The sequence below is a fragment of the Melanaphis sacchari genome, unplaced genomic scaffold (assembly GCF_002803265.2).
Source record: "Melanaphis sacchari strain LSU unplaced genomic scaffold, SCAv2.0 Contig0_pilon_pilon, whole genome shotgun sequence".
Lineage (NCBI taxonomy): Eukaryota > Metazoa > Arthropoda > Insecta > Hemiptera > Aphididae > Melanaphis > Melanaphis sacchari.
In genome coordinates, this window is record NW_020270366.1 from 25035098 (window position 1) to 25105259 (window position 70162).

The 70162-nt window shown below is 25.1% G+C and overlaps 6 protein-coding genes across 14 annotated transcripts; 3 read left to right on the top strand and 3 right to left on the bottom strand.

The window, feature by feature from the left end:
- Positions 1–2425: 2425 nt before the first annotated feature.
- LOC112592010 (epsin-2) lies at positions 2426–9823 on the bottom strand. Of its 3 annotated transcripts, none has more exons than XM_025335977.1 (12): positions 9220–9823; positions 6308–6394; positions 5851–6060; positions 5574–5795; positions 5447–5476; positions 4897–4942; positions 4043–4205; positions 3811–3967; positions 3466–3595; positions 3253–3402; positions 3000–3185; positions 2426–2662 (listed from the first exon to the last, which is right to left on the bottom strand). In XM_025335977.1, the coding sequence occupies exons 2-12, from the start codon at positions 6392–6394 to the stop codon at positions 2526–2528; spliced, it is 1518 nt and encodes a 505-aa protein (XP_025191762.1). In that variant the 5' UTR covers positions 9220–9823; the 3' UTR covers positions 2426–2525. The 3 variants fall into 3 exon arrangements, with proteins under 3 accessions (XP_025191762.1, XP_025191769.1, XP_025191776.1); XM_025335984.1 differs by having other exon boundaries at positions 3811–3964; positions 9220–9821; XM_025335991.1 differs by lacking the exon at positions 5447–5476 and having other exon boundaries at positions 9220–9821.
- A 232-nt stretch (positions 9824–10055) lies between these two features.
- Positions 10056–13429, top strand: LOC112592034. Of its 4 annotated transcripts, none has more exons than XM_025336014.1 (8): positions 10056–10212; positions 10953–11152; positions 11256–11401; positions 11527–11842; positions 11896–12044; positions 12379–12629; positions 12772–12946; positions 13028–13429. In XM_025336014.1, exons 2-6 carry the CDS (start codon positions 10977–10979, stop codon positions 12528–12530), a joined length of 939 nt encoding a protein of 312 aa, XP_025191799.1. In that variant the 5' UTR covers positions 10056–10212; positions 10953–10976; the 3' UTR covers positions 12531–12629; positions 12772–12946; positions 13028–13429. The 4 variants fall into 4 exon arrangements, with proteins under 4 accessions (XP_025191799.1, XP_025191786.1, XP_025191793.1 ...); XM_025336001.1 differs by having other exon boundaries at positions 10057–10234; XM_025336020.1 differs by lacking the exon at positions 10056–10212 and adding an exon at positions 10395–10413.
- Positions 13430–14773: 1344 nt separating this feature from the next.
- Positions 14774–21678, top strand: LOC112594047. Of its 3 annotated transcripts, none has more exons than XM_025338662.1 (23): positions 14774–15003; positions 15391–15557; positions 15620–15697; positions 15770–15878; positions 15946–16114; positions 16186–16257; positions 16401–16624; positions 16685–16782; positions 16844–16984; positions 17050–17217; positions 17277–17416; positions 17480–17606; positions 17664–17783; positions 18426–18617; positions 18679–18801; positions 18875–19079; positions 19428–19584; positions 19645–19847; positions 19924–20381; positions 20452–20661; positions 20717–20916; positions 20991–21254; positions 21322–21678. In XM_025338662.1, the coding sequence occupies exons 2-23, from the start codon at positions 15540–15542 to the stop codon at positions 21593–21595; spliced, it is 3750 nt and encodes a 1249-aa protein (XP_025194447.1). In that variant the 5' UTR covers positions 14774–15003; positions 15391–15539; the 3' UTR covers positions 21596–21678. The 3 variants fall into 3 exon arrangements, with proteins under 3 accessions (XP_025194447.1, XP_025194438.1, XP_025194455.1); XM_025338653.1 differs by having other exon boundaries at positions 14775–15003; positions 15940–16114; XM_025338670.1 differs by lacking the exon at positions 16186–16257 and having other exon boundaries at positions 14775–15003; positions 15940–16114.
- A 1870-nt stretch (positions 21679–23548) lies between these two features.
- Positions 23549–30621, top strand: LOC112596445. The gene is made up of 9 exons (XM_025342136.1): positions 23549–23669; positions 23756–23904; positions 24659–24858; positions 27403–27706; positions 27795–27958; positions 29182–29373; positions 29459–29647; positions 29715–29929; positions 29997–30621. Exons 1-9 carry the CDS (start codon positions 23560–23562, stop codon positions 30619–30621), a joined length of 2148 nt encoding a protein of 715 aa, XP_025197921.1. The 5' UTR covers positions 23549–23559.
- Positions 30622–31734: 1113 nt separating this feature from the next.
- On the bottom strand, positions 31735–47081 carry LOC112599206. Its single transcript, XM_025346023.1, has 6 exons — positions 46951–47081; positions 33854–34022; positions 32746–33784; positions 32145–32683; positions 31954–32083; positions 31735–31861 (listed from the first exon to the last, which is right to left on the bottom strand). The coding sequence occupies exons 2-6, from the start codon at positions 34005–34007 to the stop codon at positions 31807–31809; spliced, it is 1917 nt and encodes a 638-aa protein (XP_025201808.1). The 5' UTR covers positions 34008–34022; positions 46951–47081; the 3' UTR covers positions 31735–31806.
- A 4887-nt stretch (positions 47082–51968) lies between these two features.
- Positions 51969–59000, bottom strand: LOC112599189 (membrane-bound transcription factor site-1 protease). 2 transcript variants are annotated; one of them, XM_025346008.1, is made up of 16 exons: positions 58525–59000; positions 57980–58131; positions 57695–57850; positions 57491–57611; positions 57199–57419; positions 56953–57137; positions 56754–56870; positions 56553–56690; positions 56308–56484; positions 53626–54127; positions 53322–53540; positions 53033–53261; positions 52821–52952; positions 52611–52755; positions 52428–52538; positions 51970–52360 (listed from the first exon to the last, which is right to left on the bottom strand). In XM_025346008.1, the coding sequence occupies exons 1-16, from the start codon at positions 58619–58621 to the stop codon at positions 52018–52020; spliced, it is 3045 nt and encodes a 1014-aa protein (XP_025201793.1). In that variant the 5' UTR covers positions 58622–59000; the 3' UTR covers positions 51970–52017. The 2 variants fall into 2 exon arrangements, with proteins under 2 accessions (XP_025201798.1, XP_025201793.1); XM_025346013.1 differs by lacking the exon at positions 58525–59000 and having other exon boundaries at positions 51969–52360; positions 58000–58107.
- Between the last annotated feature and the right edge of the window lie 11162 nt (positions 59001–70162).

A 70162-nucleotide genomic window follows, 5' to 3' on the forward strand; every position in this document is an offset into this window, starting at 1 on the left:
ATCAATAATATTCTAGGTATAATAATTAACATAATATTATATTACTATATATTAATAACTTATTGCTTATTGTATAGTTAGGTAGTACCGACCTACTGTTAATTAGTGTGAATAGATTTATAATAGAAATAGCTCAAAATTAATACAAGTATTTAAAAAATGCCATTGTGTAGAGTAAATAGAAATAATATTCATAAATACCTATAGTGGTAATAAGTTTCAACTGTTTCAAGTTCCTACTATCAATAATATTTTTAGAATTGTAACAAAACTTATAAGAAATAAGTATGATTTTATAGTAGATACCTATTATGTATATTAAATTGGGTTTATGAGATATTATTATGTTCTTTGTATTTTTTTAAATTAAAATGAATTACCTATCATTATACATTTAATGAATTAATAGTAGCCCCTTAAACATTATTAAATGGCCTGTGATTGGTCCATTCAATTTTTTTGAATAATTAAATTAACCAATTTTTTATGCAACCTGGCTAATATTGGACTGTCATCGTATTCCGATTATAAATATGTGATCCGCGGTTAGAATTTTCTTATTATTCATAAAATTTAACAATCTTGTTTAGGTAATACAATTTTACTAGACACAAGTTATTACTAACCGGCTTTCAACTCTCAAGTATGTCATGAAATATAAAAATAATAATAATAATGAAAAAAACTCAACAATAACCAATACATTCATTGCTCCGTTCTGTTCGAAATCTAAAATTGGGGTGAACATGCTTGGTGAATTACTTTGTATAATATGGATAATCTAGATAAATTTATGGTATATAGGTTCATGTAAAGGCATATTTAAAGAGGAACACAAAGATTAGACCACAATGAGTTATGTTAGTTGTATTTATGTATTACTAGTTAATTATTGTTATTTAATTGAAAAAATCAAATTTCTTACTAGCAAAAATTTAATATTATATGATTACATTTCATAATGTTATTTGTTAATACTTAATGGATGAATGAGATAAGAAATACGGTAAGAATTATAAAATGCAATATATACTACACAATTTATATATTATAATACAATATCGTTATTATGTATATTTAATATAAAGTGTTTACGAGTTGAATATCAATAAATATTTAACATATAACTAAAGTCAAAACTTTTTGACAGGAAGCATCAATAACTCGAAAAGAAAATATTGGTGGGGGAAGGTGTTATTATAGTGGTGACTCAAACAATTTTTGTTTATAGGACAATAAAATCTACCTACCCCTGAAATATTGTTAATGAAATGAATTCACTATTATAAGTTATTCAGTGAAAACTAACAACTACTTAGTAAGGCGCAACCACTCATAAGCCAATTTTTTGTTTAGGACATTTGTCTCAAAATTCTTGGTTGTGCCACCTCTAGTTCATAATATTTTATATTCTTGTTTTTACTTGTTATCTCAGAATAGTATACCTTTGTATTATTATTTAATAATAATTGAATTTATTACTTGATATTAATTCTAAAATTATGCTTTAAGAATAAGAGGCTCTCAAACCAGAAGACCAACCTACTGTGAAAAAGTTTTTAATTGTCCAAATAATTATTCCTAGAAAGTTATTAATACTTAACATCTATATTTAATTAAATAAAAACACCATTAAAAATTACTGTAACAAAATAAAATAATATATATTTAGGTATTATAAATACACCGGACAATAATAAATGATTGAATAATAAAACAATTATTATTATAAAAACCAACTGATATTACAATTATCAACACAGCTTTAAGTTTTACAATATAATGTACCATAGGCAATGTCATCCACAATATTAATTAAATAAAAACTACGCGGATTTAAAATTGTTTAAAAAAATACAATACATCTCACTCGTTTTTACACCCACTATTTTTATTTACATAGAAAAATATGCATGACATAAAAAGTGGGCATTTCAAAATCGGAACGTCTATAAATAAAATCTAAGTTATATTTTTATGTATAAAAAAGGTATATTATATTCAGTGCATTTAACAATAATAAAGTTTTCATTTTTTTATTTTAAACATGTTGAGCTCAATATTGTGAATTAAAGAGTAAACCTTACATAATAATTCTATACTTTGAAAATCATTGGTAATAATAATTGCTAATGATACATATTATGGGATTAGCTATTTATTATGTATTTATCAAAATTACTAGACATTTTAAATGGCCTGTAAAAATACAAAATATTTTAACTATTGTTGAAAATTTTATATTTTTTCTCTCATCTCTATACACATTTTGTATTTGTAATTAAATAACTTTACTACTATTATACCCAATAATGGTAGTTAATAATTATATATTATAATTATTGTTAAAGTTCAAATTAATATTTTCAAGCTCTCTTTTTCTTAATTTATTTACATTTTAAATAAGAAGAATAATATATGACGCTTGAATATAATATTACTGGAAATTGGAAACAACCGTAAAAAAATATAACTTTGTTATTGTTAATTATTTGATAATTGATTAGAAGAGTACTTTAATTTTGCTACGATAGAAACGGATTAGGTGACGGTACAAGTGGTGGTGGCAAAGTTGAATTAGTTGGACCACTAAATGCAGATGAAGTCGTTGGTTGATTGGCAAATGGAGGTTGTGGTGTTAAACCAAATGGATTTGCCATACCTAAAATAATTTTTAAAATAACTTAAGAATAATATAGTAGATATAACCATACATTATACATATTCTTTCATATCTAAATTTAAATAATTATAAATAGTTCAGCTGTGTCATTATTAACTTAAAATACATAAAACTGTTTAAGACAAAAAATTATCTATTATAATAAATTTAAAGTAAAATATGTTTGAATTATTAATTAAAATATAGAGATGTTAATAACTTAATTTGTTTGATCAAAATTAGAGGTGAAAAAGTTATAAACAATTATCTGATTATGTAATGATGTAATATAACATAGCCTTTAAGTTATTAATAAAAAAAAAAAATAAATACATACCAGGTGGTCGTATTTGTGCAACTGGTGTTGGATTAATAGGAGCTGTTACTAGGTTATCCAAATTTACTAAAGCAGAATTTTCTCCCAAGAAACTGTGTGGTGTCTTTTTACCTGACGTGGAACCTTGTGAAGTTCCTAGTAGTTCATTATTTAAATGGGACAGGTCAAATGGATCAGGAGTAGGTTCTAAATAAATAAAATTAAAATTGAAACAATATAGGCATTTATAAAAAAATTCTGATTCTTTATATACTTGTTTGCAATGATCGATTTCCTAAAAGAGCAAATTCATCAAATTCTTGATTTGGTTTGCTTAAAGGTTGAGCAGTTGTTGCAGGGGTCCAAGGGTCTGGTGGAGCCATTGCTGCAGCTGATGAATTTTGTGACAACCAAGGATGTACACCTTGAATTAATTTTTTTGAATTATATAATTCTATGTATCATGATATGTTTATTTTTTACTTACCATTGTTTGTTGCATTAGGCAATACATGAGCAGAAGTAATGGCATTTTGTTTTTGTGTAACAGGTGACCAAGGGTCAACAGCTCGGCTAGGCGTTCCACTATTTGAATCTCCATTAGACCAATTTAAAGGCTGAAATTAAATGTTTAAATTTGTATAATGTTTAATTAATGATAACCAATATATAGATGCTAAAATTGTTTTTTATTACCTATACATTTAATTAGATTAATTAAATATTATTTGAATAGCTTTTGTTAATTTTATAAAATAACCATAGTTCAAGAACAATTTATAAATTTATATTTTTATTCTTAATAATGAGTTTTATTTTTATACTATATTACCTGTGGTTGAGTTTTTATAGGCATACCCCATGGATCTGCTGTTGTTGCTGCCGTTGCACCATTTTGATCTCCATCATTGTCTAGATCAATTCCCAATAGGTCCAACATATTACTACTCTTGCCACTACTACTATTGGCTCCAGATTCTGAACCACTACTTAAATAATGTTTGTTATATAACCCAAATAAGTATATTTACTTTTTTTATAACTTATAATAAATTTGAACTTACTTGAATTCATTTTCACTTTGAGACAATGCTAGTTTTAATCTTACATCATCACTACGTCTTTTTTGTTCTTCTTGTTCTGCTTCTTCTCTAGACATAGCCAAAGCTAGTTGTAATTGTAATTCTTCTTCACCAACAGTCTGTGGGCGCGCACTTTCTAGTTCAGCTGAAATAGATAAAACAAATATTTAATGCTTAAATAATTTTACAAATGAAAATTATTACAAGAATAACAACATTACATTAATAATAGATATTTATAGTCTTTACTAAGATTATAAAAGCATGAATTGTAAAAATAGAATTTTATATTTTTCTATCTTAAATAAAGTGTAGCAAATTTTTATACAACCCAAAATTTAACTAATCTAAAGGATTATTCAATTTAAAAGAAAAGACACTAAGGTTTTTTCCATATTGTTGAAAACTAATAAACAAATTAAAATAATAAAATAGCTGAACAGGAAGTAGTAAATAAGTGTTGGACACTCATCTTGCTATGTTCACCTTGAGCCAAGATATATTCTAAATATTATACATATCAAAACAAAATGTATTATATGAAAAGACTCCATCTAAAGTTCAGTTAAACATGATGAATTTTTGAACCTAACTAAAGAATAATTTTGAAAACATTTCAAATATAGAATGGTAACTTAATACTTTTTAGATACTAAAAAGTACTAAACCATCACTCTAGTTAAAAATTTAAAAGAAAAGTATTATTCTGAATTATTATTTCATGGTAAGTTCTTTCAAGTCTTTTTGAGACAAAATTTGCTACACTAAGTTAAAAAATAGAAACAAGAAATGCTACTATTCTGACCCTTAAAAAAATACAATAACAATCAACAAACCTTTTACAGGAGGTCGTGTATCATATAAACCATAGGAATCTCGAAACTATAAAAAATAAATAAACTATTATTTTATGATTTATAAAATTATTCATTTATACTTATAGAACTTATTTTTATGTTAAACATAAAATAGTACAATGATTTTAATATAAACATTTTTCTTTTTTTATAACAATTTAATAGTTATATACTAAGAATATGTTTTATAATTTAAATGTAATAATTTAAAGTGAAGAAGAAAAATCAGAGTAGATTTAAAAAAATAAAACGTTAAATAAAAATACTTGAAGATAATTTCTATTTTTTAAACTAAAATGACTGAACTATTTTAAAATGTATAATTTCAATAATCATAATATTACTATACTATGATTTAAAAGTAATTTATTATTATATTACAATTGCTAAGTTGTTAATATTTTAATTACTAGTCTCAGAAGTATTATTAAAAGATTATACTGCTATTATAATTATTAGACAATTAGACATTAGTAGATAGAACATGCATTTTTGTTGTAAACCATAAAATCTTACATAATGAACTTACCAATGGATACTTGGGACTTTGTGGAGTTGTCTAATCAAATGTATAGCGTAAAAAAAAAATAAAGAAAACACATAATAACCACCACCATTATTAAATTACTAAAATATAATAAAAAAAAAATTTTTACATTTCCATCACTGCCAAAACTAGACATTTTTTGTGCAGATCGTTCTTTTGCTTTAATTGCACGTGCTCGTTCGGTCTTTAATCGTTCATCGTCATCTAATAAAGCTACTAGTTGAGTAGCTGTATCTCTTACTCTTTGTCCTTTATCCTTATTATCTTCTATATGTTGAAACGTTTCTAATGTTTTAATAGCAAAACGATTTTCCTTACATTGTTGGGCAACCTTAGAACAATAAAATCATCAATAAGATCATACTAAAAACATGGATCACTCATACTTTTTCACTGCCAGTCTTAATTAAATATTCTAGAAGGATAAGTGCTTTATGAACATGTCGCCAGTTTCGTCCATGATCATTAAGTCGTTTCCAAAGAATTGCCATAATTTCAGAAAAAGCAACTACATTATAAGTTAAGTCAGCAATTTCAGCCATTAGCGTACTGCTTGGACCCCACTGATCATTACTAGTAGCCTCGCGCACTTTTACCTAAAATGTAATATGTAAATGTAAATAATTTTTTATAAGCTTGTATTTAACTCAATTTATTTTCTTGTTAAATATAATACAATTATTTTAGTTATTATTTTTGAAGCGCGACTAATAAGATTTAACATACAATAATCTAGGTCAGAGTATTAATGATCATTTATTACTATGTATCTTGATACATATAAATATATTAAATTAATTTAACAATAAAAATACAAATTTATCAAAATATAACTATACTAACTTGAGCATCAGAATAATTATGTGCTATGTTTTTAATATTTCTTCTTAGCCCAGCGACATTAACTTGCATTTCTTCTCGCTTCTTCATCTAAAATTCAAAATATAAATTAAGCATCTAATAGGAATATAGAATATACTATATACAATTTAATTTCAAATTGAGTTTTCTTTAAAATTAATTTCAAACCAAAAAATTATGATAAATGTATACATAAATTATACACTTTAATAATATATATAAATAAAACAAGCATGTTGAGCAATACAATTATAAATTAATCCGGCTTATAACAGTAAATATCAAATAATTTAGATAGATACATGCCAATTATACATGGCTACGTTAAGTATCTTAAAATGGCGTCAAACTCTGTTTAATCATACTTAATTTATTGTAGTATGTTAACAATGTTTTAATTCATTGATTTCTTTGAAATTTATACTAATTATTAATAATATAAAAACATTGAAATACTTAATTTATTTTTATTAGTTATTAATCTCATTTAAAAGTTATCAAATATACAATTAATCATATTATATGTCAAATATATATGGCTCGTATTTATTTTTGCAGAAAAGTTTTTCATTTTATATTTAAATACAATAATTGTAACCTAACCTGCAATGTGAAAATTTATTGATTATTGAAACCTTAAATAAGTTAAAGAAATGTAAATTTATAACACAGTACTAATTAGTACATATGTTAACTAATTCGGTACTTAATATGTTCATTGTTTTGGAGTCAAGATAATTAATGCTATATAATGTATTTATATATTTATAACAACTGAAAATTTATTTCGTTTTTAATATTTTGTTCTTAAAATACAAAAGTTTAATTACTCAATCTAGAATACTAAAACATTAATTAACCTTAAAACACATTAACAAATACTTAGCTATAAAGTTTTATTTGCTTAAGTAAATAAAATAGATATTTTTTCATGAACTATTTTTAAGATATTACAAATATATTTCCAATGTTTAAGTATTTTAATTGAATTAATACAACTAGAAATAATAGTTTTCAAAACATAAAGTAAGCTTCTTTCAATTTGTAATACTGAGCAGGTAGCTAAATTATAGTATAAGAAAATTATTATTATATTAAGCTTAACTAAATATAATTTTTAAAAAGCTTATTCTTTTTTTAAATTACTAAAACTACATTTATAGAAAAATATATATAGGATAATTGAATACAAAATAGAAATTTTTCATAGAAGTATATCTTTAAATTTATGTACATGCCTACAATCACTTATTTTACAATTTAAATTAATATAACTATTCTTTATAATATTAATCTATGAAAAGATAACTATACAATGTTAACTGTTAATAAAAAACTTAAATACTTAAGTGATTTAAACTATTAAATTAGTAATAAGTATATTATGATATATTTTAATCATAATATTATGTAATATTTACTTTGATTAAAATTTAATAATTCAAAACATTGAAGGGAATACAAGAATATATTTTACACATGATTATTTTTTATAATCAAATGGTGATCACAGTTGACCTGACGGCCATAATCAAGGGAGGATTTAATAATTGACCCTTGAATTTGTTTTTTATTAATATAACTAAGGTATCAAAGATGAATACAAAATATTCAATAAAGTTAGAACAATTATAAAAAAAACTAAAAACTATTCTTTTTTTTTTTTTTTAAGTCTCCAGTTCTTCAAATTAGAGCATAGATAATTGATTGAATTTTATTTAGAATAATATTGTTGTATTATTATTATATTGTATTTTATACAAGAGGACAAATAAATAACAATTGTGAAATATCTATCAATTATGATTGGGGTGAACAATATTAAAATGGAAAATAATTAAAAAAAATACTAAATATTAGTCTTAAAATTAAGGTATTCATATGGTTCAATAGCATAGTTCTCTAAATATATCAACAATATATTAAACATATACACAAATACCATTCTACTGAATATATTATTGTAGTATACAAGATAAGCAAATAGAATACAAAATTTATCAAGGACGCATTAATTGTTAGAGGAATTTTTGAAAGAGAATACAAGTTTATCTTTAAAGTGCCTACTTATGAATAATAAGGTATGGTTATATGAGCAATCAATAGTTAACAACTAACACTTATACTTTATTCAACATTACTGACAAATACAATTGTACAGAGAATATAAAGATTAATGCATCAGGTAGACTATTATGACAATTTTTAATATATCTGCTATATCATTGTAATGCATTAGTCGTTTCAGATTAAATAGGATTATACTAATAAGTATTAGTATAATTATCAAAATTAGTATTTGTTTAAATTACAAGTAGAAACAATACGAGGTTAAAGCAAAATTGGTTATTGAAAGCATTATATTAGATAAGTAACAATTAAAGTGAACGCTGATTAGGTTAAATTCAACACTAAAGCCAGATAATAATATGAATACAAATGAATAAAACAAATATTATATAAAAAATAAGAAGTTTAATTTACATTTTGAAGGTAATCGACATTTTTATTAATTATGACTTATAATTTATAAATCTTATTTTTTATACCTCTGTCTCAATTGCACACACTATGCCGATAAATGTTGATCAAATCAAAATGCATTGAAGTGATAACATAGGACATCCTGTAGCCAACTACACTGCTGGTTGTGAGCAAAACACAGAAGTTTAAATTATTATTGGCAGTAAAGATAGTTTCCATTGTTGTCCAAACGACAAGACTATTAGTACTTATACAGATATTTAGGTTAAATAGGTTTAGTATGACTAATCACGTTTGTCAACATCAGCACAATAGAACTGGACTTGACATCAGTCTCGGAAAATCTTAAGCAAATTTTGATACTAAATTTCTGAGTAGGAGGATGACACAAATCACCGTCAGTTACTCACCTCGATGACAATTGTTGACACGTTCTCGAGATTGGATAGTGTTTTCCGGTCAGACGGTGATGGGCATAATAATAATATTACGGTATGTACACACGCAGCTGTGCGAGTGGAGTTACGGAAGAACGTCTCGCAAACGAAAAAATCGCTAAAAAACGCACTGAAGACGGTGATTGTAGCGCGAACCGTGTACGATGCGTCAATGCACAAAAGCGAATATTACGGATCGACGTTCGCCGCTCAGAAAATCGTGTATTGTGTACGCCGAGTCTATTATAGAATTATTGTGTCGTAAGTATGGCTAATACATATATATATATATATATGTGTGTGTATATACTATATATATATATATATATATATATATATATATTAATCGCGTATTTGTGTGTGTGGCTGTGTGAGCGAATTGCGCGATCACTGTCTACTGCAACACAACACACCTCTTCGCACGGTCCGCGGACGTTGTCCTCCTCTTTTTCGGTGTGCGATATTTTGTTATTATTATGAATGAAAGGCGGCGGGAAGAGAGTGCGCCACAGTGAGGAATCGCTGGGTTGCCACTTAGCGAGTAGCGAACCAGTAATCACCGAGTACTAATAGTAATAATAGCATACTACTACTACTACTACAGTACTACTACTACTACTACTACTACTACTACAACGGTATATGACACCGCTCGGAACACGTCTTGCCCACCATGGTTGTAATATGGCACCGTGGTGGTGGTGGGTTGAATGTTCAATCATTTCAATCCGTTCCACGGCAGTCTGGCACGGCCGACCAACGCAAAATTATCGCGCCCTCTCTTTCCGCCGGCCATCATTCTCTCTGTAACCGACCTCTTATCACTTATCTATTTTGCGTTATCAGCTAACTTTTGTAGGCCGGTTTGTATTTAAACCTGTTGTGTTGGGTAGCCTTAGCGTTTTTTTAAATTTTTTTCCAACGTTCCAACTTCTGAACTTTTAAGTACTACTGCAGTACTGTATTGTAAGTTCCCCGTCGGCGCCGGGTAATATTGTACATTTCATTTTGTATAAATATTTATTTAATTTTCTTAGTAGATTTGGCGATATCGTGTTTTCTATTGTTCAATATTTAATAAATTTGTATTTTAATTTATTGAATATTTACTAGTCACCAAAATAATATTATTCCTATTCATTTTTTTTTGTCACCAAATTTGTTAAGGTATGCTCATTGCCTTTAGATACATTTGTAGGTTTTTTTATATAATAATATGTCTTACAATCAAATTTGCCTGTTTGGTAACTAATAACCATTATGATTTCTAACTATATTTCTATATCTTTGCCCAGATAGTTATTAGAAAATTATTAATATTTTTCCATTACTTAATTCTAACTACAGTGAAATACATTACTAAATTTTTCTATGTGTGAACTATTTAATATTTAACCGTTTAAGAAAAAAATTGAGGAATATTAGACATCAATTTTATTTTTCATCTTTTTTCAAAATTATATATAAAAATATTATTCAATTTCTTTGACGATAATAGCTGTGCTTATCTGTAGTTTAAAAAATAAGAATATACTGTGACTAATGGTAAAGTTATTGTTATGCTCTTTATTAATGCTTACTCTTCTAGTCAAATAATGTACTTAAATTGATTAGTTTTTTTTAAGTTCAATTATGTAAATAACTATTTCAAGAAACTTAATTTGTATTTATAGACTGGATTATTGATACTTAAATTTTTCATTTAGAAAATTTACATCAGAAAAATAAACATGTTGGAATATCCTACATTTGAATGTTATTCTCGTAAATTGATGACATTAACATTAATATTTAAAAATGATGAAATCTTATTGGGTATGAAAAATCGTGGAATGGGGAAAGGTAAATGGAATGGTTTTGGTGGCAAAGTAGAACCAAATGAAACAATCGATGATGCTGCTAAACGGTAAATAACTTTATAAACAATAAAAATATATTTTTTAAATATTTCAGTAAAACAATTATTTAATTATAACAGAAATAATAAAAATATTAATATTTATTTTTAGTGAAGTAAAAGAAGAGTGTGGGTTGGATGTAATATCTATGAAAAAAATTGGTATTATAGATTTTGAATATGTTGGTTCAAAAGAAATATTGGAAGGACATATATATTTCTGTGATCTATTTGAAGGTGACATAGTTGAATCTGATGGTAAAAATAAAATATTTCTATTATTATTTTGAAAAATATTATTATTATTATTATTATTATCATTATTATTTTTTTTTTATCTACCTATTATTAAACAGATTAACAAATTAATTATTTTATTTTAGAAATGGCGCCAATAAAATGGTTCAAAATTAAAGACTCCCCGTGCGATAACATGTGGATTGATCATAAATTTTGGTTTCCTATGGTATTGAAACAAATTTCATTTAAAGCACATTTCAAGTATTTAAATGATGATACAATGCTAGATAGTACCATTGTATTATTAAATACTGTCAATAAAACTAAGGAAACTTGTGTTAATGTTGTTGTTAAAAAATATAACCAATTATTAATTTGTAAACATGCAGATGCATCAGAATACTTAAATAAGTATCAACAAGTTATGATAGGAGAGTCTATAGAAAATGCAGCTTTAAGGTTTGCTAAAATAATTAGTGAATATTGTTGATATTAAGTTTTTATTTTTTCAGATATTTAAAAAGTCATTATGAAGTAACCACAGAGGAATTACAAAAAATAGCTGTTGTTAATATTGAATTCATTGATAAGCCATGTATTCAAGAAATTCATTTTTTTGTTATAGACATTTCAAAATCAACAAATGCTACATTAACTAATGGTAAATTTTTCGATTAATTACTCAGGTATTTAAAAAGTGATAGTGTAGAGACAGTTGTTTAAGGGAAATTATGGTTAATAATATGTTATTAATAATATTATTGGTATACTTTTTAACTAGTATATATGAATATATTTATTATTATTTGAGGAGTTGTGGAAAATTAACATCTATTTCAGTTGATTAATGCATGTATAATAAATGTCAGAGTATTTTGAATTTTGCTCTGATACAAAATTGAAATATAAATGCTAATCTCTAATTGTTGACTATCTAACATTTATTTTTAAAGTTTTTACTTTATGAAATATTAAAATGTTTATGTTTTATTTAGATTGTCAATGGTTTGATATAAACAACATACAAGCTAAAAAATTATGGCCAGATGATAAGTTTTTGTCTACATTATTTATGATGAAACCATTTAATGCATATTTTCTAATTGACAATGATAATGTATTATGCAGCAAATATAACAACAATTAATAAAGTAAATTGTTCATTTATTAAGTGGGTGTTATCGTATGTTCAGACTGAACCATTGGTATATTCAGGAATGTTTCATGGTGGGGATTTGATCATGCAGTAGGTATTTAAAGATATTAATAAACAATAATCACTTATTAAAGTATCAAGTGTATGCCATATGGTCTAATCATTTAATGAAAAATATATTAAAATAAAATAATTTATCTACTCGATATACTATGTAACTTTTATTGTTTAGGTTTTGAAGGAAACTATAATATCTTGGTTTAATGAATGAGAAAACAATGTTATGTGTAAAAGCCTATTTTATAAAGATGAGTTTTTGATTAATAATGGAATATGTATATATGTCACTATGAAGTCAATTGATTTATTGCAAATTTATTTTAATATGTGTGGACTAAACATGAGAGGTGAAATAGATATTAAATAATTATCATTAATCATTATCATATTATGTTCGTGTTTTTAATAGTTTATTTTTTCAATTGTAGCAATTTTTCGATACAATACGCCAATCTATTGGACCAAATGATAAATTTATATATCCATCCTTCATAGAAGTCTACAAATTATCGATTTTTCGACATCTATGATACATTATCAGATTTAAAATAAACCTTTTGAAAATAAAGTAAAAGTTATTAGAATGAAATAATTGCTAGATTTCTTGGATTAAGAAAGTGATTGGAATTCTAACTTAGATATATCATCCCAAGATCATTAATATTGTAATAAAATTAAAACAGCATTTAAAGAATGTGGTTTATGTATTGTAATGTTTGCAAATAAGTTTAAAACACACAATACGTAATATTTGTCACTTTGTTTTGGAAGGTAACTTATTCTCGGTCTAATATATTCACTGGCATATTTTCAAATTTTTTGTTTTCAGAAAGAGGGGTTCAATAATTTTCTCAATTTTAACATTTTCTTTAGGTATTGATATAAAAAATAGTTATTAATAGATATATATCATATAAATAGAAAATTGCAATTAATAGATATTAAAAATTCCATAGTTGGTTTCAAATTTTTAAAATACAAAATTTAATTATTTATTTTTAATATTAAGTTCATCCAAAATTCCATGAGGCAAGAGAGACTTTTAATGTAAATAAATAATAATGCCAATACATTAAGACTATTTTATAAAGAGAGAAATTATAAATTTTGCCATAATAAATAAATATTTTACTAAATAAAATGTTAATATTTATTTCAGAAATGTATCACGTAAGTTTTTTTACATTAATTTTAATTTCGAGAATTTCTTTTTATTTGGCATAGTCAATATTGGGATTGTTGCTAGAATTTGTAATCATTTTAATATACCAGGTTATATATCTACATATTTGTATTGTATAATATATGCAATGCATCAATTGCGTTACCTATTTGGATTGTCATAGCAGTGATTCCTGATCCCTCCCCTCATTAATACGTATTATTTAATACATTACCGTATTTACAACTTGTCAATGTTTAGATACTAAAAGGATGCTTAATAACCTGAAGTAACATTTAATTTTAGAATTAAAAGGTTATCTTCTATATTCTAATAAACAAAATCAGATTAAATATTAATCATAGGAATTTAATTAAAAAGGGATTTATAGAATTTATTTAAGATTCCGAAGTTTTCAACAGAATTATCGATTATATTATTAATATTATTACAAATCATTATAATTTATTTATAACTCTTTGTAAGATAAATAATGACATCAATATTTTGATATTATATTACATTGAGAATGAAAAAAATTACTATAACGCGAAATTAAGAAGTAAAAGATAAAAATTTCCAAAGTTAGTGTCAAACTAAACTAAGAATTATACTAATATTATAGATATATTTATATTAAACTCGTGTTTTATATAATTTTAAATTATTTTACATAACAAACGATTCATTATTATCTATTTAAAGGTGGGTTGCATAGTGACTAATATATAATGTGTTTATGTTACTGTGAGTTGTCTCTAAAAATGTAAACAATCTTATTTCTTAATTCAATAAATTATACTTATCATGATTCATGATATATTATTTTGTTTTTGACTCTTTCATGGTTTAATTATTTATTTATAATTAAAGATACTATGTAGATAGTAATGATAGTAATATTCATAGAATAAAATAGATAAAAATTTAATCTTTTTTTGTCATGGTACTATCTTAAATTTTGTTATCAAAGAATCAACACATATTTTTTCGGACAACTTAAAAAGAAAAAAAGCAGTCACCGATATCAATATAGAACATATCAATCTTTAGTTGTTTTTTTTATATCTATATCAGACATCAGTATAGTTAATAGTTATCAGTTAAGACAACAAACATGAAACAGGGAACAAAGTACAAACTTTCAATACCTAAACTTTGACAATGATCACTCACATGACATAATTATTACGATTTATGATGATTTCTTTTTCAAATATAAATCGATATAGCAATCATTGGGTATGTTATTATGCTTAATAGTTTTTAAATTTAATTTTAAAATGTTGTGTTCTTTGTGTGGTAAGTGTTTAATGTTTATTAGGTATACATTCCATTTAATAACTTAATTAACCTCTGACTAAGGTATATAATATTATCTTTATAGCTTAATTTATAGTATTAATCATCACATTTTTATCCCACATTCCCACCTTATTTCACTCACATCTGGAAATGCAATTACCAGATGTCTAGATAGTACACTTCTGTGAAATCAATCCATTTCCAAACATCTTATTCTAATTATAAATAAGGTGTAATGATCTGTGTAATAAGATATTCATGATACATTTTGTGTAGTTATACCATGCAAATAATAACAATAAAAAAAAATAATTATTTTTTAAGGTTTTAACCTAAGTGCTCAACATTGAGATGATAAGCTTGATCAAATACTGTAGATTAGATTCTAAATTATGATCTACAGTATTTGATTTAATAAATGAAGTTTAAAAGATTATCAGTATAATTTGGCTGTTAACTGTCTACCAACTAAGATGTCTTTTTTGCCAGAGGTAACTTAAATTGTGATGTACATGTATTCAGTAATAATAACTGTATATTTTTAATTTTTTAGAAAGAGCCTTTAAAGTTTGATGTAAATCTTTGTGGAGCTCCTGAAGAGATAGTTCAATTAGTGGATAATATTAAAAAAGTATTGTTAAATTCTTATGACATAGAAATGTTTTTAATTTGAATAACACTCATAATAAATAATTTATTTTAGGTTGGAGAACAATTTTTATATCATTGGAAAACATTTCCAATAATTTTACCACCAACAGCTATTACAACAAAATTTCAAATAAATGGAAGTGATTCAACGTTTGGGCCAGGTGAATACTACTATTATAACTTACTATATAAATGGTAAATATTGATTTACTTTTGATTCAGGTACAGATTCAAATTGTACCTTGGCCAGGCGAACCATAACATCTATTCGTTCCATTAACTGTCGAGATTTATTTGTTCCACCATCTTTTGACGAATTAGATGCGGTGGCTGTAAATACCAAAGGTGAACCTAGGCATCTAAATGCCAAACAACTAGAATCTTTACGTGAACGTGGGTAAGTTCAAATAAAATGTGTAATATGTTAAACAATTATAATATGGATCTTCAAATTATGTTATAATTAAGTCTGGACAAGGATATACATGGAAAGCCAAAGAAGTTAAACTCAAAACAATTGGATACTATACGTAAACTAGGGTATGTCAAGGTTTTGACAAAACTTTAGGTTGTTGGTTATTGTTTGGTTTTTGGCTTGTGCATTAATTTTAGTTCTGCAGTTTATCTTTTGTATATAATTATTTAAAACTTTGAAATTATCAATTATTATTTTGTTTTTAAAGAGAATTTGAAGTGGCTAGTATTAATTTTGTTGGCCAAACACACAAATGGAGATTAACAGAATGGTTACAAAAAGGAACAGAAAGGAATCGAGAAACACTACTAGATGATTTAGCATTTGCTTTACAATTTTTGTTAGTGACTGCAAGAGCTAGGTTATTTTCACATTTTTTTAGCATAACGGAATCTATAAAAGCTATACTAACTGGCGTGATCAAATTAATTGGTAAGAATAAATTGATATTAAATACTTTATTTTTTTTTAACATCAATTTTATGTTCATAGATATAATATTTGGAGTACCTTCTTTAAAAGCACATAATTTACCTGAAAAAATAAGAGAAGAACGATGTCGTTATTTAGTTGCTGAATTAATTTGTCGAGTATGTTATTTCATATAGAACAATAAAATTAATAATAGACTTCTAATTTTAAATGTTATAGCCTGAATTAGAGCATGCTTTGGAACATTTAATAAGTTTTGTTCGAAAACAGTTGCGAAGAGCTGCTACAGAAAAATTTGAACCATCAAAAGAAGCAATGTGTCCTCAGATTCCTATTCCTTATCAGTTTTTGACTCCAAAAGTATGGTGTAATATTCAACATTTATTTTATTTTTTCAAATTTAAACTAAAACATTAATTTTACAGCGTGAAGAAATTGACTTGAGGCTTTTTGATAGAGATATAATGAAAAAAGCATTACCTGTGATAATGGGGTTGTTGGAACGTGAGACACGAGGTTGGTTTCTACATTTTAGAGAAAAACTTATTTATGAATTAAAAACACAAAAGTTATCAGATGAAGAGATTGAAAAAGTAAAACATTGATAAAAAGTTTTATTAGTATTGTATTAATTAATTTTATTTTATTTTAGTCAGTTAATGAAGCTGTAATGAAAGAGTATTTACAACGTGTTTATAAAAGTATAATTAATAATGTAGAACTGCAGATGTTAGGTGATGGAATTCCTAATCTTTTGATCAACCAAGCACAATGCATTGTTCTTATGCACCGGTAAAATTTTTTTAAATGTTTAGACTTTACGTTCATAAATATTAATTTAATATATTTTGATAGAGCTGTTGAAAATGTACAAAGGAAAATAATTAAACAAAAAAACACACTCTCTCAAAGAATGCAATATACTTATCCTGTATTGTCACGTATTGGTCCTTGGATGAGAGATAAACAAACCATTGCTGAGGTTGTAAAATTATTACTTAATATTTTTATTTATTATAAATTTATTTATTTATTTCAGGAAAAATTTATCCAAGAATGTCAATGGAGTGCTCATGAAGAAGCATTAACTCTTTGTAAAGAATATAAATTACATCAAGCTGTCTATTTTTTACAAAGAGATTTGGCTTTTATGAGAGAAGTAAACACAGTTTTAATAATTATACATTTTATTACTTTAGTATTCCATATATTTATAAAATAGGTTTTATATTACACAGTATGTTAAAGTTCTGTTAAATTCTTGTTTCTCTGTAATTGTTCATAATGAGATCATGTTTCATAACTATTAACTATGAACATTAAAAAATTTAACATCTAGACTGAATAGACTAATTCAGCGTTTCTCAAACTGTGGGTTGCGAATCAATTTTTGGGGGGTCTCTAGAAGTAGTATTATATTATTATTATTATAAAGTAATAAATAAGTAATAAAAAAATTTGTTTTTTTGAAATTACTTTTTTGATTCTGTAAATTTAAAACTATGGGGGTCGGGATCTAAAAAAATTGAGAACCACTGGACTAATTTATAGTCATACTTTTGTGTAATAATTTTAAATATAGAATAGCTATTAATTATAGATCTAGTTATTATTTAGTTATTTCAATTTAATCTAAATACTGCATGATTCATTATTTTTTCTATATTAATTTATAAAATTACTATACTATAATAAATTAATATTAATTTAAGTGGTCTAAAGGAGGTGTAACAACTTTTTTTTTAAATGAACTATTACGAATTATCAATTATTATTTATTAATAAAATATTTTTTATTTAGAGGGAACCAGTCTTGTCAAAAGAGCTCAAAGCTGTTAAAATTCCAACTAGAACTTTTCATTGGTTAACACAAATTTGGCTTCCAAAAAATTGGATTGTACGTAGATCATTCCAAGGTCAATCAGAAACAATACCAACTGTATTAAGTTCAACAGCAACAGCTATAACAACACCTAGGTCTAATCCCAGTCAAGTATGGATTACAAACATATTATTGACCATATGATTAGTATCATAATTTATGAAATGTTTAGGCTGTGTTTTTGGTAGAAAAAGAAATAACCCACACTACCACGACAAGATGGCCATTTTGGAGAGTTATTAACTTCCTATATCGCACTTGGACATGGACATGGAATGCTATGTTTTTCTTTGGTGTTAGTCATTTAAAAACTTAATATTTCATTTTTAATATTTTTCATTAATAACTCATTCTTATTTTATAAATAGGTGGTTATACCATGGTGTAGTCCTGTAAGTGTACGTTCTTTGTTTTGTTCAGAATCATTTTATCCAGATTTAGAATTATCTCAAGTGAACGGTACATTATTTCCTAGAAAATCCTCACTTACTTCAACACTCCTATCTAGGTTAAATTTACTCTGGCGGCACATATCAAAGAGTCGAACTCATTTTGAAACAAAACCTGATACAGGTAAATTATTTGAATATTAAATAATAATGAATTTAGCTTATTGAATTCAATTTCTCTCATTTTATTTATCTTCTTTCATTTTTCCGTATTGTATTTATAAATTATCACGATTTGTTTCTTAAATATAATTGAATTACTCTACTTTCTTTTTGGTTTAATTTAAATTTCTTTCCATTCTTTTCTAACTTCTTTATTTATCCATGATTAATTTTTTCTCATTTCAAAACTATTTTATGTAATATTTTTGTATTTTGTTTATATTTTTAAATTATTAAAATAAATACATAAAATTATCACTTTATTAAAAATAACATTGAAGTTATCAATAATATTTATCTTTACTTTTAGGGTTTATTGGTAAAGGAATGACTAGACACTTAAATCGAACTTGGAACTATGTAATTAAGGGTATATTGGGCACTTTGGCCATGTTAATTATTTTTCCAATTATTTGTCTCTCTGCAAGTTTTGGAAGTCTTATAGTGGCATTAACTGGTCCATTATGGTGATTATCTAATTATTTATTTTTAAATATAAAAGTTATAAAATAAAATTTTATTTGCAGGATGCCTTTGGTAACATTATTATTACACGTGTTCAATGGGTTAATTTATGATTTGGACTCTCCGGCTGAATGGAAAAATAGATATTTTGTTGTAATTGAAGCATTAGTTTGGAATATATTAATCCAAGGCATTTTACAACCATTGATAGCGTGTTTAATTGCTTTTATATTTTGTCCAATAGTTACTGTAATTTTATTTATTGGTAATTTTATTAATTAATAATATATTGCTTACATTGATTTGTTCAAAATATTTTTCATTTATTTCTATTTTTGTAGTTGGTCTGTTGAAATATTGGTTTCGCTTAGCATGGGATAGCATTATATACCATTTGGTGATAAAAAAACGTGGACGAATACCTGCATGTGATAGTTTCATTGTTAAACGTGTTGCTGGTCCAGGCATGGCATCAGATTATTACTTTCAAATTCGTCCTGAGCAAGCTTTAGCTGCATTTGAAGCTAAAATGGAGTTGGATGAACTTAATGCATATCAAAATCTTATGGAGCAAAAAATTCAACAACCACAAAAAGATTTTGCTCGCTTTGTTGATGTATGTTTTGGACCATTTAGTGCACATTTAGCCAAAAACGGAGCTTATCGAATTTTGGAAAAAGAAGCACAGGATTTGATGACAGCACTTCAAGATAAATTGGAAAGAAGATTACGAGAACTTCAATCTGGTTTGTCAACAACTCTAAAATCAAAAATTAGATTAACTTCAAAGGATCTTAAAGTAAAATTTGAACTATAATTTAATTGTATAAATATTTTCATGATGATTACAATTTTTAAATTATATTTAGATTACAGTTGCTTTAGCATCAAAAATGTTAGAATATTGGTACCCTCAACATGTAATGCAGAAGTTAAATATTAGTGAAGAAGAATTTTGGGAATCTAAAGGACTTTCAGTTAATGATTGGTCTGCTCTTGCTGTTGTATTTCTTACAGATATATTTAGTTTGGACTTTCTTACACCATTGGATGATGCAGATACTAAATTTAAATTAGAAGTAATAAATATTAAGTGTAAATATATTCAAATTCTTAATTGTATTTTCTTTTTAGACTGAACAGAGTGTAGATTTATCCCGTTTTTATAATGCTGTTCAAAGTATTAATATTGATGGGCAGTGCTCAGAAATGTTGGGTCCTTTATATTCGTCACGTGGAAATATTCAAATTCAATCACCATATTTGGAAATTTCAGCTTTTAATCCTCGATCAAAATTACTACATTGCAAATTCAAAAAATTAGATAGTGCTAGGTATTAATATATGCATATACATATATTCATTCACAATGTTTTTAATAAAATTAATTTATTATATATTGTTTTAGCAATAGTATTACGTACACAATGTTATTAGGCAGTCGTTTTAAAACTGGTACTCGCAGACACAAAGCATACTTGAGAACAAATTCTATGCCATCTCAACGTAATAAATCTCGGCCATGGAAACAAATACAACAGTCATATATGGCAGATAAAATGTGCATACCATTACCTGTCCCTCATCCAGCCCATATAGCATTAATAATATACAATCGGGATTCTGAATCTCCCATTCCTTTAGAATCTGAAAACTGTATTGGAATTTTGAGGTTTATACTAATAATATTAATAATATTAAAAACTGACAATCATATTTATTGTGTTTAAAATTTTTAGAGCCTTAGAAGATAGAACATCTGATCCTACTTCAACTGATTATATTCCTGCTAGTAGTTTTGATAGTAGTGCAGATTCTCGTAGTTCACTGACATCAGAAAGTGTAGAACCAGAAGAGCAAAATGTTAATGTATATAATTGGCAACGTGATGATTGGATGTTGCGAACGAGGCAGGCTGGAGCTGTACGAGTAGAATTAGCATCACCTGAAGATATAAGTCTTGATTCTGAGTCTACGAGAGTTGTATTTGGTACGTTAGGAACAACTGTATGACTGAGTTAGCTTATACATTAATAAATTATATCCATGACAAATAATGCAATAAAAATAAGTACTTATAATAATTTAAATAAACACCAAATAGTTAATTATATTAATGAAACAAAATTACAATATGTCCTTAGTATTATCTACTTATTTACATTTATATTAAATTATAAGAGAAAAATCACAATAATCTGATTTAATATTATGTATATAGATGTAAAATCAACAAATAATTTATCTAATTTACTATAAATCTCCTCGCATTTTTTTAATACCTAAAGTTAATTTAAGTATAATATCTACTTCTAAATAATTATCTAGTCATTGTAATCTGTGTTTCAATATTTAGTTTTCCTTTATATTAATATTTTTTCTCATTGACAAAACTCTTAAAACTAATAAAACAAAATATTAATACATTAATTTTTATCTTTTATTATTTGTTATACTTAAGTTTAATGTCTTCTGTTTTCTTTCTTCTTTGTGTTTGTGCCAAAGATGTGTTTTCTCAGCTTAGATAAATTTATGTTATACTATAATATAATATGTATGCTTTTGTAATTGACTTTAACTTATATATATTTTTATTTTTATTTTACATTGGTATAGTTTATTTTTATTTTTTTTATTGAAATATTTTATATACTATTCTAGAAATGTTAACTTTAACATAATATTTATGTTTTATAGATTATTATTCTTATTATATGTTTATGCTTAATTTTTTTATTTACATATTATTTATATATTATGAATATGTATTAAATATTATGTACAATATTTGTGATTTTTGTGATCCAAGTTATTTGGTTGTGGTTGATTATATTAAATCCGACAAATGTTTTATAACTTATAATATTATAAAATAATGATTCAAGGATAATAATATATTCAACAAACATTAAAAGTTTGAAAAATCGTTAATTATTTAATTTTTAACACAATTTTTTAATTTTGCTTGTTCATAACATTCTTTGTATAGATCATTTTTATGCACTTGTATATTTTTGTTCTTTACATAAAATACTATATAAATACAAATATAAAATAAACAAAATTTATTATTAAAAATGAACATTACTTTTGTTTATCATCTACACTAAATGCATGTAAATGTATTATGTTCATTTATTTATCTTGTTAATAGAAATTACATTTTATAGCCTTTAATTCTAATAAATATTTTTCTTATGATGTTTTTAGATACAAAATGATTAGCAATTTGTTGTGATTTTATTAATTGCTCAAAATCTAACTATTGCTTTGCTCGAATTTAAAAGCTTGAAAATTTAATTTAATATCACATCATTTATAAAGCAATTCATAAATATCAAAAGTTTATTAACATAATTTATTATATAATTGTATGAAGTTCAAAATTTTATAAAGTTGTTCAAAATTATTTTATTTATTTACTAATAATCGACAATTTCCAACTTAAAGAAATATATTACTTAGCTATGTCGTATTGACTATTGTTGCTGTTACTGAGTGCTAATTAGAGTAAATACGTTCTACTCATATGTTGCTGTATAATTCTGGAAAAATTATTTTACAATTCATCCAACTAGTAGCAAAATGTCGATGTTAGTTTGAAGACTTGGCTTCAGTGTATCACGTTCAGCGGAATTCAAAATTATAAACGATGGCATGATTGGTTTACTTATATTTTGTACTCGTCTTATGGGTTAGTTGTTGCCGTGTACTTATTGTTTGATGGTTACTATTGACATCTAGATATTATAGACACTAAGATACACCTATGACCTTCCTATTTTTCTATAGCAAATAATGACTCGACATCTCGGCATTATTGATTAAACAATAATTTTACTTTTACACCGTTGTACGGATAGGTAGGTACTGTACTACAGACTACAGTTTACCTAGGTATGCATTTACTATATTAGTTATGTTTCATAAGTCATTATATATTTTTAAATATTTAGAATTCGAAAATAGTCATTTATATGCAAGTTCCGGTAAATATGATTAGTAATTCAATTTCCAAATCTTTAGACCTTTTGGACAGATCGTCTTCATTAACTGTTGGAAATTGTTCTTTAAGTGAACCGAGCGAGTAAGATATTTTAATTTCGTTGACGTAGTATACAAATGATTAAAATCATTAAATATATTAGTTTATCCATCTAAACGTGATTACAGGGGTACCGAGTTAAATAAACGGACAAAATTCATCAATGCATTAGAAGTTGCACATCTAAAAGACTTAAAAATGTATTTTTTTTATTTCGACGACAAAGAACATCCATTAAACAAAGACGAATTTTTAGCAGCAATACGATCAGTAACTGGTAAGTATAGATAAGCTTTAGTAAAAATTTAGTTATTTTAATCTAGAAAATAGCCAGAAATAAGACTAAAGCTAACTCATAAAAATTGAGATCATTAAATGGTCTCCAACCATTTTTAACGATGGAAAAAATCTGAGATATAGGTACCTATTCCGAATTTTAATCAAAAAGAAAAATTACTCTTAAAAGAGAAAAAAAACAATTTTATTTTAAAATCATCATTTTACCTTTTTATTTTACTGTAATTTTACAAAGCGAGAAAAAATTTTTTTTCGCATATTTTCTTTTTATTTAATTCAACTGATTTCCTTACGGTAATACCTACTTTAGATAATATGTCATTAGCTAGGGTATTAGTCAAATCAGGAAATATCAGTCAACTTGTTGGAGCTCGTTTAAAAAGCTTGGCAGATCGTAAGTTTGAGATACCTGTTATAGAGTAGATATTGGAAAATACTAAAAAAAATAGAACAACGTCCTCCGAATGTTGCGATTTGAAAAATAGTGTTCATTATTTTTTTAAACCATTGGTCTATTATTATCTATGTAAGACATAGGTACCTACCAATTATAATCATATAATTATCGTAACTCGTATATAGTGTGACGGTACTTAAAAACAAAACTTAAATAATGTATATTTGAAATTTTGGTAGGCATTTATTTAATCGATTATTAGTTTATAAATTATGCATATTTTGATTACATATTGTCGGATATTAATCATAAATTTAGTTTTAACTTTTAAAAACAGGTAATAATTTATATGCAAAGGAGGCTGATGATTTTTTTGAACAAGTGTGCGTTGAAGATTTTAATACAAAAGAAGATGTAATACACTGGAAACAACTATTGAATGAAATTCGATATAGTACATATTATTTTCAAGATGTCTGGGACGTATTACCTTTTGACCAAAATAGTATTACGATGCATTTAATGTCACATTGTAAAGTAAGTATATTTATAACTCATTATGATGGGTAATTAATTAATTATATATTTATATCACAGAATAAAAGAATATAATAGCTAAATATATTTTGCGCTCATACGTATCAGTTATAAATGAAGGAACTTATTTGATTCTTTTTGATTCGGAGAATCTGAATAGAGATGATTGATATTACAATAATGTGTTTATTTTAGGTTTGTATACTACAATAAGTATTCGATGAAATGTTTTGATTTAACATTTTTGAGAGTGGTTTTGGATACCTAGTAAATTAAATTTAAATGGTACTTTAGAAAAATCAAAATTAAAAATTAGATTTTCACAATTTTCGGTAAAAACAAAGAAAAAAATTAAAGGAAAACGGCAATTTTTACATGAATCCATTTTTTGACAAAAGCTATATTATCATTTTAGTGTTACTTAAAAACGGAAAACCGTAGAAATTTAAAATTTTTTATCAAATTGTTATATAATTATTTTCTATATACATATATATTACAGTTTTAAAAATATTTTGAATCTTTTAAGTTATTTATAAGTATTAACAATTTTTTTTAGTATTTTTTTTTTATAATTCAAGATGAAAATTTATAGTAAAAGTATTTAAAATGTTAATCCATGGTTTATAATAATATGTTCATTTCCCTCTTAAAAAAATATCGAACATTCGTTGTCACAATATTTTTTTATAAGCGTTTAAAATGAGAAATTTGACAAAAGCTCGAAAATTACAAATAATTTTGATGATAGAAATTTATAAAAAACTTTTTGTTCGTGGGTACCTAAGATTTGAAAATTGAATACAAGATTCTTTATAAGTTTAAAACCTATATTAAAAAAAAAATTTACCGGAAAGTCAAATAATTTTTTACTTTTAATTTCACCCGCTTAATAACTATATTGTTTATTCTCCTTAAACTATTTTTGTTTTTTGTTGTAATTTATAAGTAAACCAGTATAGATAATTGAAATTTTCACCAAATGTTTAAATTATCATTTCATATATATGGTATAATTTTCAAAATATATAAATTCTTTTTGAGCTATTTATGGGTTTGAGAAATTTCTGATTTTTATTTAAATTTTTTTATAGATATTGATAAAAAAAAAAGATTTACTTGGTAAAATTTCTTTAAAATTTTATATAAAATTTATTATCAGTTTTTCTTATATTTGTTTAAAATTATTGAAAATACAAAGGCACACTTTTATTTTATATGTATTTGAAGTTAAAACATTTACGAAATTTATTAAAATCACCAAAATTAAAAACTTGATGTAACTGTAATAATATTTTGATGTTTAATATTTATAAGGTTCTCAACTTTTAATGGTTTAAAGCTGAAGTTTTAAAACTTAATATGACGTTTATCATCAGTATTTCATATTGGAACTAAATAATCTTAAAAATATCTATCACAGTTATTGTTGATAGATATTTTTAATTCAAATTTTGTATTTTAATGATGTATATAATAATTCATTATTTTGTTAAAATTCAAAAAAAATATATTCTTGGGGACTTAAAACTCGTAGGTATGTATATCATGTTTTTTACTAAATACACTGACATTTTCAAAATACGTTGATTAATTTTAAAATATTATCTAAATAAAATATGAACACATTCACACTGTCTTATAATATTTATAGTAAAGTGTTATTAACTTAAAAACTAATACCTAATATGATATAAATATATATTATTATAATACGTAATTATATATTTATAATAGAAAAAATGCAATGTTTTCGGAAAAAAAAATATAAAACTATTGTACTATAATAGTAGAATAAATTACTTAAATCAATGTATCAATAAAAGTCATTAAATAAATTTAGTGATATAAGCTGACAGGTCATCTCTGCGGCTCTACTCAAAATAGTTTTTCGTATACAGCGGTGCAACAGTCAATGATATATATCACTGGATTCAAATTTAACACACCGATTTTAGTTACCTATTCGACACCTAATATACGGCGGAACGATAACCGCTTGTCTAAATTTTTTAGTGAAAACTATAATCCTAAAATAATATAATGTTTTGAGTTTAAGTAAATTTAAAATCAAAAATCAAATTAAATTATTTCGTAGTTAATTGACGATCTAAGATCGCCTACATTTTAAATAGAGCTATAATCTGTATAATGAATGAAAATGATTCGATATACTTAAAGGCTAAAATTATTGATTATAAATAAAAAAATTATAATCAATGCTAAAACGCATATTAATTATCAACAATGCATTATGAATCAGAATATGTACAAGAATAAACACAACGAGACACTTTGTATGCATATATATAAAAATAAAATAAATATAGATTGTGTGTTTAATGTGTTTATTAAAGTATTGAGTAATTCAAAATATGATTATGCTATATCTAATGTAGATATTTGCTTTTTTATAATATTATAGATTATAACTCATAAATACAGGTGTATTTAAAATATTTTTATAAATAGTAATGATCAACAACTACAGTACTACACATCTATATAAACATATTATTCTATAGAAGAATATATTTTCCACAGCATGAATCCATAGCCAAAGTGATTAGTATAGAAACAGAAGAATTCTTTTGCTACACTGTTTTTTCTCGACTAGGCCAAGTGGGCATCTATGACGGTCGTTTAAACTTATTAAGGGAATACGTAGTACAATTGTCTCAATGTCCTGATAATTTAGTACGGGGAGTTCGTCGACGGCGTAATATTTGGATCAATGATGCAATTTACTTACCAGATGCCCAATTCATAACTATTGCTGCATCAGACGGCTCTATCCATTTTGTGGACACTGTTTGCCTAGTTCATGTGCCAACGTTTTGTATTACTGGTAAATAATTAACACGATTTTATTGCAATGAAACTTTGTAAATTGTAATAGATATACTTATTAATTTTTGATTAACAATTCAATTTAGGTTTAAAAACGACGCCGACTTGTTTAGAGTATTGCCCTGGTAGTTCTTCACTTTTATTTATTGGTGACGATAATGGCAGTATAGCTCAAATGGAATTTCTTCAACCAAAACGATCGTTATTTAAACGAGATCCAACGAATAAAGTCGATACATATTTGTGGAAAGTAAGTAAATTTAATTAATCAATAGTTTATAGGATTAAAATAATTAATACTCAACTAGAGGGTAAATTTAAGTTGTATATATATTAATTGGTAATTTATTTTATTATTTAATATGGGTAATTGAAAGCCTAAATAAAAAAACATAAGAATATATATTTTATATTTCAACAATTAGATTAGGTATTGACAGAATATTGTAATTTCGGTTTTATTCATTTATCAACTGTACTTGATAAGCTAGTACTAAAATTGTACAATGTTTATAATTATACAAATATTTTGTGTAATGTGTATAGCTTAAATTTATAATTGTCACAATACATAGTTATAAGCAATAATATATAAGTGCCTAAGATTTATCTATATGAATAATAAAAGCACAATCTATGAAAATAACATTTTTAGAATTCTCTTATATAGTATTAATGTATTTAATAACTTTATTACTATAAATTGAAGGAATTTATTATTATACCTATATTTAATATTGGGTGATCATTATTAATGTTGATCTAATTAGTAACACTCATTATTACAATAATTATTAACGTTTTAAAAAATATTTACTTTTTTACTTTATTATAAGCTGTTAAAAAATTTTTTCTTAAGAAAATATATATTATATATATTACTATAGGTATTTTTATTGTTATTATTTTTACTTTTTTTAATGACAACATTTAATTTTAATTTCTTATTTGAAAGTAAAATTTTCTTAAAATATTTCTTGATATAAATGAAATTAGGACGATTTGTTTATGATTTATAAGTATTTAAAGTTTAAATGAGTGGAGTGGAGGAGAATGGTGTATTGAAGTATCTTGCAAAATGTTGGTTTACTCTCCGCTTATAACTTTAATATTTAAAAGTTAAAACAGTTATAACTTAAAAATTACTTGTCCGAAATTTGACTTTTTTTTATCAAAATATTTCGAACAATATTTTTTGCTTTGGAATTTAGAAATAAATTTGTATTGTTATTTAAAAGAGTAAAAATAGTTAAAAATATCAACTATTTCTAAAAATGTTTTTTGGAATGATTTATAATTATGTGAAAGAAATATTTTGAAAAAACTTTTGTAGTTTCTATTCTGAAATAATGAGTATCTTGTATTAAGTATATCATTTGATATAGGTAATATGTACATATAACTAAGCTAAAATAAACGTTTAATTTATTTATTTAAAATTGTATTGTTTGTTGTAATTATTATATCTTGTAGGATTTAGAATATCAACAAGAATGGGTTAAAATACACACAAGTGGAATTCCAATTCATTCAGATAGTATTAAACATATTATCTATTGTCAATCTGATGAAGCAACAATAAGTTGTTGCCAAGACCACAAACAATCTCTAGTCATCAAACATATTAGAGATGAATGGAATCCATATGTATTTCACATTCGACATGTATTAATATTAGTTGCATATATATCAGCATATTTATGTTTAAAATTTTGGATTGTATTATGTGTATCGAAAATATTAATTATAGGGTGTACGATGTTTTCATTACAATGCAACACTAAAATTATTGGTAACTGGATGTTCGCGTATGGTTTATATTTGGAATCCAGTAGTAACAAAAATATATCTTGCTAAATTAGAAGGGCATAAAAATTTAGTTGTAGATGTCAGAATTTTTGAACACTTCAATCTTGTGATAAGCATTTCAAAGGATGAAGTAATACAATAAATATGTATAATATATTTTTAAATTTACATTTAAAATAAATTATTTCGTAATATAGGTACTCAAAGTGTGGAGTTTGAATACCTATGTTTGTTTACAAACAATACAATTTAATTTTCCAGTCTACAATGTACTCGGAAAATCTGTTGAATTTAGTGAACGAACATTTTATCCAGGACCAGTCATTAAGCAACCACCGGAAGAACAAGCGTCATTAAAATCTATTGATGCAAGTAATATAACTAGTGCGCAAACTAGTATTTATATGCCCAAGTTAGTCATTTAACATGTATGAATAATTAATATTCAATATTTTAAAATTTAAACTAAATGTTTTTAGGGAAAACTGGGAATCTGAAATATTGATAATTGTATGCTCTAACTATTTATCTACAATAAAACAAAATTTAAAGGATTATTCCCAAAATCATTCTCCTCTGCCTCCGCCAATAGAAAACAAAAAACCAGCGCTTCCATCGGAATGGAGTTTCAGCGACACCGACCAGATTATCATTGATGAAATTGATAGCACATTTATAGAATCACCAAAAATAGATAATGAAAAAATAAAAAATTTGCTTATTAAATCAAGACCTCCATTAGATCACGAAGCTTTTAATCTGGATACACATAAAAAACCAATAAATACTAAGATGAAAAAACACGTTGATGAAATGGTGAAAAATGGAACCCCTTATTTAGCAATGCACTTATGTCCCGTATATAAATTAGAACTGTCTAAAAATTTTGTGTTGAGCGATGCTACAAAATCAAGGTTTCCTTTTTTAGAAAAGATAGATGATATATTTTATGATGGAATTGCATATGATGAAAAAGTTAAGTCACCCGTAAAGGAACAAAACAAAAAAAAACAGATTAACATAAAACATTTGATGGAAATTATAAATACATTGGAATTAGACGAAGATGGTGATATTGAAGAAATTGTAAATGAATTCATTTAATAATATCCATTCTTTACCTTAAATATAATTAACAAAAATATATATATAACTTTAAAATTTACAATTTTTAATTAGATACTATAAAACCATTAAAATCTGTTCAATAAATGTGATTGATTTATTAATCGATACTAGTCTCTCAATTGTTTATGGTATGATTTTTCATATTTAAATTTTATACATTGTTTTGAAATGTTTATGATTGAATAATTATAGTAAACATCAAAAATAGAATGTTAAATAAAATTGAATATTCACAAAAATACCATTAGATTTTAGTTCTAGGTATAAAAACAGTTTGTCTCTTAATAATATTTACTATTTAGAGGTATATAGACTATATTTTATTATTTACTTATTTTCAACACCCAATTAGATTTTACAGATTTGGGTTACTTTATACTTAATAGTATAAACCAATTCAAAATTGGTGACTTTATTTCTTGTGTTTTTGATTTAATTTAAATATTATTTTAGTAAAAACCTCAATGATAAATAATAATTTATAAATTATAGCTAGTATAAAAAGCCGTAAGTATATATTTATAGGATAAAGTTAAGAGTATACTGCTTTGATATAATGTGGCACCATTACTTTGTACAAATTACTTCAAAAAATTTGGAAGTTGTAGATCTTCAATTGTGAGTTGATTTTTAGAATTTAAGAGCTTATAAATTCGAAACCTTAGCCAAAATTAACTTTAGAATAGACTCCCACGTTTTATTCAAATTCACACCAATAAATTTGTAAAATGTAAAGCTTAGTTTGTAAGTAATTATAATATTTTTTAGTTGGTAGTCCAATATTATTTGTACATATTAAAAAAGATAGTATAGAGTGAGTAAATCTCTATATTTTCACCCGCATAATTCGTTTTATTTGTAATTTCAAATCAATGACATTTACTAATTTCAAAAATATCTTAAAATTGCTTACAAACTGAGCTCTACAAATTAAAATTTCTCCAATGTATGATAATAAAGAAAGGAGACTAATTTTACACAGTTTTATGTGCCCACTGTAACCTCAATAGGTTTTCTTTCTTAAAAAAGAAATTCAAAATTATTTTACATAAATAGTTATTATTAACAAATAATATATATTAGTTGTCATTAATTTTATGAACATTTATTTTTTTCTATCATATCACAGAATGTAATTTTAATAAATAATATTTAATCTATTCAACGGACTCTAACAACTTTGTCTAATTCATCGCAAGATTTAGATTTACTGTTCCTGAAAAAAAAAAAAAATAAAAAATTACTCAATTTACTTAATTAATAGATATTATAACATAAAATTAGATAGGTAAAAATTCTATAATTTACCTTTTGATGAGATCTCTTCGTCCAACTTGAATAACAATCTGACCACATTTGACTTCTTTGAATAGTGCAATGGCTTGAGAATGTTTGAAGCCATCCATACTTTTGCCATTTACGCTGATAATTTCATCACCTGTTACGTTTGAATAATAATTATATAACAGATAAAAAAGATTTATTTAGTTTTAACATACCTTCTTTTAAGAGCTGTGATTCCGCTGCTTGACCAGTAGGAAAAATAGTTTTAACAAAAATCCCCATGCTTCCTTTAGGAGAGTCAATTCCACCAACGATACTGAAACCTAAAGACTTATATCCTGGTCCTTTGTGAAAAACAACCGTTTTTAAAGATATAGATAATGATCTAGGTCTTGGCAACCGGGGTATTTGGGTATGTTTGGGTCGAGTTTGATCTAAATGAACTGAAAATTTTCGCATTCCAGTCATTTTAGGTTTTTCCTCTAACTTAATTTCTGGCAAAGACGATTGTCTAGAATAAAGGGGCTCGTGTACTTCTTCTAACTTTGCTGGGTATTTAGGAACAGTTGGGGGTTTTTGAATCAATAAAACTTGTTCTGTATTAGAAGTTGGTTGGCATTTAGATCTAGAAACAACGAATTCTACGCTATACTTGGATGAACGTAGTATCGATTCCACATCTTGCCGCCTTAAGCCCTTTACTCTGGTACCATTGATTTTCATTATTTCATCTTGAATACATAATTTACCATCCCTGAAAAAAAGCGAAATAACACATTATTTTTTTTAAAGCAATATTAAAGTATTGTATCTTACCTAGCTGCTGGACCGGATAAAGCCGTAATATATAATGTACGAGTTCTCGAAGAAGAGTCTCGACACTCCATGTTAACTCCAACATCTTCACCTAGGCGTTTGTTAAACCGTATGGTTTTTATTTCAGTATGTCGATCACTTGGGCTTGCACAGCTATTTTTTTTTAATAAAAACCTTTGATAAAGACTCATATTTTGTTCCGGTTTTTTACATTCGTTACACACTAATGATAAAACCTCCACGTTTGATCCAACTTGAAGTTCTTTAACATCGCCTCTTCGTAATCCCATCCGAATATTTTTTCTAGAAAATTCGTCATTATCAACTGAAGATTGAGATTTAATTGATCCTCTTGGTGAATCACCGCCATTTCTAGTAGAATCACTCTCATAACCACTTTCATCAGCTTTTATTACCACACGATTTTTTTCGTCAATTTTATTTATCATAAATGTTTCACCAAAACTTGTATGTCTTCTTCTTCGGTTTTTAATATAAGAATTTTGATTTACTCGATTTGTAGCTTGATTGAACACATTAAGTAGGTCTTCATAACTAAGAGTCTTAAGATCATCAATACTATTCTGTAATCCTAATATATTTTTATTAGAAATAAGATATTCTAAAATGCACTGTTCTTCGAGAGGATTCTCATCAATGTTAACAGATAATGACGTTTTTTTAATAGACATTATTTTGGGAGGAGTTATTTTTATTTTTGAAGGGTTTTCCATGGCGTATAAATCCTCAAGACCTTTCTGACATTTTTCTTTTAGCCAATTTTGATCTTTCTCTTCTAAAGTCCTTGGTTCTTCAATACTTCTAATACTTTCTATTCTTGATAAACGTTTATTTTGGTTATTATGTAATTTATCAATATAATTTTGATGGAATTCAATATCTTGATTATTAATATTTTTTGTTGATATAGGTGACCATTGTCTCCTACGATTAGGAGAAACTTGAAGTATTTCTGAAGAATCACTTCTTTTTAACTGATCCCATTTTTTCCCAACTTTTTTACCCCAGGTTGCTAAACCTAACATAAAATACGTTGTACATAATTAAATTATAAATAATTATTAAATAAATGTTTTGAAAAATTTACTTTTTTTTTGAGGTTTTGGTGAGCCATTGTCAGGTGTGGTGCATCCTTTTGGAGTTGTATATCCAGGAGATACATCTCTGTGGTCCTGTTCAATAGGTGACAAACTAACGAGTTGAGGACTCGGATCAGAACAACGCCTTTTGAAAAGTCTCATGTTTGTATATATCAGCTGAAAGTTATATTGTGAGTCATTAATATATATATATATATTACGTATTATTCATAAAAAGTACCTAACAAGATCATGTCGTGAACATTTCACAATAATATACAAAGTGAAATACAATTATAATACCAGTAAACTCGTAAATACATTAAGTTTATTAACATTATTTGAAAAAATGAGATTTAAACCTGTTTTATATTGCTCTATTGAAATATTTTATATTCTTGGTTTATTACTAAGAGAAATTTTATAGGAAAATGTATAGAATTTCCGTTTAAAATGGAATGCGTTTATTTAGTAATTAATAATATTAATACATTTCTTTTACTTTCTATAGCAAAAGTTCAAACCGAAAGGTTTCATGATCATATTATTTTTGTCTATAACTTTATAAGTACTAATTAATAGCTTATTATAACTGTTAGTATTTATTGTTATATGAATTGAATACTTAAATTAATATTTTAAACTTTAAAAATAACTCGAGAATATTATTTTAGTATTTTAGACTTAATATTTAAATAATAATATAATAATAAATTCTGTTAATATAATTTTTAATGCTTTTTAATGTATCTATGTATTCTAATTGTGTTTTTATCTATTTTTCCACAGTTCAATTTCCATAATACAATTTGTTGGTGAATAGTGAGATTAAAATAAATAATATCAAATTTATAGTTGACTGTTGTAAAGTAGGTTTAATTTTTAACATGTTATTATTTACATATTTTATAAATAAATATTTAATATAAGTTACAGTTTTTCTAAAGTATAAGAAATAAATATTAAATTTTTCTTATCACCTAATTATGTTGTATGAATTCTTATTTCATAAAACGAATTGATATATATTTTTTTAACACGAAGAATAAAACATACATATGTTACCATTTCATAGTAGGAAAAATTTAAAATTATTAATGACAGTATTAAGTTGAAAATTGTCAATTAGGTACTTATTACATATTTACATATATACTAAAATATATGTAGGTAGTTATTGATAGGTATAAACTATATAGTGGGTATGAATTACGTCAAACATAAGCTGTCCACAGGTGGTGCAAGGTATGCACCTGCACACCCTGCGATTTCTGGTGACACCCTTTACAGGTTTATCGATTATATAAACAGTCGTCATAGCCATCACATAAACTATAATAATATTAATAAAATTTGAAACTATACTCGTTATAACTAAGTATTGCGTTGACGGTCACTGCCTTATCAGAAAGTGATGAGTGGTAATTAAATATTATATACTTGATAAGTTGTTGGATATACTCAAGGAATACCTAATAGTTATTATTTGATAGGCGATTGCAGCAAAGTCTGCATTAGTCTGAAAATAGTAATTGTATTAAACTAACTTTTGGGAAAGTCACAAGGTATATTGTGTTTGCCTTCTTATATCGTGATTACATTTCAACAATATACAACGGCACCTAGAACTTTAATTATTTTGTAAACAAACTAACATGTTTAATTTTTTTAATAATATTATATTTATTATTTAACTATTTTTTTTTAGTTAATATTAGTTTTAAGATAAAAATTATAACGGATTTAAGAAAAATAAAAATGTTTCAAAAAGAGAGGCTAAAGCTTCTTAGCCTATCTAGATTAGTGCCTGGTTGCACCCTCTGCGTAAAAGTAATAGACACGCCTATAAGGTTAAATATATAGTATGTTTAAATTATAACTAGGTATCAATTAAGTACCTTATAAACAATTATATTTGTATACATTATCTTAAAATATAAAAATATAATTTTCTAGTATTATATTAAATTACATTTTTATTTTGAATATGTTTAAAAAAATATAACCAAATCGATTTAATTGAATTTTGTACAGTTGAGTTTTAAATATTTTAAAATTCAATACAACAAATAATATTAATAAATGTAAATAATATTCGTTAAATAGGTTTGAGTAACAGCTAAATTATAAAACACAACACAAGATTTAAAAAGGTTAAGCGTATAATTTACATTTGACTTTCAGTTATTTACTTTAAATATCAAAGTAAAACCATAAAAAAAAATAAATATATAACACGATTATCTCATAATGTTTCCATGTGTGTACTGTACTACTGTGTATGTGTAGAACGAAATAGTTAAAAAAGTGTTAATAGGTATTAGATACAACAAAAGTACTTACAAAGTATGAATCTTTAATTCAATGTACCTAATGCATATTATACTTATAACATATTTATCAATTAATCATTATTTTTAAATGCCTATAGATATATGTATTTAGTATTCATGTTATAAAGATTTAAATATTTTTATATGTAATTCCCAATATAATTTAAATTTATGGATTTTAATTTTAAGTGTTCATGTTTTAATAGTAGAATGATAGTAATAAGTCTATAAATCAATAAAAAAAATGTTTAATTATTCATAAATGATGAAAGTTAAGTAATAAATATCGATAAAATTACTTTTTTTATGCCTACTTAAATGTATTTACTTGCTTTATAGCCACACAATAGGTAAATTTATAATGGTAAACGTTGTTTCTATTTGCCAGTTTGAAAGTTTGCCAAATATATATTTTTGTAAGCCACTGTCTGCGCTGAATCAAGTATAACATTTATTTATGCATTTTTACACATAATTGGCACCATAGCAGGTACGTTAGGCTACAGTAACTCGGTAGTGAAAAAACTATTTGATTTTCATGGTAAAATCATTAAAAAATTATAACGTAGATGTATGGCATATATTTATTAGTGTGCCTACACGCTCTGTATACTACTCATAATATTAATTTAACTTTAAAGCATTAAATGGAAATTATGTGATAGTATCTTTATAACATACGTATACTGAATTACTACTATATGACTCTCGTGAGGAAAATGAATTCAAAATAATAAAATAAACTTGCATAATATACACTCGTTAACATTAAATTCAATGACCTGGCAACATTTCCATCGTATTATGATATTATTATCGTTAATCGTCATTATTGTTAATACAATAATTGCTTACATTATGACGTTTATTGAGTATTGAGAAAAACTACAAAGATCTATGATGAAACGACGAATCGTTACAAGTTTATAACGTACAAGCATTATTTCTAACACGAGTTAATGTGGTATGTCGTTATACTTGACCGCCCACTGCAAAGAACTGAAAGAAGTTGTTTCATATAATACAAATCGATTCATAGGTGCACCTTATGTACGCACAGGTGACCGGATAGGGGGCGACAAAAAAAAAAAAAAATAATAATAATAATAATAAAACCTACAGGTTATAGACAACGCAGACAAACAACTAACAAGCCATTTCGTTACTAATGTCAGTGGTACTTCCGTTATGTTGAACATCTATAAAAATATTAGACATACAGATATAATATAACAATATACCTTTACAGTTAGTAGAATATTATAGCAGAATAGCTTAACCTAAACCTAATGTTTTATTTTGACTGTTTATAAATTATATACTTAATAGTAGTACATACAACGGCTATAACATTTGTTTTTGATAAGTTTTCGTCAAATTTAAAACATAACTATGAACAATATTGTGTAAAGCTCCTGATTGTCTAATAAAAATAATTTTATTTTATAGATAATCTATTCATAATAGGTATCATTTTAATAAAAGTCTAAGCATAATTATATAAATATATGTAAATGCAATGTATTAATAATATATATATATATATATATATACCTAAATAGATCGAACATGTATACCTAACCAAATCGATTGCGGCATTATTAACCATTTATTTTAATACATGTAATAGTTAAATAAAAATCAGTTTAATTTCGATTATATACATTAATTCATAATATAGATTAATATATTATGCATTACTAACTATATTATACAAAAAGTACTTATAAAGTTATGAAGAACTGTAATTAATTTTTAATAAAATGCGTTTTGAATAATGTTGAATGGACACGGTCGGTTAACTGCGTGTTCTTTGCTTGGGAATAAACACCGGGCACCACACCTATAGGTAGTATTATAGGTACCTACAGTGCCGTTTGACCAGAACAAGTACTGTTATAAGTGGTAAACTTAGAAAACTACTACAACCGGTTTTTGTTATATACTTATTACTTATATCATTATGAAAAGGCTTTATACGTGACCCGCGGGAGAAGCCCATTCAGCAGAATAATTCCGCACACTTCAATATTTACATAATATTATAGGTACGTAGCAAAATATTAAAAATTTTATTTAAAATACAAATAAACCAATCAAATTACACAAGAATAAATAATTAACAGAATTTATTTGTTTGAATTTTGAATATTGATTACTTATATGGCTACATTATGCTACCGAACTGCAGCTGATCTTAATCCTTACATTTACTTAATCCTTCAGCCTTTATTTCATGACACTAATTTATTAGTTGTACTAGTTGTAGATATTTATAGTTTGTGCTATCTATCGTGATCACTGGTCGCAACTAATATTGTGCCCAGATGCCTACTATTTAGTATATTTTATTGTTCTGGATCATTCAAGTTATTTTTTAATTGTTTTTAATTAATATTAATATATACCTTGAAACACCATAGTGTATTAATATCATGTTAACTGCTAAAATTTTTTTTATCATACTTATAACTTATAAATTATAATTTATTTATTTTTAATGGAAAACAAAAATAAAATTTAAGAAAACAACCGAAAATCCATAATATTTTAACTATATACGTACCTATACGTATAGGTATAGGTACCATTTAAAAAAGTAAAATCGCTTAAAACTTTTAGATGTTATTGATTGTAATTAAAATAATATACATATTTACATCACTAAATTTCTCCATAATTATGACCTTGGCATAAAGTTTCACAGTTATAGATGTGCGTGATACATTTAATATATCCAAGTCAATTTCAGCACGAGTATACTGTAAGGTATATAAAATACAAACAGATACCTAATCCAAAAATAAAGGCTCGTAACCTATCCACAAGAATAAATGAGAATTGGACTACCATTAGTGAATATCTGTATTATAAAACTAAATTCATGAAACACGGGGTACCTACATATAGGGTATATACCAAAGCGAAACACTTTAAGTAATGGTATATATGGTTGAAACTTGACGTGAACTTTAAGAATTTTATTATTGTTAATTTTATTTAGATAATAAACTATAAACATAAGTATAGTAAAATTTAATAAAACAGGAGAAGTTATTCTACTGTTTATTAGTATTATTACTTTATTGGTTATCTAGTTAATCACATTGTCATAGAATATTATACTGGGCCCTCGACCGCATACCTTTAATTTTGTTTCTAAAAACAGTCGATCACTATAATTTATTTATAATTTTATTAAACATTTCATTACGTATTTTATTAATACTATAATTGGTTTTTACTGTGAATCTACACTGAAATATGTACATCTAGACAAGTATTTAGTCAATATATTTTGTTTAAAATTTACCGATTATAGTATAGATTAAATTATTTTGAGATACTCGATTTATTAATTTTTTTTATTAAAAGCTGTCATTATAAAACAGCTATCACAAAACGTGTAAAGTGGTATTCTATTAAAAATTGTTTTATTTTTAATATCTAATTCTTTCATTATTTTATCAAAATAAATTTTTGATTTTGATTATAGTCTTTACATTATGTTATCATGAATATATTTTAGAAAATGTTGCTTACAACTATACAACTAATTGATATTTATTTTTTTCAGTCGATGAAATGTATTCATTATGAATTACTCTTAATATTATAAAGATATCTAAACTCTTTTACGAATATTATGCAATAAATGTTCTGTTCGAATTTTGTTAGTTGTGATGGTTCCATACTGTTTTAAAATAAAAAATTAAAACAATGATAATACATAAGTTTATTTTAAGTTAAGTCATGTGAGGCGAGTGCAAAGGTATATTTAGGGCCATTTTCCAAACAAAATTACAAAAAAATATAAAATATATAAGTAATTAGGAACCAACTTCATCATTCCTGGTCAATTATTTTACGTGAGCCATGAATAGATATTCCACGAATACTTTATATATGATATGACCAGATGACCTATATGTTTTGTTGTTCATACTTGAAACTATATCATACTATACCTTCTTGTTCTAGTAACCTACCTCTAATTAACGTGTGAAAAGTATTCAAGTTTTTATCTATTATTTTCTTCTCTCACCGTCCCGGTTTAACTATATCTTTTAGATTTTAATTTTTTATTATACTATGCAAATATATTTAATAACTAACTAGCCTGTTGTATTGTTTTTTGTGTTTTATTATATATTATTAACTGCCTAATCTTCATTTTTAAAACAGTTATTTATTGTTATTCAATTGACTTTGTAATTTGTATAAATATGATCGACTAGTTCAACCTCTAAAATAATAATTATAATTTAAAACAACTTTAAACTTATCCAAACTGGCAATTTATGCAAAGTGCAAAATATTTATTGAAGTGAAATAGTTTCGGGTACAAAATATGTCTTGCTTTATTTGTTGTAAATAATAAATATAATTAAATAAATAATTATTTACTTTTATTGACAATTGAATCGGGATAATCTTGTGATAACAAAATATACTGTCATACCGAGTGGCGAGTACTGACAAATGACAATATCTATTGTACGAACAAACATGATGACAGGCTCTCTAGTATGATGGTTTCTGGCCTTCTGAGTAATATTCGTCATAATACCTTATAGTTTGTATTGTTTTGAAGAAATTCTCGTGACCTATCAAAAGTTGACTCAGGACTAACTAATTAATGGGGGGTCGGGTGCCACAGTTCGAGAAACGTTGGGTTGAAACATATTCAATATTATTTATAGTGTCTAATTTTTGGTATCTACATCGAATTATTATCGTTTAGGTATTGGAATAGCATATGTTTTAAAACGACATAAGGAACACTTAATAGTTAGTGGTGAAAAATTGTATTCTTTAAAAACGTTCTGTTTGAGTTTTTTACGTACAATAGTTATATAATAGTGTTATATCTGCAAGACTGCAAATGACTACTCAACATACGGTTAATGTTCGTTTAACCCTTAGGGCATACGACATCTTTCTGATGCGCAGATGACGGACGTCGTAAACTCGAGTTTAGTAAAAATATCTTTATAAAATGTCTATAGCGCCTATAAAGAACTAAATCAAAAAAAAAAAAAAATTAATTTTAAACATTTTAATATTTTATTTTTCCGTTATGTCGATAATCGTTTGAATACTTAAATCTAAATGCCAAGAGTTTGATCATAATAATATTTAAAAATTTAAGTTTTAAATAATATAATATTACACTATTATATAGTAATTATTATGTATTTATAAATCTACAATCCATTGCAATATACCAAGTGCCAAGTAGCATACTTTTTTAGTTTTTAAGGTGAATATATATAACGGTGTATATTTGCATTGACGTAATATTTATTTACATTGTTTATTAAACTGACATTATCATACACCATTATTGATTATTATATCTAAATAAAAATAATTATAGCTAGAGGAAAGTAAAAATAATGTTATACAGTTAATACTTATTTTGAATAATCAATAATTCTTTTGATTATTGATTTAGTGTTACATATAGGTAGGTCTTAGCAAGCCATAAATAATAATATTATGTTTAACTAACTATATTTTATATTGTTATTTCATTTGTAGATTATTACTTTTTTTTAAATTACAATACTTTTAAAACAAATTTTTATTTCAAATTATTTTTTTAAATTTAATATAACTCTAATCTTATTAAGCAGTCAATCATATCGTCAATTTTTAAACAGAAATATTAAAAGTATTTAAAATTCAAATAGGTGGAACTGTGGAGCGAATCCTAAGAAATCGTAGAGTAATAGCTCTAGGTTAACCACTATGTTTGTAAAAGTAGTTAATTATTGGTTCTGTACTAAATGTATTAATAAGTAATTATTTCAACAATTTCTAAAAAATATTGTTTGCCATTGAAAAAGCGAAAATCTACAAAATTATGATTATAAAATATAGCAAATAACAACTAAATTTTAAAGTTCAAGTTCTTTAAATAATAAATAAAAACGAAAATTGAATAAAAAATAAATAGTTAAGAGAAATTATCTTTCATATTATTATTATATTATCAATGTATTGGTAATCATGATTTTTCATACTAAAATAATGAATCACACATAGTATTTTTTTCGAAATCAAATAAGTACTTTGAATAATGTTATTATTCATTAATATAGTTTTCTTACTAGGTTACTTGCCAAATAAAATAATAATTTTTAGTTATTTATTTAATGCGTAATATAATCTTTGTAAATGTGGTGATTCGTTTATTTATAATCGGTGTGCAGAATATATAGTTATACATTTTTAATACAAAATGTATATTAATGTGTACAATTTATCATTATAATAAATATAACATTTTAAAACTAGAAAAAAAGTTTACTAAAATATTTTATAGAGGACAATTATATAGTTTTTTTTTTTGATATAATTTTAAAATATCTTCGTTATACCTATAAGAAACTTAAATATTAAATTTGTATTGCTATAAAAAATAGGTATATAATATTATATACATAGAAAACATTATTACATATACTAATAATAATGTTTTCTTTTATGTCTGACGTTACTTATAGGACCAGTAAAAAAAAGTCTCGGTTTTCAACTTAAAGGATGGCATTTAATAGAAAATTTGATGTAATTAGTAATTTGGTGGTTAAAAATAAAAAATCTAAATATTTTTAAAAAGAATCCTTTAAGTAAACTTTATTTATCATTAATTTATATAAAACGTATGTTATATATAATACTTATGAAAATGTATTAAAAAGGTTTTTATAAAAACATTATTATTATTAAAAAAAAAAAAGTTATTGAACATGAAAATTATTATTGTATTAATTACTTACAAAAGGTTGCTTTTGTGTTGTTTAAAACCTCATTAAACATTAAATCGTTTAATGGCTGTATAGATTTCCACCATTCCTCTAGCAATTTTCTTTCAAGCAATAAAGAAGCTTCATTGACCCGAATTGAACAATGTTTTACAATATGCTATAAGCATTTTATATTATAAATATGGGTTTCAGTTTGTGGATCTAAAATATTTTCAGTGTGATCAACAGTTTTATAGATGAGTTAACTTTAGTTTAGATTTGAATATGCTTTCAAGTTTCAAATTTCAATTCAGTGTACATAATACTGGACTTAAGTTTTACTGAATTATGATGGAATAAAGTGTTATTGTATTTTTTTTTCAACAAAAATCGTCTTTATAAAATTAAATCGTGTCGTCAACATAAGTCAAACTCTCGACCCTTGTACACGTGAATCTTAATCTCAATTGCTTATGTTTGGATTTAGATCTTAAATACATTTTATGTAATTTATTGACAAATTATTTGTGAGGCAATAATTGTTTTTCTATTTATTTTACGTAATTAATATGATGTATCTATTAAATTATTATTGAGTAAGCATGTTATTTAAGTACGAACATAATAAATAAACGTAGTATATATTTTAATAATAGCACACGTCAAACAATTTCTAAGAACTTCGCGTTGAGTAAAGATAAAACATTAAAATATAAATTTATTGTAGGTGTTATGTTGATGTGATTTTATTTTTTTTTATCTATTTTTATAAAATCTGGTACATGAAAATTTCCCAAATGCTTGCTTACTCATTAAGTTTTTCTTAAAACCCTTCATTAATTCAATAATTATCAATAACTCATATTCTGGAATTATACTATATTTTAGTCAGTATATTGTAATAGTCTATAAACATACTTAGCACTATTAATATATGTGTTCATATTTCACTCACATGATATAAGTGTTCTGCATCCACACCCATTTATATACAAAAATAAAGCAAGCCTACAGGCCTATATAGATAGACAGTGGGATTGTTGTTCGCCTTGAATATATTTCAGCAATATTCCAGATTTTTTTATAACCATATTAATTAAACTGTTACCCATAAAATACATATTTTTTTTTAATACGACTGTATATACAGGTACTATAATGTACGTTTAAATTAAAATATTATTTGTTAATATACTGATAGGACAAAACTATTCATTAGCGGAACTTTGTTTACTATATTATAATATCATAATATGTTATTAAAATTTTAAGCGATCTTAAAAAAAACATGAATACATATTTTTTCGATATGCATTAATTATATAAATAGAAAAGGTATGGGCGTACGGTATAATTAGTCTTGCAAATAGCATTACAATTTTTGTTTCAGCTAACTGTTTTTTGGATATATTTCATTAAAAAATAAAAAATGTCTAACATTCATTTTTTTTAAATACAGTTAAGTATATATTATAGTATAGAAAAATTTATCTAAATCTTTTTAAATAATTTAGTAAAAAAAACAGTATATCTATAATTTTAAATTATCTAAGTTATGTGAATAAGTGTATAATCGATTATCATAATTAAAAAAATAAATAAATATAGTACAATAATATTCAACTCTTTTGTAGTTATATACAATAATAAACATTGAAACATTAAAGTTAATATTTTTTATTTTTACAGAATGGTTGTATACTTGTATAACTGTATAAGATACGGAAAATATATTGATGGGCATTATCCTATTATACATTTATATTTTATGATTATAACAACAACAATAATAATATCGGACTGCCAGAATATAATTCAAAAAAAAAAAAAAAAATAGAAATCCAAATAATTTTATACAGACCCATTGGTTTTATTGTAAATACCTAGTTCATATAATATCTCTGACTTTGATGTGTGACAATAGTCAGTAACAGAACTGTAGACCTCAAAAAAATATACATGAATACAACTAATTCATATTGTGATAGAACCACGGTTCACGGTCACGGAGAGTACTAGCTGATTTTATATAATAATAACGTATAAGCAGCACTTCAACTACTATTAAATATAATATACCTGTTGGAGAATGGTCAATGGATATGAATAAAATATTTAATAGGTCACGATTAGATCATCGATCACCGCACCTAACCGGTCACTTGCTTAGTTAATAGATGATGAAAATATTATGATCGAAACGTGATTTTTTGGCCAAATGTGAGTTATTTCTTAACGAAAAAATACACCTATAATAAAAGTTCCAATACAAATTTAAAAGAAACTTAAATTACTCATATTATTTTTAACGTCCAAAAATGTATTTCTTTACAAAAAATTATACAATTTTCGACTTATTCAAGTTTAGAGATGTAGTTGTAAGCTTAAATTATAATATGTTTGTTTTTGTATTGCATAAAAACACTTTTTTTCTAATTTAAAAAAAATTAAAGAGTACCTACCTACTGTATTCAACAAAATAGATAGGTACTTAAAATTACCTAATAGGTAATTGCTCAATAAAGTAATAAAGATGAGTTTAGATATTTTAGATCAGGGGTCTTTAACTCCCAGCCTAATTTGTCTATATTTGAGATTTTCAAACACATTTTCAGCATAATAATATATATTACCATATTTTGATTACACTTTTATTACGAATAAAAGGCCGTAAGATTTTTAAAAATAATAGGTGGCCCACTTAAAAATAGAAAATTTTTAGTTAAGATTATGTTGTAATACATTAGTAAGTTATAAACTTGTATATACTACACAGAAAGTAATGCATTTAATTTTATGTTTATTAATTTAATTTATTAATATACTAATATTTATATTAATCACTTAATGATTTAACTGCGAACTATTTCTAGTGAACACTTATTTTGTATTTGAGTTTACACTTCTCCCAAAAGGAATTTTTTTTTATCAAGCAATATTTTTTATTTTCCTCTATTCTCATAAAGCAATTTTTTAACTTTTAATTGAAACTAAAACTACGTATATATATAGTTTGAACGTTACATTAATTTCTTGATTCTCGCTAAAAATTTTACAAATCAGATGTAGAAAATAAAAACACACAAATTAATAAAATTATTTAATGAAAAAAATTCAATAGTCATTTTAATAAGTTCAGACATATTAAAAAAAAATTTTCGACTAATAAAAAAAATATTTCTCACCCCGATCAAAATCTAAAAAATTCATATGTTTCAGTAAAATTTATGTTTATATTACATGTTTTAAAGAGGTACTAGCTATAATTCAAAATGTAGGTAGATACTAAACATACCTACCTTACTAAGGTAATCTTAATGTATTATCATCTAACGATTAGTTTATGACTAATGAGTACTGTTTATTGATGCAAGCACAATATCTACGTCATACTCGTATACTCATGTAAATAATAAATGAAAAATCAGGGCGAAAATTTTGAAAGATATATATGCGTATGAACACTCGTCTCGCCCATTTTACATAATTATGATAATATTTAATTTTCACATTTAAAATAATTCTAAGCGGAGATTTGTTAAAATTACGTTTATTTGAAATTTTTATACAACATTCTTTTATAATTTTTACGGCTTAAAATATTTACTTTTTTTTTTTTTAATTATTTAAAACTCATAATGTTTAAACATTTCAAAGTACTACTTGAAAATGTTTGGAGCACTTCTGATTTATGAAGAAAAATACATAAATACATACAGGAAAATATTTATAGAATAAATATTAAAGATACAGTATACGAATTCCGAGAAATTTCGAACTACCGATTATAATAACCAATAATGTATTTTGATTATAATAATATAAAAATAAATGTTAGAAAATAAATGTATCTCGCAACTTATTTTCATACCAAACATAAAAAATATAATATACCTATATAGCCACATAAATATCTTAAACCTTAGTTAAATTTTAAAGGAAAATGTAAAATAGGTTTATTGTGTCATGAAAATTCAATTAAAATCAAATTGTTTTTAAATAACAACAAAATCGACTTACTGTATTATTCCATTTAATGACAAACGTTTATAAATGTAAATGAAAACAGCAAAATACTACGCAGGTCGCAATTATTATACATTATACTGTAATAAACACCCAACAATAACAAACGTGCGCACACGACTGAACAGAACAGACTAAATACTAAATAGAAAATGGTATACACTCAGCAGGTACTCAAGTCCCGCAGACGCAGTAAACAGCTGCAGGCGGTCTGTCGTCAGTGTAACAGTAAAAATATACCTTGCACAGCCAATAGCCATTCCATAGACTGGTTTTTAACACTTTCGCGACATCCTCAGCCTGAGGGTATTTTTTTTCTATGTAATAATCACAGAAAATAAAAGTCAATAAGTTTAATCGTTCATAATCATAATGATTATTCACTTGAATACAATCTTCGATCTTGAAATATTCATGGATCTAAGACACGTCTAAATTAACCAGTCTGAGTGTATATCTCTATTCGAGTTCTATAGATATTAATACATGATAATAAGATAAAATAATAAAAAAGAACACGTTCATTGAGTGAAATAAAAAACGTAAAAAGGTACAAAAATTTGTAAAGTTATAGAATAATTGTTGGAAAATTCAATGATTTAAATTAAAACATTAGCTCAATGTCGTTCAGTTAATTTTGGTTTTAGAGTCACAGTTAAGAGGTTAAAAAAATTTTAAAAATTCGATTTATCCGAACTTGGTATTGAAAACTAAATTTAGAAAAATGTAAGTTGTATTACGCATACTAAAAGAATTAAAAGTTTTAAAATCATCTCAAAAATTATACTTCTATATTCTCTACGAGTATATCTCACCGAAAACTTCATATCAATCCAAGGTAACTGAACTAAAATATTCTGTGTTAATTGTAAAAGAATAAACACAATGTATTTATTATAGATACCTATGTTTGATTGTATCTATTTGAAACAATAAAAAGTACTACCTATTTAAAATAATATTTAGTTATGTTTAAAAGAAGTATTACGTATAATAATCACAATATTTTACATGAAACACGTTGCAATTACAGTACTATATTAAGTAACATTAATCAAATTACATAATAATCTATTTGACACAAATAATAAATACTTGAAAAAGTTTAAAATAAATTAAGCAAAAATGTAATTTAAAATAAATATATTAGCTAAAAGATTTTTTAAATAAAATATAATTACAAATAATTATAATAAAATAATGGTTAGACATTTGACATAAAAATTCTACATTTTGTAAAACAAAATTATGTATCTTAAAATTCTTTTGTTATCGTTAAACACATATTTGTAAGCATTTGTTCATATTTATTATTATTCTGTTATTTTTTGCAAAAACAATACTAGTTTGGATATTTAACAATTTAACAACTGCTAGTGAGTTCTAAAGTGCTTCATAAACAACCAAATACTTGGATGCTGAGTTTATCAAACTTTTAAAATTCTTATATGTATCGGGAAAAAATGACTTACTTTACCAAAAATAGACTTGTGGAAATTGCTCGGGATTCGTGTAACAATTAGTACCTAGAAATAAGAAGTAAATTGTTTTTATAAGTCTTGACCCCCAAAATCACAATACCCTTCCCTCTTAATCATCAACCATAATGCATTCTCTTCGTATTCTTTTTAAAGGATATTAAACGTTGTGCTCAAATTTTATTACTTTAAGAGAAATGATGATTATAGGCTATAGCAAAGCTATTATATTAATTGAAATAATATATTTATGTTAAAATGTTGGATATTATAGTATAGTACTACATTTCTTGCGAAAAAGAACGGGTTTCCTTTTCTGTTCAAATTATTTTTATTATTTAAGCAGTTGTCAGTGTTTTTTTTTTTTTTTTTGTGCACAATTTTTCAACCATAATTATTCAACCAATTTATCAAGTTCAATACCTTTTCTGAAAGATAATTGAAATTAGAATGAATTTTGAATGTTTAAACTTTCGATTTTTGGTCAAATGGAATTATACAATAAATGCTAAAATGCGTAATGAAACACTATAACAAAAAGTGATGGAAAAACGATAATTTTTAAGAAGTCCCGATTTTTAACAAAATTAATTTAGTTTATTTGTTATAATTTATAAACTACCTATTAAATATATACTTATAGAATCTATATCCAAGCTCAGAATTATTTTATTATTAATTACTATAATAATATGAAAGTTGCCTATGTAGTATATTATATTAGTTATTTATTAATAACTGAATAAATTACTGTGATATTAACACTAAATAATTTCTAGAAAATATTATCATAAAAAAAAAAATATGTATTTCATTTTAGATTCTGAACGGAGTGATGAATGTATTGATTTTACAATGATGTGTGTTTTTTGTGTCTGTGTACAGCATAAGTAGTCGAAATAATGCTTCAATTTCAAACTTCGGGGGTAGTTTCCGATGGCAAAGTGAATATCCTTGGTGCATTATAGAGGTAAAATGTAAACATTTTCCAACAGTTTTCAAAAAAATCGAGAAAAACAAAAAAAAAAAAATGACGGAATAACGGAAATTTTTACGCAAAACCAGTTTTTGACCAAATTGATTTTTTTATATGGTTGTAACTCAAAAACTAATCACTGTAAATACTTGAAATTTTTACCAAATGTTTATATTAGTGTTATCTATATACAGTTTAATTTCCAAAATTTTTGACTTTTTTTGAATTATTTATAGACCACTGAAATTATCGATTTTTTATGAGAATTTTTTTTTGTAATGTCGATAAAAAAAATGTTGGATAACCAAAAAATTTTGAAAATTTAATACAAGGTTCCTTATGAGTTATTCTTATTGTAGCTAAAAAAAAATAAAAATCGTTAGTTACATTTTTTTTTTATAAACGTTTATAGTTCAATATTTACGAAATCTACCGAAAACGCGAAAATTTGTAAGTAATTTTGAAGTTGAAATATCATAAAATTTGTACTACACTATGTTGTCCCTAAGTTTTCCTTCAAAGTAGCTATAGTAAAAACTCGAAACATTATTATAGAAAAAATTTTAAGTGCGTTTGAATTTTAAATTTTTACGAAATAGCGTAACAATAACGATTTATCCTCAAACGATTTTAAATATTTGTTAATATTCAAAAAGTATAAGTCGTAGATACTTGAAAATTTTACCAGTAATTTAGATTGGCATTTTCTTTACATGATTTAATTTTTAAAATATTTTGACTTTTTTGAGCTATTTATAGACAACTGAAATTTTCAATTTTTCTAAAAATTATTTTTTGAAGTGTCGATAACATTTTTTTGGCCCAATCAAAATACTTGAAAATTTAATACAAAGTTCCTCATAAGTTATTCTTATAGTGATCAAAAAATTTTAAGAATACATAGGCACAATTTTTTTTTTATTAGCATTTGAAGTTTAAATATTGACAAAAATTCGTTAAAACCATGAATATTTGCAAACTATTTTGCAGGTATAATTCATAAAAATTAATAATTAATTGATTAACCATGACTTTTGCAAATGCGTCCTAATTGTAAAATAAAATATTTGTTTCAAAATAGAATGTATGACAATATTTAAATATAATATATCCTAGATCTCCGTTCAGAATCGTTTTTCGTATACAATGATACCTATCATTGCATTAAAATTTAACCTACCCTAGTCCGAGGTTCACCCCACCCCCTAATGTACAGCAGAGTGGTACCCACTTGCCCGCTTTATCATCAAAAAAAAATATGTGTTTCATTTTTTTTCTTTAAATATGAAGAATAGAAATTTGTGTTCACGTTTTTTATAATATTCCATAGATAAGAACTTTTTACCATTCCTCGTCTCTATACTTGAAAAGGAATGCGTTCCTTCCCAAAATAAAGTTATTTGACCTTTTTAGTTGTGCAGGCCATAAATTTTGTAAAAGATACTTTAAGATAAGTTAACTGATTAACTTACTTTATAAATAAATAATATAAGCACATAAACACAAATAGTCAATAGATAACTATAATATGCATATATCAGTAATTAGAAAAACATACTGTAGATACAAGAAATAAAAAGATATTTTTTTTTTTTTTTTGTATAAGAAGTTAATTGAATTTAACTTAAAAACAAGTAGGTAGTTAAAGACCTTAAAGTAAAAATAACTCATACAATTTTTAAAAATATTATCCTCTCACGAAATTACGAAAAATTCAATATCAGAATTAAAAATGAATAGTTTTAGCCATAAATTACTTTCAACATTCGATTTATTTCTATACTTATTAAAAAAAAATGATAGATTTTAAAAGTCTTGTTTACATAGATAAGTTGCGGAAAAGCCTATTAAGTGTGTAAGTACCTACCTACAATTTTAGCAATAGTTTGAGTCTTGCCAAGCCAAGACTCAACCAGAATGGAATTTCGATATTGATGCCAATCGGCACGAATTGAAATTTGTCGACTTTGGATTGGGAACTTTTAGTCTAATTAATAAATATAATTTTTGTTTAGATCAATGATGCTCATTTAATTTCTTTTAAAATAACCTATTCATATTAGTGATATAAATTTAATAGTGCTTTCTTAAAATTAGGTCAGAATAGATAATTTTAGCTTTTATTTAGTTTATAATTAAATTTATAGATTGATATGGGATTCACCATAAAACACAAAATATTTCTTAAAGGTGCTGTGGTCGTAGGTTTGTCAAACTCTGTTCAACTATATCAACATTTAATGTACATATTTATTCAAAGAAAGTAAAAACAAAATAAAAATGAAATGAAACCTTTGTTTAAAATTTATTTATCTTCAAAAATGAGTTTCTTATCAACAGGCTAATTCAAATTTTTCCATGGACCACCGTTTGGAAAACTACACATAATATATTATATTATATAACATATTAAAATATCCAAATGATATTATTAATTTTTACTTACATGTACCAACTAATAATAACTTTGAATTAAGGTTATATAAAAAAATTAACTCAAATATATAAAAGAATCAAATAAAAAATTAAATTTTATTAAATTTGAAAAATATAAATTAACAATATATATTGATAACAAAATATTTTAGTGTAAAATCTATGCTAACATCACAAATTATATCCGCTGGCGGATTGAAGTCTACTATTGTGTTTGAGCATGAACATAAAACTCTTTTTGATTCCACCAACAGTTTTTTTTTTACCAAGTGCTATAAGCCCCTGTTTAGCTTTTGCTCTCCAACAATAATATCGCCATAAAATGAAATTAGCTACTATAAACAATACAACTGCGAGTGTTGTTAAAGGTAAAAAAAATCCAGTGAAAAATCCATCAAATGTTAACGTCTCGTTTGAAACTTTTGAACTTGTTGCTAGAGATTTTAACCAAATATACTTATTTTCATCCTTGTAAGAAGGGTCAGTTTTTAATCTTTGTGGCTTGTAATCATCACTAAAAAATTAATAAATTAAATGAAAAATAAATTTGTTTGTTATGTAAATTTTTAAAAACTAATAACCTGTTTGCTGAAATATTAAGAGCAACTGTCTTCGCCAAATCAATTATAACACACAACGGGATAGGTAGTTGTGAAATACCAGAATCACTTTTCCTTATCACTTTAGAGTATCTACAATTACATTTGAAAAATATATATTAATTCATGATATTTATTAAAATATAAATAATTGTGTCATCTAACTTGTATAATTCATTGTGTTCAAGACGTTCAGTTAAATAATGTGTAGTATTTTTGTTATCGATTTTAACATTATCCTCAAGAAAAACGTGTGGTAGTTTATCAGTAGATATATATTCCATGATAGCATCTAACATCCAATAACAATCTAAAATAATAATTATGAGAACACTAATAATTCTTCTAAAAATAAATTAAGTTATTACTTATTACCAATTTCAATATGATTACTGTCCAGACAATTTGAATCACCATAAACAACAATATGCCCTGAAGATTTATAAAAGCCTAAAATAGGTACATCAACTTCTCTTCCACTTTTATCACCTCCTAAAATTTCTTCACCTGTATTTAAATATTTGTTAAATTATAGTATGATGTAGATTACTAAGTTATTCATGTACCACATTAAATATTTTAATTACCTTGATTTTTTAAAGTTTTAGCAACAACAATTCCTTCATTTGGAAATGATGTTATATGAGTGCCTGAAGAATAATGTACTTTTCTATCACCCATTTCATATTCTCCATAATAAACATTAGAACCTAGAGATATACCATAAGGCTCTAACAAGTCATTTAAAGCTGGTATGTTTGAGCCACCGGTAACTGGCATCCACCATTGCTTGGTATTTTCATCAAAAAATTTTATCTTAAAATAAAAATAAAAAATATAATAAAATAAAAATAAGTAAATGAATAAATTATGTACTTTTTTCATCACAGAAACATTATACCAATCTGCAAAAATAATAACTGATAAATTGTAATTTGCTATGTCAGCTTCAATTTTTACTATTTCTTCGGAGAAAAACTCTTCTTCAGGATCTATAACTAACAATGCTCCATAGTTAGTAGCATTAAAGCATGTATATGGTTCACCCAGTACTTCAATATAATAACCAGAACTACGTAAATGTTGATATAAACCCTTAAAAATTAACAAACCATAAGTAAAATTTCTTTAATACACATTAACAATATTTTTCATTGTATAAAGACTATAAAGTATTAACCTTAAAATTTGTATGTATATGATCTGCATTCCAGTCTAATGGGTCATTTTTTACATTTAAATTGTCTCTTGGAAAATATCCTGGAGGGTACCTTAAGTTATGATACTGATCCCAAAGGATTCTTCTTATTCTTGGTGGAGGAGGTATAATAGCAGCACGTAATGGCAAATTAACCGTGTAATTGGTATTTGCTGATTCAATTGTAAGCTCAATGTGACCAGCAACAGTTCCACTCCAATCTTTAGGTATAGCTTGTGATACAGATAGTGCAATAGCCATCCAGCCTGACCATGGCCACAATGTCTGAGAATAACGAATAGTCACATCTAAGTAATGTCCATTGTCATGGGAATATGGATACCAAACTGGAACATCAACAACTTTTCCAAACACTGCCAAACCATTGAGTACAGTGACATTGACAATTACTGGTATACCACTATGATATAATGGTTGAGTGCAATAAGGCCACATATATTGACATTCAGTCAAATCCACATAACTATAAATATAAATATATAAGTTATGACTTATGAATCATTTAAACCAACATAATATACTAAGTTCCACTTTCTAGCCAATAAGAAAAAAATTAGTTTTATTTTATTTAACTAGTCATATTAAAACAATCTGATTATTATAGAATTAACTATAAATTTGATTCTATTTTAATATATCTTTATCTTTAGCCAACGATTCTAATTACTATTTCTGGAAATACATTTTTTTTTTTTTTTTATAAAAGGTATTCAACAAAAATTTAAAAGTTTCAATTCACTTTTGCTTATATTAAGACATATTTTATTATCGTTAACTATAATTTATATTTTATATATTATTGCAAGTGGCTATGATTACTGTGACATATTAATAAAAAGGTACAACTATACTAAGTAATTTAGATGATATGCTTGATTATGGTTATTCAAATTTATTTACCTATTTAAATGTATCTTTTATTTAAAAAAATATAAGCCTTCCTTTCTTGAATTTTATTAAACTTCCATTTTTTTTTTTAAATATTGACATTTTAGATTCTTATAGAATAAATGTGGTTTAATTGTTTGGTTAAGTTACTTATAAAGTACTACACACTAATGTTTTATTTATTGAGAACAAAACCTATTTATTTTAAATTTTATCAAAATTAAATTTATAAATAAAATTATACTTAGCATAATGATATTATTATCCTACTTAGAGATTATCATACTGATTATCCATTTTTAAACATTATAATTTTAATAACTTTCAGTTAAAATCCCTTTAGAACTTTTTCATTTATACCTTAAAAGATTAAACTTACAATAAATAAAAATTCTTTATATTAGACTGTTTTATTAATACAACTATGGGGTATCTTTCATTTTATTTTAGATACTAATTATTTTAAAACAGCACTAATTTTTTTAAGAATATTTCTTTAACAAACTTTTAAATTGTTACAGTTAGTAACAAACAATATTTTTACTATTTTTTTTATTGTTATCACTTTTAAGTTTTTTAATATTTTGAACAACAGAAATTTTATATACCAAACCAGAATATTATTTTGAGTATTCTCATCTATAAAAATCAAATTTTGGACAAATAGTTCATTAGTTATAATTTATAAGTATTTAAAGCTTAAATGACCAACATTGTACAGAGTATTCTTGTACCATCTCACTCTGTTCACCAAGACTTCTCGTCAAAAATTTGATTTTTATATATCAAAATACTTTTAAAAATATTCTGCCTTTGAATAAAGAATTTAAAAATATATATTTAAAAAAGTTAAGAGTATACTACATTTACATGCAGTGTCTCTGTCTTACAAACATTTAGTATAACAAATTGTTCTTTCTGAATATTCTATTTAACTTTGTCATGTTTAATATTGCAATGAATTTACCTATTAGCATATATAAAAGAAGAATAAAAACTAGTGACTCTATTAGGCCTTTTTTAAAAATTTTATTTAAAAGGAATTATGAACATTTTAAAATATACAAACAATATAGATTTTTAAAATGCTCATAACTCATTTTAAAATAAAAATTTTAAAAAAAGCCAGAAATTCACTAGTTTATATTCTTACTTTTAATATTGATAATAGGTAAATTCACTATAATATTAAATATGGCAGAGTTAAATGAATTATTTAGTACAAACAATTTGCTTGGCTATGCGTTTGTAAGACAGATACACTACATGCAAGCGTAGTGTTTTCTTGATAAATTTTGAAATAGTGAATATTCTAAGATATATAGAACACTCAATTTATTTGAAATAATATAATTCATACTTTGATTATATAATTAGTAATTAGTAATTAGGTACTTGATGGTTGATTAATTAAAATAATTTGTATATAATAAATATTTATTTGTTTGCGTCAAAATAAATTATAAGAGGTAATAATACTTATAATTTATATTGGGTACTCATTTAAACTTGACACATTTGGTATTTATCAGAATATGCCACTTTTGCAATTTAACATTATGACTAACACAAATTTTTTTGTAAAGTATAATATCTTATTACACCTTTTTTGTTTAATCATGATTTTTCTATATAAAGTTATTTGGGAAATTGATATTTTGTTTCTAGCTATAATGTTTTTCTTAATTAGGTAAATAAATTATATTTTTCTTTTTTTAAAAAAAATAGTAATTATTAAACAATTAATTTTTCTACCTAGGACTGAAACTGACTTGTGGTATGTAACTAGACAATACTTTGTAAGCTTGCAAGAGGTCTAGTTTTCCGTGTCCTTGTTCAAACATATTGACACCTGGTAATCTTTGAGAACTGGCTAAAAGAGCTTGCTTCATACTTGCAGGATTGACTATTTTACCTTGGGCCAATATACCACTAAACATATCATAGTAATATACAATTATTTTTTTCTATTTCTGTACTTTTATAATTGTTTTTTCTACCTAATTAATAATGTTACAGCCCCAGCTACAACAGGTGATGCAACACTAGTACCAGAGAGAGTTCGACAACCTCCACTCACACTTGATCCATGTACATCTGTGCCATAACTAACTATATCAGGTTTCAGACGACCATATCTAAAAGAAAAATAATGAATGGAGAAAATGTTTACTATGAACATATATATTATAAAAATATACCCCTGAGGTAATTCCCAAGTAGTCATTCCTCGTGATGAAAATTTGGCAATATGATCATCGAAACTAATCCCACCCACTCCAATAACATCCATTTGATCAGCAGGATTATTCAAGGTACTTAAAAATTACAGTATTGATGTTTAATAAAATTCTTGTAAAAACATATCCATACATATCATTTATATACATAAATCCTCACCCATACAAAGGTCCATCATTACCAATGGCCGATATCATAATAACTCCATTAGCAGTTAGTTCCCAAACTTTGTCAACAAAAGGTTGATCCATAAAATCAGGACCACCAATACTCAAATTAAGGACATGAACTTTTTTCATAATAGCATAATTAAATGCATCTAAAAACCATGATGTATATGAAACCTACATAATGTTTTTGTTAGTATTGTTTTTCTTCAACTGTATCTATATTTTGAATTCTCACTTGATTATTAGTGAATACTCTGAAAATATGTAAATCTGCATCAGGTGCAAACCCAAAACATTCACGGTTTGATGCTATAAGTCCTGCTACAAATGTCCCATGACCAAGACCATCATCCAAATCTCCGTCCCCTGTCCAATCAGTTCTCTCAGCTACTCTTTTGAAATGTGGATGAGAGATACTCAAACCAGTGTCAAAAATTGCTACTTTTACACCCTTGCCTACATTAATATTAAGTACATTAAATAAACAAAAAAAAAAATAAAAAAAAATTGTTCATGTAATTCTCTACCTGTAATACCTAACCGCCACAAAACATCAGCTCTAAGAACTTTGGTTATTTGAGAAGGAACAGCACGAAGTATATGTCGAGTTTTATATCGTTTGTTTAGTTTTTGCCATAATTTAATATCCTAAAAAAATAATAATAGTGAATCCCAACAAACGTTAACAAATTAAATTACACAATTATCATAGAGTTTATTTAAGTAATTACTTGGCCAAGGCTTCTTCTATGCAAAAGCACTTTATTTTCAGTTCCATTTAAGTGTTCATTTAAATATCTTTGTACTAATCTTTGTGGGGTTACTTTTTTAATTACTGGGTGATTAGTCAGTGCATCTAAGGTTTTTAAGGTATAACATTCATCAACCTAAAACATTGTAAATATTTACAAATTGGGAGTATAATATTAAATTTTTATAATACAATTAAAAAAAAAAAAAAATGAAGGTAAAAATATATTTTTTTTTTATAGAGTTAATTATTTGTTTTTATTTACAAATAAGACATCAAAATCACTTGGATATTGGCTGGCAGCATTTTTTCTCTCTAATATGTTCCAATTGTTAACACCAGAAGATTTCAAAGCAGCCGATATGTAATTGTACCTCGTTTCGTTTAAGTAATATCCATTGAAAGTCACAATATATTCTAGCAAAAATACATCAATAGATATGATAAATAACAATATTACACTATTAAAGTACTTAACAATTTTTAATAAAAAATATTCAATGAATACTACTGCAGCATGCATAATACAGTGTAAAAAATTATAAGGCTATCCATAATATAGGTAGTTGGCACGCATACAACTAAACGTCAATGCGATAATTTGTAAGTAAATATCAGTCGGTGTATTCTGTGACCGTAAAATATGTCCGATTCTCGGTCGGTTTCAAATATAACAACCAAGAATATCAAACATATCTCACGAATCGACAGATATAATAGGTGTACAGATAATGTATTATATTATCAACACCCGTGGACGGATAACATTATGTCGTTCGAGGGTGTTTACGGTTATGGAAAACACGTTACCTTGGTCGACGACGTGTGAATCAAACATCGAGTGGCACACGGCGAACCGTAGGCCGAACGTGAGGAAAATCAATTGAACGGTGCGCAAAACTGACATAATGCATTTCGGGAGTGTCAGCGTCTCAGCGGTGGGCGAAGGAGTAACTGGACTTGGTGAACGAATCTTATTGCTTAAATATAATTGTTATCATCGTGTCGTTTTGTCAATGAATTTACGATTGTTGTGTTTTGTGCGGGCGGAGGATTGATGGAAAAACGAAAAACGGAGTGTAAAAGAGAGAGAAGAGGGTGTTGGTACGTGCGAGACACCGGTGTGACGGTGTGAACGGCAACGGCGACGACGGCTGAACTGAACGCCAAGAGGGTTTGAAGAAGACTGAGCGAGGCGTAATGGAATTAAAAGCGAGTGCGCGCCGCGCACGAAGTGTAACGATGACCGAATATACACGGCAACGAACGCGTACAATCGCACGGAGCGCCGCAACGATCAATAACACTCGCGTTAGTCGTATACACGGTGCGCCGTGCCCGCGCCGTGTCGTCCACCCACCACACTGACGGCGGTGAGCCACGAAGGGGATGGATCGGAGACGCGTGGAGGTGGACCCGGCCGCTGTGGAAGCGACTGTGGTGGTGGTAGTGGTGGTGGTTGTTTCGTCGGCCGATGATGATTATGCTGCTGCTGCTGCGGCGGTCGGTGCTGACGCCGTGTCGGTGGTGCCGACGCGACGGCGGCATCGTTGGTGTCGGGTGAAAGGGGTTCGGCGGCCGGTTGGCGTCGGCCGCCCCGGCGTCAGCGGAGGGAGACGGTTTTGGGGCGCCGAGAAGATAAGGACCGTCGGCGGATGCTGCGTGCCGTCGGGATTTCAGACTTTCAGTCGTCGTGTTGGCGCCAGACTGGCAGGGTCCAGTGCGGATCAATCGCCAGTGGCCGCAGTGTTGCCACCACCACCACCGCATCGTTGTTCCTTATTCTTCGTATAATTAGTAAAGCTGTGGTACGCAATATTATCATAATATAATATGTCGCTCGATTATGATTTTTTTTTAATTGCGCATTCATGCATGAAACAATTATAGTACCCAGTAGAGTGCTCTTTTTTTTAAAAAAAAAAAAGGATAGGCATTTTGGACTGTTTACTAGCCCCGTTAAAACAAAATTGTATTTTCGCATTTACTTCCAGGTTTAATAACTTTTAAATACTGAAATAATTCAACACAATTTTTAGATATACTATAATTTCAATAAAACAACACTTTTTCCTTCTATTGCACTTTATATACGTTTTATCGGCATTGAAAAATATACTCCATATCATTAGACTATTCTTCTAAAAAATTGAGTGTTATCATTAATTTTATTTTAGAATATTTACCGATATTTTACTAATATTTTAGTAATTAATTTACTAATTAAAATATATATTTTTAAGTAACTATTTAAATCGTACTCAAAACACATTTCGTGACGTACCTACTTAATTGTAGGTGCGAGATACCTGACAACTTCTTAGCGTTAACTTAACAGTATAATACATTAATACATTTAATTGCCAATAACACATTTTCTACTGTTTTATTGTAATTTAATGAATGTTAAACCATATCCTACACAAAAATATAACTATTCTATATTAATTTAATTAATTATTTTAAAAACGTAATAAAGATCATAAAAGGTATCATTTTTTATTTTTTATTCAATGAAGTTAAAAAAGAGTTATACGATTAAAAGATCACGCTGTGGTCGTATTAGTTAATACTTAAACTTGCCGTATAATATTCAATAGAAATTATTCATAATTTTATTTTTACATTTTTGAGAAAATATTTTCTATAATAATTACGAGTATTATCTCGATTTGTAAAAAATATATAGCTTGTAAAACTATGCATTCATACATATGTAATATTACGCACATACATAATACATATATATATACTTCATAAACATTTTAATATTAGGTATTGTACAATTGTGTAAATAATTAAATTAAACAATCCGATATCACTATATTATAGTAATAATATGTTTAGAAGTACCGGTAGAAAAATGAATTTAAAAATTTAAAAAAAAAGTCAATAAATATAAAGTTGGAATTTGCAGTCTATTCTGTTTTTTTTTTTTTTTTTTTTTTGATGAATAACTATTCAGAAGTGTTATACTTGCAGAGAGCTGCAGCAAAAAAATACCAAATAAATTAACTTGAATGTGAAAAAATCAATAAATATAATAAAAAACTCAAAAATAATTTAACAACTATAAAAATGCATACACAATTAAAAAAATTTAATACTATAACAAAAAAAAAAAAAAAAAAAAAAAATGAGTAATGATTTAGGTACTCATGTCTCACAAATTTATGCATTTCAAAAATAAAAAAAAATGAACAATAAAATTATTTAAAAATAGAAATTACAGACTGTAGTTAGTATGGTTTATAGTGTTTATACTTTATATAGTGAAAGTTCCTTTAACAGACACCTTCAAATATTAAACATTTTTTTTTGGGAATTAGAATTATATTCATTACGTATATATAGGAAAATATCTAAATAAAGGACACTCTAATAAGTAATAACAAACTCTATTATCGTATTTTAATCATTTTTATTGTAAATTTAGAATAATTGGAATGTCTAAAAAAAATACTATGTGTGTAAGCACTGTAAGCTATATAATTTTTTCATACATTTTTAAATAATTAATATGTTTGTGCATATTACGTATATCACTATTACATTGAGTAAATATTGTAGATACATACATAGTAATTAATTGATATATAAATTTGTATTATTTTTCTTTAAATATTAAATAGTATTTCAGCGATCAAAAATGTCTGATAATTAGAGGACTACTATATTAGATAATTAAGTATAAACTATAAGTCAACATAATAATTAAGATCAGTGCGTGAATAAATTCAGGTTTTCGGTTTAAGTAGGAAATAGCTTAACATCAGTTTAAATATTTGAATTTGTCAATTATGTACAATAAATATCCAATTTCATCAACATTTAACTTCAAATGCATAAACGAAAAATTATGTGATTGCATAATATTTATTTTTAAGACTTTCAAGTTTCAGTAAAAACTGCTCATTAGGAATTTTGTATTAAATTTTAAAACCGGAACTATAAATATTAAAAATTGTATGCATTTTCAACTAAAAAAAAATTTGCAATATTTCGTGATTTTGACAAATTGAATATTACAAATTGACAATTGTGTATTTAATTATACATCATTTTTTTAAGTTGATAAAAGCCTTAAGTGCTGAGGTATTATAAATCTGACATTGAATCAGTGTTTTACATTTCCAAAGATATTTTTACTGTGGTTTAAGTTTCCAACCATCGACTTATGTACCATATGAAAAATATCATAGATGAAACTTTCGAATTCAGAAGGTGCAAAAATTTCTGAAAATCTTAACTTCCCTGCATAAAAATCATAATTGTTATAATATATACTAATATACTTTACTATATCATGTATTGCGTTTAGTAGTATAACTTAAAGTAGCAAAAATAAAATATTAAAAAAACTAAAAACTATCAGGTCAATTGTATCATATTTATTATACACGATGGCTTGTTTTGTAAAACAACCAAAAAGCGTCATATATAAAAACTTTAATTTTGAGTAGAGGGTGCCACCGCATAGCCCGCTAACCTCTTGGCTCTGTTTTTGGAAAAAAAATTGATGACGGTATTACTTACCCATTAGGTATATTAAAAATACAAATAATAATAAAAAACTGTTTGCAGATAAACTGAAAATGAATCAATGTTATCGTTTTTACTAATTACAATCACAGAGCAAGAACTAAAACTCATAAGTCCTAACCGTTAGATATTGATAAAAATAAATCACAAAAATTAATATTTATTATTTTACATTAAAATATAAAAAGAAATGTACAGTATGAAAAATAAGAAAATAATTTATAATTATTAACTTTTTTAATTTAATTTCATCGCCTACATATTACAGGTATATACTATAATTATATTGAATATATTTTAGTCTGATGATGATTTTTAAATGATCTGCAAATATTTTGACACTATTAATTAAAATTTAAAATTATGTTCCTAAAGTTAATACTATCGTACCGTTGGTCGGTGTCAACATGGCTCAAAGTAGCTTAACACGACAAAGACTACTGTGATTCATATTTTATTTTAAACGTTCTGTACAGTGTTGTCTCGCAAAACAATTTACTAATTTATAGAATCCTTCGCTCGAAATATTATTTCCATTAATAGTTAGAAAAAATATAAATATCATACAAACAGATTGCATTGATATTATATTTAATTAAATTCAAATACTATTAGGCATATTTATTAAATTTCTGTTGCTTCCTGGCACGTTTCGTATCTGTTATGGTATCGTAATCTATTAGTGAGGCTGTTGAAATTTTAAAATTTACTGCGTGGGAATGCTTGTTTACTAGTGTACGAAAATATTCTTACCAAACTAAAAAAATATATACTTATAAATACTGAAAGATATAAAATGAAAAATTGCTGATAGTAAATAATTACTTTTAATAGAGGAGAAATTATTTTGATCTAATTTTAAAGCCTCAACATACCAGCGTACCGTTTGAAAAATTGTTAAAGGGGATACCTTTTAAGCCCACTTTAACTCGATCATGCATAAGATAGATGTTTTTTGAAAATATTATGTTTAGTAATATTAGTAAATTGTATGATTGACGATCGTTGAATATAGTATCTATTGTAAAAATGTAAGTAGGCATCTAGACCAAAACATGTTTAGCCTAATATGAACAACCGTTAACTAATCACATTTTTTGTTAGCTTATCTGAATTATTATTAGCAAAAAAACCAATTACAAAATGTTATCAACACATATCTGTGAACACAAAATATTTGTATAAGGTGGTTTAGTATGCACTATACGTGTTGTCGTAATTCCATGTTTACTTAATTTTAGTGTATACTTACTATGATTTTTTTGAAAGTTATTTGTTATCTTGTAAATATACTTATATATATACTATATATATTATATATAATTTGTTAATGTAAATAAATGAGTCATTTTAATTTTAGTAAAATCATATATTGATATGGTACTAGATATTGTAACATATAGAAAAAAAAATGACAACACTATGTTTGACTGAAATAATTTATACAAAGATATTTGTGTAAGTATTTAAACATAGTTAAATATAGGATGATCCAGGATATAACATTCAGATTGATGAGTATCTTTAAAAATAAAAGAACTACAATAAAACTGTAGAAAATGATTATTATATGGAAATAAATAATAATAATTAATAACACAGAAACATTAAACGTTTATAGTAAATATGTAATTAATAATTATGCCATCAGGACAATGTTAAAAAAGTCTTGCAAAGGCCATAGATTTTCGATCTGTGTTAAAATAACATTTAGAACAGAGTTTTTTCATTATGCAAAATTTGATTGAGTAACATTTATCCCTAAAATATTGAACGAAGTGCAATGTTCTACAGTTTATGTTTTAAAGTTTATTTCGACAATATGGAAAACATAAATATATATCACACTAAAAAACTACAATTTTGTACATCATACTGTAAACTATACAGAAAGTTTTGTAGATCCCTAAATACCTTTATCTCAATACTAATGTCCAAACTCAAATCATCGAAACTAAAATTCTTACGAATAATATTTTTTAAATTAAAACAAAATAATTACAATCAATATTTTTTTTGCTAAAATATCCATTTTGTAAACATTTTAACTTAATATGTCTATAAAATAGTTGTACATCTGTATTTTTGATATTTTTAGGTTGTTATGAAAACCTTTGGTAAAATACTTGAATATTTATAAAAAATAATATTCTAAATAAAGTATAGGAAATACTATAAAAAATATTGCAAATAACTTTAAAATAATTTTAATTATAGAAATTAAAAAAATAAAACTTGTTTTCGAAAATATTTGAAATTATAACCAATACTTAAATTTATTGTATTTGTATAATTACTATGAACAATTATGAATTATAGCACAATATATTATATTCAATTATATTAAAATTAAAAATTAACGTAACTTAAATAAAAAAAATAATTTTAAAATTATAAATGTATCTTGAATATAGCATTAAATACTTTTGGGAGATAGAAAGTATTTTAAAATTACTCTGAATACTGTAATCGGGATATGCAACTGAAGTCCGGTTACATGACTTACTAAGAACTTTATATTATATTTTTAAGCTTATTTCTCACAAACATAAATTCTATTATAAATAAATAAGAAAAACTAAAGAAAATAGTTAATTTTAATTATAAATAAATAATTTGTAGCACAACATTTTTTGAAAATAATCAAGTCTAAAAAATACTAATATATCATAGAAATTTAGTGAAAAATTCAAGTCTATTAATAAACAACTTTCAAAGTGGGAAATTCGTATGTTTTTAGGAAACTCATGTTATAAAACACCTATTGAAGATAGTAAGTATGCTTGCATTGCAAAAGCATGTTTACGTATTATTATAAACTATCAATCAACTTCACTTACCTATATAAAATAATGAAAATTACACAAAAAAAATATTGAACATACTTGTTTTTGTTTTAACACTTAATTATACAATCCTTTTTTGTGTTAATGAAAAATCAAAAAATCAATATACAAATAACAAGTTAAGAATGGGATATAATACCCTTAACCCTCATTAGCACACACCTAATAGTAGGTACTTACCAACTGACTAATTAATACTAAAATGGGCATGCATTTAAAATTTAGAAAATCTTTGGCTGCGTGCAATAACAATTAAAGTAATGAACAATTTTGGATATTTTATTTTATTAGATAGGTATTATTTAGAATACAAAAGAACATAAGGAAAAACATTTTTTTGATAATGAATATAAAATATTAGTATATATTTTTATATTATAACAACAATCTATTACATTATCATATAACATTATGAAATTTCAAATGTAAAAATGTAATAGATACAAAGATCATAATTCATATATTATATTCTTATAACAATTTAAATAAATAAGTAGTATGTTTTTTTTTTATAAACATTAGAAGTTATAACTTTAAAAAGATTTGTTATAATCAAAAGAATTAAAAATTTAAATAGTTTTGAAAATGTCTTGTATATTTTTTAGTTCCCAGGGTGCTAAAATTCTAAGTATGTTGCTCTATATCCACCTGGTCCCTATATTTAAAAATGTCTCATTTTATATTAAAGCCTAAACACGTATGATATTTTTTCTATTGTTTAGTTCATCGAATTTTTATGATGTAGGTGTATGTGTACCACTACGCGTGTATAGTACGTAAACTTATTATATTGATAAATTTTAAGCACTCCTTAAATGACACGTCTCATAATCGACCATTTATAAATTATTATATCTATCCTTTTTTCCGACAAAAAAGTCTTTTAAGTTTTAAGTATCATTATATTTTTTTCACATAGTTATGACAATGTGTACGAGTACATTATACAACGATTGCAAAACTGTATTATTATATTTATCACAATAACATGGCTAACTTAAAAATTTAAGTATAGTTCAATCAATAGTTTTAATTTTATTTCACAGTACGATTTCTGTAAAAGTACAAAATCGTATTTTTCATTCATAAATATAATTTTAATACATATCGTTCTTTTATTAAAAGTTGAGCTGAACATTTCAAGGTGTAAAAAATCAAATGAAGCTGTTTAGATAATATTTTAAAAACTGGTTATAATAATTATAGCATAGATCATCTGAATGGAAGTGTACAGCACAATGGTAACTCGTAAAATTATGACGCATTAGTGAATTACACGTTTACACAACTAATGATTACATTCTAAAAATGGCTGCAAAGACTGAATTGTGTTTCTCAATTTTTTTCAAGTTACATGAATATGTGCCTCGGGTTTTTCAGGTTTTTTGAATTTTGTATAAGTAACTAATATTAATAAAAAGTAAAATAACTATACAAATAACTTTAATAATATTACACATTAGAAAAAAATTTAAATTATATAGTTTATATATAAATTCAAACCGTGAAATTCTGTTCATTTTTAAATGTTTTTAATTTTTGACTAAAAAATAAATGCTTTTGCGTGTCTTCTCTGATAATTGTTTAGTTTTCTAATTTAAATTTAAATATCATATTGAAAATTCTTTCTTAATTCAGTAAATGAAAATTTATCGGGATTGCTCGAATGAAACATAGAATATTTAAGTGAAATGCTTCAAATATAGAATCGGATGATTCTGAAAATATACAAGGAGAAAATAAAGTATAATTAATGACATCGTTATCCATTAAATAAGTTGCAAATTTTAGAACTTCGGAATAATTTGAAATATCACAAGACATTAAATCAAACACAAATAGATTTTATACTTCATCTGAGTTGAGAAATGGTAAACCAAAAAAGTATTTTTAAGTATTTTGTTCTTTTCACTTGTCATTTGCTCCTTAGAGAACAAATTATTTTTGACTGACTATGTAGTAATTAATCGTATGATATTGTATTTCCATTTCATCGATTATTGTCGAAAATTCAAGTGTGAATGTGTGATATTACTGATATTAGAATATTCGATTATAGTTACATTTATTTAAAATAGTTCGTTATCTCAGTATAGTAGATGGCCGATAATCAAAATAGATGAATACAAAATATGTACAATGCAATAGTTATAGCTCCACGCCCACCGTATCTTCACACGATAGTACTAATAGGCAGAATCGACTTTTATTCAGTAAATTCCTCATAAAATATATGCAGGTATTTATATAATATTTTAATAGAAAAATTTCTCAGTTTGAATATATAAAAACTCTTTTATTTTAATTAACGAAACAACAATTTTATTTATTCATGTGTAAAATATCGATTTAAATTTATCAGCACATAACTTGTGTAAAACTTAATAAAACAGTTAGGATGCAATTTTTGTATCATAAATTTCAGTAAGATATAGCTCATTTACTGCGCTAAAAAATACTATAAAACATTTTTTAAAAGCGTTTTTAGTTCTTTGATCGCCTAGTAAATTTGCTACAGTATTAAACCATTCATTATGATTCATTTTTAATTCTATTTATAATGTGAAACTTATTAAAATAATTTCATAGCTTTTAGAAATATTTTTAAATTATTTAAAAATATTAAAATAAAAAATATAAAAGTGTTTAAAAATAAACATTATAAATATTTAAATATGACTCTATTCAGTATATTCTTATCAGTTATCATCACTTTATCAATACCTAACAGCTATTATAGTTGATTATAATAGTTTATTATACGTGGAATATGAAATTTTTTATTTTTACTAGGTATTTAAAATGTATATAATGAAACATAATATTATATACAGTTTCTCTCATATAGTTATGCACTTATTTTTCAAAATGGTATAGTACTGCAGTGTATATTTGTATATTGAATAGAAAAAACAAGTTCGCCATTTCATAAGTCTAAGAATATTTATCATTAAATTGTAAAATGCATAATGAATAAATGAATAATGATCTTTGATCAAAAACTGTTAGGTATCTAATACATATATTTATAAATAGATACACCAATATATTATACACACACACACACACATATATATATATACATTAACTTAACTTGTAAATGATTAATTAAATGCTTGTACTGCTTATAGATTTATCCCTTCTTAAACTTTGTTAAATGTAAACTATGAATAGACTTTTAATATTGTTATTTGGGTAATTTAGACCAAATATAAAATATGAGTCTAAAATTTGATACTATTCAATACTGAAAGTTTTTTTACTTATGACTTCCCAAAAGTTCCAGTAAGATTCAAATTAATCAAATTACTACCAGATACCATTCTCTAAATTTTTAACTAGAAAACGTATAACAGACAAAAAAAACCATTTTTGTAAAATCAATTATGAAAAATACTTTTAATAGTTATATAAATAGATTATTGTTTAATAAATTTATGTAGTAATAGTATATTATAAATGTTTAAATATATCAATTTTTTTAATGTCTATTGTTTCCTACACAACATTATCAGTGATTAAACTATATTCTTTTAAGACACTTTTTGTAGAACACTGAACAATATTTACCTATTTAATTTTGTTTATAGGAGGATAATTATATTTTTTTTGTACACATTTTATTTGTAGTGTATAGTATATAAATTTAAATAACTACTCTTTTAATTTCTATATATTAAATAGATGTAGATACCTATGTATTTTTTATGTTTAGTATTCAACCGTATTTTTAAAAATGACTTGCAAATGGTATATACTATATATACATTACACAGTTAAAAAATAAATAAGTTAAAGTATTATGCATTAATATAAAAAATAGGTTTATATATTATATTGATTATATGTTTTTGATTGAAAAAAATTAACTAAATATTTTCAGTTTATATATTTATATAATTTATATTATAGCTATAACTCTACGTACTAACATTTTTTTATTATTAAGTATTTTAAAAATTATAATAAAAAAATTATATTTATACTAGAATTGGTACATACCCAATATAGTTATATGGTCTACAATATTATAATTGAAAATTGAAAGATTAAATTAATTATATACATATTTGAAGCTTTAAAAGTGGACCTAGAACACATATTTTGATTTTAGTAAGCTAATTTTTCGATGGGGTTATAAATAAGAGCGAATTATGTCGTTAGTATTATCGACTGAAAAGTGGCTACATATATATAACCTATAACTATTAAAAGGGTATTGTAATTTTTCGCTAGTTACAGCTATATGTACCTTATTTGATGTTGAAGTGTTCATTAATTTATATTATTTTTTACTTATTTTTTAATAGTTAAACTGTTTATTACTTGACAATATTTATATTTATTTAATTAACATTTTTTTTGTATTAATTTCATTAGATAAATTAATTAAATAATTTTTTCGAAATTCTAAAAATATAGTTTGTGATACATTCTGTTGACGCTTACAATCTAGCTAATATGGTTATAACAATCATAGGTACGTAAATTGTAATGGGGGTGAAGGGTTTAAATTTTAAATTTTGTTTTATTTTTATTTGATTTTTTGATTTTTGTTTTTTTTTAAATCAAAAACTTGAGAATTATTAATAAAATTCCTCAAAAGTTGTTTTTATAAGTATATAAAAAATATCTACATAAAGTCACATTTATTTTTTTAAGTGTTTGAACAAATTGAATATTCAAAAAACAATGATTTATTCTAAAATAATTTTTGTTGTTTATTTTGAATTATATTTAACACATATATAGGTATAGGTTATAGCAATATCGCTGCTTATAATTTCTCCATTATTTTAAATATGTTTCAATCACTGTGGTTAAAAGTTGTTTTTATCAATAATTGGCTAATCTAATTAATTGGTATATTTTGTTTAATTAAAAATATCGAATATTAAAAATAATCACAAATTAGTTATTTTTACTTGTAGTTATGTAGAAACAAAAGACAAGAATAGTTCCGTAAGCTTTCTGGACCATTTCGTTAAGCCCATATACAGTTCCAAAAATCAATACATGTTCAAAAAGCCATAATAAACTTACCCTTTTGTATCTTCAAC

Coding starts and splice junctions, on each gene's coding strand:
- LOC112596445 (XM_025342136.1), top strand. CDS start 23,560: ATGCAAGTTCCGGTAAATATGATTAGTAATTCAATTTCCAAATCTTTA. Junction 23,670..23,755: donor TCTTTAAGTGAACCGAGCGA/GTAAGATATTTT, acceptor ACGTGATTACAG/GGGTACCGAGTTAAATAAAC. Junction 27,707..27,794: donor GCCAACGTTTTGTATTACTG/GTAAATAATTAA, acceptor AATTCAATTTAG/GTTTAAAAACGACGCCGACT.
- LOC112592034 (XM_025336014.1), top strand. CDS start 10,977: ATGTTGGAATATCCTACATTTGAATGTTATTCTCGTAAATTGATGACA. Junction 11,402..11,526: donor TGACATAGTTGAATCTGATG/GTAAAAATAAAA, acceptor ATTTTATTTTAG/AAATGGCGCCAATAAAATGG. Junction 11,843..11,895: donor ATAGAAAATGCAGCTTTAAG/GTTTGCTAAAAT, acceptor TTATTTTTTCAG/ATATTTAAAAAGTCATTATG.
- LOC112599189 (XM_025346008.1), bottom strand. CDS start 58,621: ATGTCAGTTTTGCGCACCGTTCAATTGATTTTCCTCACGTTCGGCCTA. Junction 57,851..57,979: donor GTGATTTTGATGTCTTATTT/GTAAATAAAAAC, acceptor ACAATGTTTTAG/GTTGATGAATGTTATACCTT. Junction 56,691..56,753: donor ACTTGGGAATTACCTCAGGG/GTATATTTTTAT, acceptor TTTTTCTTTTAG/ATATGGTCGTCTGAAACCTG.
- LOC112592010 (XM_025335977.1), bottom strand. CDS start 6,394: ATGAAGAAGCGAGAAGAAATGCAAGTTAATGTCGCTGGGCTAAGAAGA. Junction 5,477..5,573: donor GTTTTGGCAGTGATGGAAAT/GTAAAAATTTTT, acceptor ACATTTGATTAG/ACAACTCCACAAAGTCCCAA. Junction 3,186..3,252: donor AAATCGATCATTGCAAACAA/GTATATAAAGAA, acceptor TTATTTATTTAG/AACCTACTCCTGATCCATTT.
- LOC112594047 (XM_025338653.1), top strand. Junction 15,698..15,769: donor TAGTGGATAATATTAAAAAA/GTATTGTTAAAT, acceptor AATTTATTTTAG/GTTGGAGAACAATTTTTATA. Junction 17,218..17,276: donor CAGATGAAGAGATTGAAAAA/GTAAAACATTGA, acceptor ATTTTATTTTAG/TCAGTTAATGAAGCTGTAAT.
- LOC112599206 (XM_025346023.1), bottom strand. CDS start 34,007: ATGAGACTTTTCAAAAGGCGTTGTTCTGATCCGAGTCCTCAACTCGTT. Junction 33,785..33,853: donor ACCAAAACCTCAAAAAAAAA/GTAAATTTTTCA, acceptor ATTTTATGTTAG/GTTTAGCAACCTGGGGTAAA. Junction 32,084..32,144: donor ATCACAGCTCTTAAAAGAAG/GTATGTTAAAAC, acceptor CAAACGTAACAG/GTGATGAAATTATCAGCGTA.